The sequence below is a fragment of the Salvelinus namaycush genome, unplaced genomic scaffold, assembly GCF_016432855.1.
Source record: "Salvelinus namaycush isolate Seneca unplaced genomic scaffold, SaNama_1.0 Scaffold11, whole genome shotgun sequence".
Taxonomy (NCBI): Eukaryota; Metazoa; Chordata; class Actinopteri; order Salmoniformes; family Salmonidae; genus Salvelinus; species Salvelinus namaycush.
In genome coordinates, this window is record NW_024057786.1 from 438,229 (window position 1) to 510,317 (window position 72,089).

Here is a 72,089-nt window from a genome sequence, read left to right on the forward strand (position 1 = left end):
TTTAACTACTACTGTCCACTTCATATGTATATACTGTATTCTAGTCAAGGCCTGTCCTATTTAACTACTACTGTCCACTTCATATGTATATACTGTATTCTAGTCAAGGCCTGTCCTATTTAACTACTACTGTCCACTTCATGTATATACTGTATTCTAGTCAAGGCCTGTCCTATTTAACTACTACTGTCCACTTCATATGTATATACTGTATTCTAGTCAAGGCCTGTCCTATATAACTACTACTGTACATATACTATTCAGATATACTACAGATGTACTCCAAATTGTCTCTGCATCACATCACAGTAAACAGTATACAGTGTATATATATATATATATATATATATATATCAATGTTTGTCCTAATATATTCTTTTACTTTTTAGATTTGCCCTCTGTGAGCTAGAAACACAAGCATTGTTAGATATTACTACACTGTTGGAGCTAGAAACACAAGCATTGTTAGATATTACTGCACTGTTGGAGCCAGGAACACAAGCAATGTTAGATATTACTGCACTGTTGGAGCCAGGAACACAAGCATTGTTAGATATTACTGCACTGTTGGAGCCAGGAACACAAGCATTGTTAGATATTACTGCACTGTTGGAGCCAGGAACACAAGCATTTAGTTAGATATTACTGCACTGTTGGAGCCAGGAACACAAGCATTGTTAGATATTACTGCACTGTTGGAGCCAGGAACACAAGCATTGTTAGATATTACTACACTGTTGGAGCCAGGAACACAAGCAATGTTAGATATTACTGCACTGTTGGAGCCAGGAACACAAGCATTGTTAGATATTACTGCACTGTTGGAGCCAGGAACACAAGCATTGTTAGATATTACTCCACTGTTGGAGCCAGGAACACAATCAATGTTAGATATTACTGCACTGTTGGAGCCAGGAACACAAGCAATGTTAGATATTACTGCACTGTTGGAGCCAGGAACACAAGCAATGTTAGATATTACTGCACTGTTGGAGCCAGGAACACAAGCATTGTTAGATATTACTACACTGTTGGAGCCAGGAACACAAGCATTGTTAGATATTACTGCACTGTTGGAGCCAGGAACACAAGCATTGTTAGATATTACTGCACTGTTGGAGCCAGGAACACAAGCATTTAGTTAGATATTACTGCACTGTTGGAGCCAGGAACACAAGCATTGTTAGATATTACTGCACTGTTGGAGCCAGGAACACAAGCAATGTTAGATATTACTGCACTGTTGGAGCCAGGAACACAAGCATTGTTAGATATTACTGCACTGTTGGAGCCAGGAACACAAGCATTGTTAGATATTACTGCACTGTTGGAGCCAGGAACACAAGCAATGTTAGATATTACTCCACTGTTGGAGCCAGGAACACAAGCATTGTTAGATATTACTGCACTGTTGGAGCCAGGAACACAAGCATTGTTAGATATTACTGCACTGTTGGAGCCAGGAACACAAGCATTGTTAGATATTACTGCACTGTTGGAGCCAGGAACACAAGCATTTCACTACACCTGCAATAGCATCTGATAAATATGTGTATATTAACCATATACCACACCTCCTCAGTCCTTATCCGTGGTGCTGTATATTAACCATATACCACACCTCCTCAGGCCTTATCCGTGGTACTGTATATTAACCATATACCACACCTCCTCAGTCCTTATCCGTGGTACTGTATATTAACCATATACCACACCTCCTCAGTCCTTATCCGTGGTACTGTATATTAACCATATACCACACCTCCTCAGTCCTTATCCGTAGTGCTGTATATTAACCATATACCACACCTCCTCAGTCCTTATCCGTGGTGCTGTATATTAACCATATACCACACCTCCTCAGTCCTTATCCGGGGTGCTGTATATTAACTATATACCACACCTCCTCAGGCCTTATCCGTGGTACTGTATATTAACCATATACCACACCTCCTCAGTCCTTATCCGTGGTGCTGTATATTAACCATATACCACACCTCCTCAGTCCTTATCCGTGGTGCTGTATATTAACCATATACCACACCTCCTCAGTCCTTATCAGTCCTTATCAGTGGTGCTGTATATTAACCATATACCACACCTCCTCAGTACTTATCCATGGTACTGTATATTAACCATATACCACACCTCCTCAGTACTTATCCATGGTACTGTATATTAACCATATACCACACCTCCTCAGTCCTTATCCGTGGTACTGTATATTAACCATATACCACACCTCCTCAGTCCTTATCCGTGGTGCTGTATATTAACCATATACCACACCTCCTCAGGCCTTATTGATTAATTACAACACATAGGTGTATTATAAGGCATTATAAAGGTCATTAAAATAATGATACTTACTTCATAGAAACTGTTACCCTTCAGATATTCTAACAACTCACATTTCAAGATTCATTATGTCATTTGTTCCATGTTAAGGGCTCTAACCTTGGAACAAAACTATTTGTCTCCCTCTTGCTGTTGCATGCAGTTCCTCTCTCTCTTCCTCCATTCCTCTAACCCCTCCCTCCCTCTAACCCCACCCCTCTGGCAGAACCAGGAAGTCCCTCCCCCTCCAACAAACTCTCTTCTGAGGAAACGAAACTGATCTGAGTCTCTGTGTCGTCTGTCTGTGTGAGAGTGAACAACCGTCAAAATGGCTCAACAGGGAGTTCTGCTGGACCAGGACCAGTTCTGTTGTTCTGTCTGTCTGGATCTACTGAAGGAGCCGGTCACTATCCCCTGTGGACACAGTTACTGTAGGAGCTGTATTGAGGGCTGCTGGGATCAGGATGTTCTGAAAGGGGTCTATAGCTGTCCTCAGTGCAGAGAGACCTTCACTCCAAGGCCTACGCTGATGAAAAATAACATGTTGGCTGAGCTGGTGGAGAAACTGAGGAAGACAGGACTCCAGGCTGCTCTCCCTCCTGCTCTGTGCTATGCTGGACCTGGAGATGTGGCGTGTGATGTCTGCACTGGGACCAGAAAGCAGAAAGCCCTCATGTCCTGTCTGGCGTGTCTGGCCTCTTACTGTGAGACTCACCTCCAACCTCACTATGAATCTCCTGCTTTCAAGAAGCACAAGCTGGTCAAAGCCACCGCACAACTACAGGAGAAGATCTGCTCTCATCATGACAAACTGCTGGAGGTTTACTGTCGTACCGATCAGCAGTGTATCTGTCTGATGTGTACAATGGATGAACATAAAGGCCATGATACAGTGTCAGCTGCAGCAGAGAGGACTGAGAAACAGGTAAGACCAGAACAACAGGGGCGGCAGGTAGCCTAGTGGTTAGAGTGTAGAGGTGGCAGGTAGCCTAGTGGTTAGAGTGTAGAGGTGGCAGGTAGCCTAGTGGTTAGAGTGTAGAGGTGGCAGGTAGTCTAGTGGTTAGAGTGTAGAGGTGGCAGGTAGCCTAGTGGTTAGAGTGTAGAGGTGGCAGGTAGCCTAGTGGTTAGAGTGTAGAGGTGGCAGGTAGCCTAGTGGTTAGAGTGTAGAGGTGGCAGGTTGCCTAGTGGTTAGAGTGTAGAGGTGGCAGGTTGCCTAGTGGTTAGAGTGTAGAGGTGGCAGGTAGCCTAGTGGTTAGAGTGTAGAGGCGGCGGGTAGCCTAGTGGTTAGAGTGTAGAGATGGCAGGTAGTCTAGTGGTTAGAGTGTAGAGGAGGCAGGTAGTCTAGTGGTTAGAGTGTAGAGGTGGCAGGTAGCCTAGTGGTTAGAGTGTAGAGGTGGCAGGTAGTCTAGTGGTTAGAGTGTAGAGGTGGCAGGTAGTCTAGTGGTTAGAGTGTAGAGGTGGCAGGTAGTCTAGTGAGAGCATTAGGCAAGGAAACGAAAGGTTGCTATATTGAATCCCGAGCTGACATGGTAAAAATCTGTACAAGGCAATTAACCCACTGTTCCTAGGCAGTCATTGTAAATAAGATTTTGCTCTTAACTGACTTGCCTAGTTAAATTAAAGAATTAAAAACTTGTTGGTGACTGTCTGGTAAACAAAGAATTAAAGATACAGTAGGAACTAAATCTGTTTGAATATGAGATCATTCAAATGAAATGGATCCACAAATATGAACACAAACCTTGAGTATATACATATGTTAACCCAGATTCTCCAAATGTATCACCATTTTCTAAAGTCAAACACTATTATCATTCTGAATGGCCTTTTATGAGTCCAAAGTTCAGTCTCAACCCCTTGATACATGTAAGCCTACCATAAAAACGATAATCATTCACATAGCAACATAATATCATATTGTAAAGGGACTTCCTCTGGATTGTAGACCTTCCTCTCTATGGGTCCTATGTCACATGACTATACTATTGATCTACTGGACTAATAAAGCTTGATAGCTCATTGAAGAGTGATTCTCCACAGAGGCAGCTGGGGATGAGTCAGCAGAAGGTCCAGCAGAGATTCCAGGAGAGAGAGAAGGAGCTGAAGGAGCTCCAACAGGCTGTGGAGTCTCTCAAGGTGAGTATTGTTGACCAGAGGAGACACACCATTTCACTTCTCTCCTCCAATCAGAGAGAGGGAGAGGGGTCCTTATCCAATCCCACTAACCCCACTGTTGTGAACAGGCTGTCTGGACCCCTTTCAGAGAATAGACTGTTTAATGTAACTGACGGGATATGAACCCAGGTCTACCGCGGGAGAAACCAACATCTTGACCGTTACACCAAGAGGACATTCCCTATTGGACCGACACTGATTTAGAAGTAGCAGGCGGGGCTACCTCATCACATAACCATGAGTAACCATGACTGACTCATGTCCCCTATACATTAACATGGAGCTCTCTCTCTCTCTCAATTCAATTCAAAGATCTTTATTGGTATGGGAAACATATCTTTACTATGCCAAAGCAAGTAAAGTAGATAATAAACAATCATGAATGAACAGTAAACATTACACAACATTTATTTTCAAAAGAATAGAGACATTTCAACTGTTATAATTGAAGTGCAAACTGAGTGAGTCGTGCGCCAGACTGAGTTCTGGAGGTGAAATGGAAATGAATGAGGGAGAGTTAAGTGAGGTAGAAGGTGTGGTGAAGAGTTCAGAACCAGAGAAGTATTTGGTCATACGAGATTTGACTTCAGAAGAGTTCCAGGGTGTGTTGAGTGGTGGTGTCCCGTCCTCCCAGGTCGTTGGCATGGTGCAGGAGCAGATAGGGTCAAAGTAGTGGAATGGGGTAGTGGGTTTTTAATGAGTGTAGTGTTAGTTGGAAGGGTGTTTTATTAGTATTATCATAAAGAGGGAAAGATTGAAGTGTAGGGTCATTGAGGTTGGACGGGGTTGGGGGGGTTGGAAGGGATTTGGGGGATGGGGGAGGGTCTATTAGAAGTTAGTAGGACTCTTTTTTATTTTCTCAGAAGTTCTGAGTTAGGTAGGAGGATTTAGAAATGGTGTAAACCGTGATTGAACACACTCCAGCACAGTAGGTGGCGCCATGCACCTTTAACGTTGGTTTGCGGACCGCCATTATATCATAGAAGAAGAAGTTGGTCTGTGAGGGTTTTGTGGTTCTGCACCGGTAGTGACGTCAGTCCTACTTGTAGCTCATTGTGGTCAACGTCAGCTGTGGCTCGAGACTGCTAGCTAACGGTTAACGGAGAGGAAAAGACTCTGACAGGACACATTCATGTAGAGAGGCTATGATGGCAATTTGTGGTAAGTTACAATAGAGAGAGAGACTTTTCACTACTATAGACTTTGGTCAGAATCAAAGCTTTGTTAACCAATACGTTTTTATGTGAGGCTGCCGGTAAGTTACAGTGTAACAGACGTTGTTAGCTAGCTAACGGTAACGTTAACGGTGTCTTTTAAATTCCACATAAGTTATGTGGCGATGAAATCTAGATAACGTTGTATTTAATGTAGTTTTACTATCTGTGCCAGGCTATAAATGACACAAATGATATCTAGTTAACGTTGTATTTAATGTAGTTTTACTATCTGTACCAGGCTATAAATGACACAAATGATATCTAGTTAACGTTGTATTTAATGTAGTTTTACTATCTGTGCCAGGCTATAAATGACACAGATGATATCTAGTTAACGTTGTATTTAATGTAGTTTTACTATCTGTGCCAGATTATAAATGACACAAATGATATCTAGTTAACGTTGTATTTAATGTAGTTTTACTATCTGTACCAGGCTATAAATGAGACAGATGATATCTAGTTAACGTTGTATTTAATGTAGTTTTACTATCTGTACCAGGCTATAAATGACACAGATTATATCTAGTTAACGTTGTATTTAATGTAGTTTTACTATCTGTACCAGGCTATAAATGACACAAATGATATCTAGTTAACGTTGTATTTAATGTAGTTTTACTATCTGTGCCAGGCTATAAATGACACAGATGATATCTAGTTAACGTTGTATTTAATGTAGTTTTACTATCTGTGCCAGATTATAAATGACACAAATGATATCTAGTTAACGTTGTATTTAATGTAGTTTTACTATCTGTACCAGGCTATAAATGAGACAGATGATATCTAGTTAACGTTGTATTTAATGTAGTTTTACTATCTGTACCAGGCTATAAATGACACAGATTATATCTAGTTAACGTTGTATTTAATGTAGTTTTCCTATCTGTACCAGGCTATAAATGAGACAGATGACGTAACATCAGACACATATCTTTTCATACTCAGTTGTTTTCATTCAGTAGCCGTTGTAAAACAGTTATCAGTAGGTCATGTGTAGAAAAGGTGACAGTGTTGATCACAGCTTTCTGCTTTACATGTAGAGGTTTTGGCAAAAAACATTACATTTGATTATTTTGTCAGTAATAGCTGCAAAAATTGGAAAAAAGCTTTGTTTATCTTTGGCAAACATGAGATGACACAAACACACAGAGACAGTGTTGTGGCATGGCAAAGCTACCAGGCAACTAGCAAAATAACCTTTCTGGCAAAGGTACAAGACTCCATCAAATGCGAAGTATCTCCAGAATTTAGTAGCAAATAGGAGGTTCAGTTTGATGCGTCCACCACAAAATTAGCATCAAAAGGGAGAAGCAGTTCTGTAATATAGGATGTAATATTTGTTTGGGATCTTACTTTTTTTAAATCAGATTTTATTCCTAATTAATGTTCAGTTTTTGAAAATGTAATTTAGCTCATTAGTTGTGTTTCGTTTTGCCCCATTGTGGATGATACTGTTTAAGATGGTCCATGTGTCTGAAAAGGTTGGGCAGCGTCCTCTGATGTCATCGATCATAGACCAGAAATAGTCAGAAGTTGCAGTTATTTCCTACTTCCTGGTAAGATAATGGGAGTATCTGAGGAGAAACTGAATTCTAAGGATCATTCCAGTCAGAAGAGGCTATGTGAAGGCTCGTTTCAATTAATTTGCTATGGCCTAGTGTTCCAGCTCAGACAACGTTCTTTGGCCGTTTGGACTCGTTCTATTGTCCAGCCTACTAGGACTCAGGGGGCAGAGGCTGGGTCTAGCTTTGCCACGGGGCAGGCTACTGGAGGGGGTACCAGGAGGGAGGAGAGTAGAGCAGGACCAAGAGGTGTTCTGTACCTGTCTGTCCAGGAGGGGGGAGAATAGAGCAGGACCAAGAGGTGTTCTGTACCTGTCTGTCCAGGAGGGAGGAGAGTAGAGCAGGACCAAGAGGTGTTCTGTACCTGTCTGTCCAGGAGGGAGGAGAGTAGAGCAGGACCAAGAGGTGTTCTGTACCTGTCTGTCCAGGAGGGAGGAGAGGAGAGCAGGACCAAGAGGTGTTCTGTACCTGCCTGTCCAGGAGGGAGGAGAGGAGAGCAGGACCAAGAGGTGTTCTGTACCTGTCTGTCCAGGAGGGAGGAGAGTAGAGCAGGACCAAGAGGTGTTCTGTACCTGTCTGTCCAGGAGGGAGGAGAGTAGAGCAGGACCAAGAGGTGTTCTGTACCTGCCTGTCCAGGAGGGAGGAGAGGAGAGCAGGACCAAGAGGTGTTCTGTACCTGCCTGTCCAGGAGGGAGGAGAGGAGAGCAGGACCAAGAGGTGTTCTGTACCTGTCTGTCCAGGAGGGAGGAGAGTAGAGCAGGACCAAGAGGTGTTCTGTACCTGTCTGTCCAGGAGGGAGGAGAGTAGAGCAGGACCAAGAGGTGTTCTGTACCTGTCTGTCCAGGAGGGAGGAGAGTAGAGCAGGACCAAGAGGTGTTCTGTACCTGTCTGTCCAGGAGGGAGGAGAGTAGAGCAGGACCAAGAGGTGTTCTGTACCTGTCTGTCCAGGGGGGAGGAGAGTAGAGCAGGACCAAGAGGTGTTCTGTACCTGTCTGTCCAGGAGGGAGGAGAGTAGAGCGGGACCAAGAGGTGTTCTGTACCTGTCTGTCCAGGAGGAGGGAGAGTAGAGCAGGACCAAGAGGTGTTCTGTACCTGTCTGTCCAGGAGGGGGGATAGTAGAGCAGGACCAAGAGGTGTTCTGTACCTGCCTGTTCAGGAGGGGGGACAAGGCCTGGTGGACCTGGAGAGCAGGGTGGCAGAGTTCTGACTCAATGAGGTGCAGAGAGGCTACTGTACCTACTGTCTCTCTCTCTGTGTCTCTCTCTCTGTCTCTCTCTTTCTCTCTCTCTCTCTGTCTCTCTCTCTCTCTCTCTCTCTGTCTCTCTGTCTCTCTCTCTCTGTCTCTCTCTCTCTCTCTCTCTCTGTCCCTCTCTCTCTCTCTGTCCCTCTCTCTGTCTCTGTGTCTCTCTCTCTGTCCCTCTCTCTCTCTCTGTCTCTCTCTCCCTCTCTCTCTCTGTCCCTCTCTCTCTCTGTCCCTCTCTCTCTCTGTCCCTCTCTCTCTCTCTCTCTCTCTCTCTCTCTCTCTCTCTCTCTCTCTCTCTCTCTCTCTCTCTCTGTCTCTCTGTCTCTCTCTCTCTGTCTCTCTCTCTCTCTCTCTCTCTGTCCCTCTCTCTGTCTCTGTGTCTCTCTCTGTCTCTGTGTCTCTCTCTCTGTCCCTCTCTCTCTCTCTGTCTCTCTCTCCCTCTCTCTCTCTGTCCCTCTCTCTCTCTGTCCCTCTCTCTCTCTGTCCCTCTCTCTCTCTCTCTCTCTCTCTCTCTCTCTCTCTCTCTCTCTCTCTCTCTCTCTCTCTCTCTCTCTCTCTCTCTCTCTCTCTCTCTCTCTCTCTCTCTCTCTCTCTCTCTCTCTCTCTCTCTCTCTCTCTCTCTCTGTCTCTCTGTCTCTCTGTCTCTCTCTCTCTCTCTCTCTCTTAACAGCGCTCTGCACAGGCAGCAGTGGAGGACAGTGATCAGATCTTTACTGAGCTGATCCGCTCCATTGAGAGAAGGAGCTCTGAGGTGAAGGAGCTGATCAGAGCCCAAGAGAAGGCTCAAGTGAGTCAAGCTGAAGGACTCCTGGAGCAACTGAAGCAGGAGATAGCTGAGCTGAGGAAGAGAAGCACTGAGCTGGAGCAGCTCTCACACACAGAGGATCACATCCATTTCCTCCAGGTAACTAAACTGTCTTGTTACATGTGATATGAAATTAACTTCATGTGAAACTATTCATCTACATCATTTCGTTGTCCTGTCTCTCTCTCTGTCCCTGTCTCTCTCTTTCTCTCCCCGTCTCTCTCTCTGTCTGTCCCTTCTGTCCATCCCCCTCTCTCTGTCCGTCCCTCTCTCTCTGTCCGTCCCTCTCTCTCTGTCCGTCCCTCTCTCTCTGTCCGTCCCTCTCTCTCTGTCCGTCCCTCTCTCTCTGTCCGTCCCTCTCTCTCTGTCCGTCCCTCTCTCTCTGTCCGTCCCTCTCTCTCTGTCCGTCCCTCTCTCTCTGTCCGTCCCTCTCTCTCTGTCCGTCCCTTTCTCTCTGTCCGTCCTTTTCTCTCTGTCCGTCCCTCTCTCTCTGTCCGTCCCTCTCTCTCTGTCCGTCCCTCTCTCTCTGTCCGTCCCTCTCTCTCTGTCCGTCCCTCTCTCTCTGTCCGTCCCTCTCTCTCTGTCCGTCCCTCTCTCTCTGTCCGTCCCTCTCTCTCTGTCCGTCCCTCTCTCTCTGTCCGTCCCTCTCTCTCTGTCCGTCCCTCTCTCTCTGTCCGTCCCTCTCTCTCTCTCTGTCCGTCCCTCTCTCTCTCTCTGTCCGTCCCTCTCTCTCTCTCTGTCCGTCCCTCTCTCTCTCTCTGTCCGTCCCTCTCTCTCTCTCTGTCCGTCCCTCTCTTCTCTCTGTCCGTCCCTCTCTTTCTCTCTGTCCGTCCCTCTCTTTCTCTCTGTCCGTCCCTCTCTTTCTCTCTGTCCGTCCCTCTCTTTCTCTCTGTCCGTCCCTCTCTTTCTCTCTGTCCGTCCCTCTCTTTCTCTCTGTCCGTCCCTCTCTTTCTCTCTGTCCGTCCCTCTCTTTCTCTCTGTCCGTCCCTCTCTTTCTCTCTGTCCGTCCCTCTCTTTCTCTCTGTCCGTCCCTCTCTTTCTCTCTGTCCGTCCCTCTCTTTCTCTCTGTCCGTCCCTCTCTTTCTCTCTGTCCGTCCCTCTCTTTCTCTCTGTCCGTCCCTCTCTTTCTCTCTGTCCGTCCCTCTCTTTCTCTCTGTCCGTCCCTCTCTTTCTCTCTGTCCGTCCCTCTCTTTCTCTCTGTCCGTCCCTCTCTTTCTCTCTGTCCGTCCCTCTCTTTCTCTCTGTCCGTCCCTCTCTTTCTCTCTGTCCGTCCCTCTCTTTCTCTCTGTCCGTCCCTCTCTTTCTCTCTGTCCGTCCCTCTCTTTCTCTCTGTCCGTCCCTCTCTTTCTGTCTGTCCGTCCGTCCCTCTCTTTCTGTCTGTCCGTCCGTCCCTCTCTTTCTGTCTGTCCGTCCGTCCCTCTCTTTCTGTCCGTCCGTCCCTCTCTTTCTGTCCGTCCGTCCCTCTCTCTCTGTCCGTCCGTCCCTCTCTCTCTGTCCGTCCCTCTCTGTCCGTCCGTCCCTCTCTGTCCGTCCGTCCCTCTCTGTCTTTCCGTCCCTCTCTGTCCGTCCGTCCCTCTCTTTCTCTCTGTCCGTCCCTCTCTTTCTCTCTGTCCGTCCCTCCCTCTCTGTCCGTCCCTCCCTCTCTGTCCGTCCCTCTCTCTCTGTCCGTCCCTCTCTCTCTGTCCGTCCCTCTCTCTCTGTCCGTCCCTCTCTCTCTGTCCGTCCCTCTCTCTCTGTCCGTCCCTCTCTCTCTGTCCGTCCCTCTCTCTCTGTCCGTCCCTCTCTCTCTGTCCGTCCCTCTCTCTCTGTCCGTCCCTCTCTCTCTGTCCGTCCCTCTCTCTCTGTCCGTCCCTCTCTCTCTGTCCGTCCCTCTCTGTCCGTCCGTCCCTCTCTGTCCGTCCCTCTCTTTCTCTCTGTCCGTCCCTCTCTTTCTCTCTGTCCGTCCCTCTCTTTCTCTCTGTCTGTCCCTCCCTCTCTGTCCGTCCCTCCCTCTCTGTCCGTCCCTCCCTCTCTGTCCGTCCCTCTCTCTCTGTCCGTCCCTCTCTCTCTCTCTGTCCGTCCCTCCCTCTCTGTCCGTCCCTCTCTCTCTCTGTCCGTCCCTCTCTCTCTCTCTGTCCGTCCCTCTCTCTCTCTCTGTCCGTCCCTCTCTTTCTCTCTGTCCGTCCCTCTCTTTCTCTCTGTCCGTCCCTCTCTTTCTCTCTGTCCCTCCCTCTCTTTCTCTCTGTCCGTCCCTCTCTTTCTCTCTGTCCGTCCCTCTCTTTCTCTCTGTCCGTCCCTCTCTTTCTCTCTGTCCGTCCCTCTCTTTCTCTCTGTCCGTCCCTCTCTTTCTCTCTGTCCGTCCCTCTCTTTCTCTCTGTCCGTCCCTCTCTTTCTCTCTGTCCGTCCCTCCCTCTCTGTCCGTCCCTCTCTGTCCGTCCGTCCCTCTCTGTCTGTCCCTCCCTCTCTCTGTCCGTCCCTCTCTCTCTGTCCGTCCCTCTCTCTCTGTCCGTCCCTCTCTCTCTGTCCGTCCCTCTCTCTCTCTCTGTCCCTCTCTCTCTCTCTGTCCGTCCCTCCCTCTCTGTCCGTCCCTCTCTTTCTCTCTGTCCGTCCCTCTCTTTCTCTCTGTCCGTCCCTCTCTTTCTCTCTGTCTGTCCCTCTCTTTCTCTCTGTCTGTCCCTCTCTCTCCCTCTGTCGGTCCCTCTCTCTCTCTCTCCCTCTGTCGGTCGATCCCTCTCTCTCTCTCTCCGTCGGTCCCTCTCTCTCCCTCTGTTGTCCCTCTCTCTCCCTCTGTTGTCCCTCTCTCTCCCTCTCTCTGTCTCTCTCTCTCTGTCTCTCTCTGTCCGTCCCTCTCTCTCTGTCCGTCCCTCTCTCTCTCTCTGTCCGTCCCTCCCTCTCTGTCCGTCCCTCTCTCTCTCTGTCCGTCCCTCTCTCTCTCTCTGTCCGTCCCTCTCTCTCTCTCTGTCCGTCCCTCTCTTTCTCTCTGTCCGTCCCTCTCTTTCTCTCTGTCCGTCCCTCTCTTTCTCTCTGTCCCTCCCTCTCTTTCTCTCTGTCCGTCCCTCTCTTTCTCTCTGTCCGTCCCTCTCTTTCTCTCTGTCCGTCCCTCTCTTTCTCTCTGTCCGTCCCTCTCTTTCTCTCTGTCCGTCCCTCTCTTTCTCTCTGTCCGTCCCTCTCTTTCTCTCTGTCCGTCCCTCTCTTTCTCTCTGTCCGTCCCTCCTCTCTGTCCGTCCCTCCTCTCTGTCCGTCCCTCCCTCTCTGTCTGTCCCTCCCTCTCTCTGTCCGTCCCTCTCTCTCTGTCCGTCCCTCTCTCTCTGTCCGTCCCTCTCTCTCTGTCCGTCCCTCTCTCTCTCTCTGTCCCTCTCTCTCTCTCTGTCCGTCCCTCCCTCTCTGTCCGTCCCTCTCTTTCTCTCTGTCCGTCCCTCTCTTTCTCTCTGTCCGTCCCTCTCTTTCTCTCTGTCTGTCCCTCTCTTTCTCTCTGTCTGTCCCTCTCTCTCCCTCTGTCGGTCCCTCTCTCTCTCTCTCCCTCTGTCGGTCGATCCCTCTCTCTCTCTCTCCGTCGGTCCCTCTCTCTCCCTCTGTTGTCCCTCTCTCTCCCTCTGTTGTCCCTCTCTCTCCCTCTCTCTGTCTCTCTCTCTCTGTCTCTCTCTCCCTCTCTCTGTCTCTCTCTCTCTGTCTCTCTCTCTCTCTCTCTCTCTCTCTCTGTCTCTCTCTGTCTCTCTCTCTCTGTCTCTCTCTCTCTCTCTCTCTCTCTCTCTCTCTCTCTGTCCGTCCCTCTCTCTCTCTCTCTCTCTCTCTCTGTCTCTGTCTCTCTCTCTCTCTCTCTCTGTCCCCCTCTGTCTCTCTCTCCAGAGTTATCAGTCTCTCTCCAGTATCAGTGTATCTTCAGACTTACCCAGCATCGTTGTCCGTCCTCTTCAGTACTTTGGAGATGTGAGTAAGACTGTGTCTGAACTGAGAGAGAAACTAGAAGACTTCCTTAAAGGAGAATGGACCAAGATCTCCACTACAGGTGTGTTGAAAACAATAAGAACATCAACTTTAGACCATTGAAAGTTCCCTACTAGTCATATACATGTGGAATATGGTCTGATGATAACATTCCCTCTCTCTGTCAATGTGTTTGTGTGTCTGTAGTGAATCTAGTGGATGTTGTACTGCCTCCAGAGCCCAAGACCAGAGAACAGTTGTTACAATGTGAGTCTCTTTATTGTGAAGTAACTAACAGTCTCTTTTTACTGACACTCCTAACAATCCCTCTAGAAATATATAGCAATAGTAGATCTAATCAAAGACTGGGTATCTATCTGACTCCTCATATTTCTCTGATTTGATCTCTGCTGTGCTCTAATCAAAGACAGGGTAGATACAGTATCTGACTTAACTTATTGTTCTGACTCCCCTCATTGGTCTCTGCTCTGCTCCCAGATTCCTGTCAGCTCACACTGGACCCAAACACAGCACACACACTCCTCTCTCTGTCTAAAGGGAACAGAAAGGTGACCTATACAGACCAAGTCCAACCATATCCTGACCATCCAGACAGATTCACCAACCAGTGGCAGGTTCTGTGTAGAGAGGGTCTGTCTGGACGCTGTTACTGGGAGGTGGAGTGGACTGGTTATGTTAATACAGCAGTCTCATATAAAGACATCAGCAGAACAGAGAGAGATGGTGGATTTGGATTCAATAACAAGTCCTGGAGTTTAAGGTGCTCTAGAGGTGGTTATTGTTTCAGACACAATAATGTTGAGACTAAAGTATCAGACCCTCAGTCCTCCAGAGTAGGAGTGTACCTGGATCACAAGGCAGGTACTCTGTCCTTCTACAGTGTCTCTGACACAATGACCCTCCTCCACAGAGTCCAGACCACATTTACTCAGCCCCTCTATCCTGGGTTTTATGTGAATGTAGGAGGTACTGCTGAGCTGGTTAAACTGTAGTAGGGTCCACATAGATACTAGTCATGCTGGTGTAGTCTATAGCTGAGCTGGTTAAACTGTAGTAGGGTCCACATAGATACTAGTCATGCTGGTGTAGTCTATAGCTGAGCTGGTTAAACTGTAGTAGGGTCCACATAGATACTAGTCATGCTGGTGTAGTCTATAGCTGAGCTGGTTAAACTGTAGTAGGGTCCACATAGATACTAGTCATGCTGGTGTAGTCTATAGCTGAGCTGGTTAAACTGTAGTAGGGTCCACATAGATACTAGTCATGCTGGTGTAGTCTATAGCTGAGCTGGTTAAACTGTAGTAGGGTCCACATAGATACTAGTCATGCTGGTGTAGTCTATAGCTGAGCTGGTTAAACTGTAGTAGGGTCCACATAGATACTAGTCATGCTGGTGTAGTCTATAGCTGAGCTGGTTAAACTGTAGTAGGGTCCACATAGATACTAGTCATGCTGGTGTAGTCTATAGCTGAGCTGGTTAAACTGTAGTAGGGTCCACATAGATACTAGTCATGCTGGTGTAGTCTATAGCTGAGCTGGTTAAACTGTAGTAGGGTCCACATAGATACTAGTCATGCTGGTGTAGTCTATAGCTGAGCTGGTTAAACTGTAGTAGTGTCCACATAGATACTAGTCATGCTGGTGTAGTCTATAGCTGAGCTGGTTAAACTGTAGTAGGATCCACATAGATACTAGTCATGCTGGTGTAGTCTATAGCTGAGCTGGTTAAACTGTAGTAGGGTCCACATAGATACTAGTCATGCTGGTGTAGTCTATAGCTGAGCTGGTTAAACTGTAGTAGGGTCCACATAGATACTAGTCATGCTGGTGTAGTCTATAGCTGAGCTGGTTAAACTGTAGTAGGGTCCACATAGATACTAGTCATGCTGGTGTAGTCTATAGCTGAGCTGGTTAAACTGTAGTAGGGTCCACATAGATACTAGTCATGCTGGTGTAGTCTATAGCTGAGCTGGTTAAACTGTAGTAGGGTCCACATAGATACTAGTCATGCTGGTGTAGTCTATAGCTGAGCTGGTTAAACTGTAGTAGGGTCCACATAGATACTAGTCATGCTGGTGTAGTCTATAGCTGAGCTGGTTAAACTGTAGTAGGGTCCACATAGATACTAGTCATGCTGGTGTAGTCTATAGCTGAGCTGGTTAAACTGTAGTAGGGTCCACATAGATACTAGTCATGCTGGTGTAGTCTATAGCTGAGCTGGTTAAACTGTAGTAGGGTCCACATAGAGACTAGTCATGCTGGTGTAGTCTATAGCTGAGCTGGTTAAACTGTAGTAGGGTCCACATAGATACTAGTCATGCTGGTGTAGTCTATAGCTGAGCTGGTTAAACTGTAGTAGGGTCCACATAGATACTAGTCATGCTGGTGTAGTCTATAGCTGAGCTGGTTAAACTGTAGTAGGGTCCACATAGATACTAGTCATGCTGGTGTAGTCTATAGCTGAGCTGGTTAAACTGTAGTAGGGTCCACATAGATACTAGTCATGCTGGTGTAGTCTATAGCTGAGCTGGTTAAACTGTAGTAGGGTCCACATAGATACTAGTCATGCTGGTGTAGTCTATAGCTGAGCTGGTTAAACTGTAGTAGGGTCCACATAGATACTAGTCATGCTGGTGTAGTCTATAGCTGAGCTGGTTAAACTGTAGTAGGGTCCACATAGATACTAGTCATGCTGGTGTAGTCTATAGCTGAGCTGGTTAAACTGTAGTAGGATCCACATAGATACTAGTCATGCTGGTGTAGTCTATAGCTGAGCTGGTTAAACTGTAGTAGGGTCCACATAGATACTAGTCATGCTGGTGTAGTCTATAGCTGAGCTGGTTAAACTGTAGTAGGGTCCACATAGATACTAGTCATGCTGGTGTAGTCTATAGCTGAGCTGGTTAAACTGTAGTAGGGTCCACATAGATACTAGTCATGCTGGTGTAGTCTATAGCTGAGCTGGTTAAACTGTAGTAGGGTCCACATAGATACTAGTCATGCTGGTGTAGTCTATAGCTGAGCTGGTTAAACTGTAGTAGGGTCCACATAGATACTAGTCATGCTGGTGTAGTCTATAGCTGAGCTGGTTAAACTGTAGTAGGGTCCACATAGATACTAGTCATGCTGGTGTAGTCTATAGCTGAGCTGGTTAAACTGTAGTAGGGTCCACATAGATACTAGTCATGCTGGTGTAGTCTATAGCTGAGCTGGTTAAACTGTAGTAGGGTCCACATAGATACTAGTCATGCTGGTGTAGTCTATAGCTGAGCTGGTTAAACTGTAGTAGGGTCCACATAGATACTAGTCATGCTGGTGTAGTCTATAGCTGAGCTGGTTAAACTGTAGTAGGGTCCACATAGATACTAGTCATGCTGGTGTAGTCTATAGCTGAGCTGGTTAAACTGTAGTAGGGTCCACATAGAGACTAGTCATGCTGGTGTAGTCTATAGCTGAGCTGGTTAAACTGTAGTAGGGTCCACATAGATACTAGTCATGCTGGTGTAGTCTATAGCTGAGCTGGTTAAACTGTAGTAGGGTCCACATAGATACTAGTCATGCTGGTGTAGTCTATAGCTGAGCTGGTTAAACTGTAGTAGGGTCCACATAGATACTAGTCATGCTGGTGTAGTCTATAGCTGAGCTGGTTAAACTGTAGTAGGGTCCACATAGATACTAGTCATGCTGGTGTAGTCTATAGCTGAGCTGGTTAAACTGTAGTAGGGTCCACATAGATACTAGTCATGCTGGTGTAGTCTATAGCTGAGCTGGTTAAACTGTAGTAGGGTCCACATAGATACTAGTCATGCTGGTGTAGTCTATAGCTGAGCTGGTTAAACTGTAGTAGGGTCCACATAGATACTAGTCATGCTGGTGTAATCTATAGATAAGCTGGTTAAACTGTAGTAGGGTCCACATAGATACTAGTCATGCTGGTGTAGTCTATAGCTGAGCTGGTTAAACTGTAGTAGGGTCCACATAGATACTAGTCATGCTGGTGTAGTCTATAGCTGAGCTGGTTAAACTGTAGTAGGGTCCACATAGATACTAGTCATGCTGGTGTAGTCTATAGCTGAGCTGGTTAAACTGTAGTAGGGTCCACATAGATACTAGTCATGCTGGTGTAGTCTATAGCTGAGCTGGTTAAACTGTAGTAGGGTCCACATAGATACTAGTCATGCTGGTGGTGATGGTCCCCAGATGTGATGATTCATTCTGCTCTGTTTTATCTACAATGATTTAACTGTTTTGATTTTCAGAAGATGTTATGAATTAAAATTCATTGAATTCATATTTTTTTAATTACAATGTTTTACTCTTGTACATTTCCATGAATCATGATGTCTGGTGTTGATGTATATTGGTTGTCATTCAGAACCATTGATAGGTTTTCTCAGTTGGTTCTCTGTCTCTATGTAATTCTCCTCAGTATCATTGATCAGCTTGTTGGTCCTAATTGATGTGTTCTCTGTCACCTGGAGCTGCATGGAAAATGGTCCAGGAACTAAAGGACAATTCAGAACTAGTCAGCCCACTACAAGCTGGTATCACTTACTTTCTACTAAACTATATGGACTGGTTTCCCAGACACAGATTAATCCTAGTCCTGGACTAAAAGTATGTTCAATGTAGATGTCCAGGAAACCGGCCCTAAATGTGTCATCTTTCATCCTCCCATACTGCTCAGTCCAGCAACATTAAACCTGTCCAGCAGGTGGTGCTATTGACCAAACAATAAAACCAGCAGATATCTTGACTTGCCACTCAGTATATCAGTAATGTTCAGAATAGTACTTTAATATCATTGGAGATTGATGGTCTTTTTAATCCACTATCCAGAGACAGGAACAGATGAAGTTAGGTCTGCTACTGTTCAGTGATTAAATATGATTTATGGTGATGGGAAATAATAAAAAACACTAAACTTCATCTAGTAATAGTTTTCCTTTGTTATTTATTCCAAGGTGTGTCTTTAACTTGTAAATGTATTGTGTGGAGGTGAGCTAGTGGTGTGGCTGATAGAATAGAATGAAAAGGGAGGAGGGGAGGAAGAGGGGAGGAGTGAAGGGCTGTTCAAGAACCAGATGAGGAAGAGGAAGATGTTCAGGGGAATTACTGTCTTTGTTCCAAATGGTTCCCTATTCCCTACGTAGTGCACTACGGTGCTTCTGACCAGGTCTAAAGTAGTGTTCTACGTAGGGAATAGGGTGTAGATTTATTACAATATCATGCTTTAGTGTTTGGCACAACAATATATTAGATCTCCACCACTCCACTTCCTGTCTGTCATCCCCCAGTTCTGTTAAGACTTCCTCTCATTGAACTGGGCCTCATTCTAAATGGTCACTTTGTATTGATAGTCCATACTGGGCTTTACTATGGTTCTCCATACAGTATCTGTATTGATAGTCCATACTGGTCTTTACTATGGTTCTACATACAGTATCTGTATTGATAGTCCATACTGGTCTTTACTATGGTTCTACATACAGTACCTGTATTGATAGTCCATACTGGACTTTACTATGGTTCTACATACAGTATCTGTATTGATAGTCCATACTGGTCTTTTACTATGGTTCTACATACAGTACCTGTATTGATAGTCCATACTGGACTTTACTATGGTTCTACATACAGTACCTGTATTGATAGTCCATACTGGGCTTTACTATGGTTCTACATACAGTACCTGTATTGATAGTCCATACTGGGCTTTACTATGGTTCTACATACAGTACCTGTATTGATAGTCCATACTGGTCTTTACTATGGTTCTACATGCAGTACCTGTATTGATAGTCCATACTGGGCTTTACTATGGTTCTACATACAGTACCTGTATTGATAGTCCATACTGGGCTTTACTATGGTTCTACATACAGTACCTGTATTGATAGTCCATACTGGGCTTTACTATGGTTCTACATACAGTACCTGTATTGATAGTCCATACTGGGCTTTACTATGGTTCTACATACAGTACCTGTATTGATAGTCCATACTGGGCTTTACTATGGTTCTACATACAGTATCTGTATTGATAGTCCATACTGGACTTTACTATGGTTCTACATACAGTACCTGTATTGATAGTCCATACTGGTCTTTACTATGGTTCTACATACAGTATCTGTATTGATAGTCCATACTGGGCTTTACTATGGTTCTACATACAGTATCTGTATTGATAGTCCATACTGGGCTTTACGATGGTTCTACATACAGTACCTGTATTGATAGTCCATACTGGGCTTTACTATGGTTCTACATACAGTACCTGTATTGATAGTTTATACTGGGCTTTACTATGGTTCTCCATACAGTACCTGTATTGATAGTCCATACTGGACTTTACTATGGTTCTACATACAGTACCTGTATTGATAGTCCATACTGGACTTTACAATGGTTCTACATACAGTACCTGTATTGATAGTCCATACTGGACTTTACTATGGTTCTACATACAGTACCTGTATTGATAGTCCATACTGGGCTTTACTATGGTTCTACATACAGTACCTGTATTGATAGTCCATCCTGGACTTTACTATGGTTCTACATACAGTACCTGTATTGATAGTCCATACTGGACTTTACTATGGTTCTACATACAGTACCTGTATTGATAGTCCATACTGGACTTTACTATGGTTCTACATACAGTACCTGTATTGATAGTCCATACTGGTCTTTACTATGGTTCTACATACAGTACCTGTATTGATAGTCCATACTGGGCTTTACTATGGTTCTACATACAGTACCTGTATTGATAGTCCATACTGGGCTTTACTATGGTTCTACATACAGTACCTGTATTGATAGTTTATACTGGGCTTTACTATGGTTCTCCATACAGTACCTGTATTGATAGTCCATACTGGACTTTACTATGGTTCTACATACAGTACCTGTATTGATAGTCCATACTGGACTTTACAATGGTTCTACATACAGTACCTGTATTGATAGTCCATACTGTACTTTACTATGGTTCTACATACAGTACCTGTATTGATAGTCCATACTGGGCTTTACTATGGTTCTACATACAGTACCTGTATTGATAGTCCATACTGGTCTTTACTATGGTTCTACATACAGTACCTGTATTGATAGTCCATACTGGACTTTACTATGGTTCTACATACAGTATCTGTACCTGGAGGGTTTCTGATATTCCTTTATGACTGGTATATGTAAACTCCCTCTACACTCTACATGGAGTGATGATAGAGGGATGAGAAAGAGGAGAGAGGTAATGGTTGGACTCCCCCATGGAGTGATGATAGAGGGATGTGAAAGAGGAGAGAGGTAATGGTTGGACTCCCCCATGGAGTGATGATAGAGGGATGAGAAAGAGGAGAGAGGTAATGGTTGTACTTTCCCATGGAGTGATGATAGAGGGATGTGAAAGAGGAGAGAGGTAATGGTTGTACTCCCCCATGGAGTGATGATAGAGGGATGAGAAAGAGGAGAGAGGTAATGGTTGTACTTTCCCATGGAGTGATGATAGAGGGATGTGAAAGAGGAGAGAGGTAATGGTTGTACTCCCCCATGGAGTGATGATAGAGGGATGTGAAAGAGGAGAGAGGTAATGGTTGGACTCCCCCATGGAGTGATGATAGAGGGATGAGAAAGAGGAGAGAGGTAATGGTTGTACTCCCCCATGGAGTGATGATAGAGGGATGTGAAAGAGGAGAGAGGTAATGGTTGGACTGGACTTATTTATTCTCTCATTACTGACTTATTCTGTTTCAATAACATAATTACAATACACAAACTAATTACATGCACGGAATTATTGTATTAAAGTAAATCTGTATTAAAATTCACCATAAAATGTACAGTTCATTCCATAGCTTAACATGGGAAATGCTCCCTCCCTCCTATAAGAGTCATTGAAGTGTTGGATGAGATAGGACCCTGCCTTCACAGGGGGATACTTGTTGGACCCGTAACAACAGGTGATGAGGACCTCATCCTCAAGCTGCACAAAGAAAGCCAGGGACTGCAGTGTGCTCCAGTCTCCAGCAGGGGGCAGTAAAACCCTATGGACCTGAAAGGGACTGCAGTGTGCTCCAGTCTCCAGCAAGGGGCAGTAAAACCCTATGGACCTGAAAGGGACTGCAGTGTGCTCCAGTCTCCAGCAGGGGGCAGTAAAACCCTATGGACCTGAAAGGGACTGCAGTGTGCTCCAGTCTCCAGCAGGGGGCAGTAAAACCCTATGGACCTGAAAGGAACTGCAGTGTGCTCCAGTCTCCAGCAGGGGGCAGTAAAACCCTATGGACCTGAAAGGGACTGCAGTGTGCTCCAGTCTCCAGCAGGGGGCAGTAAAACCCTATGGACCTGAAAGGGACTGCAGTGTGCTCCAGTCTCCAGCAGGGGGCAGTAAAACCCTATGGACCTGAAAGGGACTGCAGTGTGCTCCAGTCTCCAGCAGGGGACAGTAAAACCCTATGGACCTGAAAGGGACTGCAGTGTGCTCCAGTCTCCAGCAGGGGGCAGTAAAACCCTATGGACCTGAAAGGGACTGCAGTGTGCTCCAGTCTCCAGCAGGGGGCAGTAAAACCCTATGGACCTGAAAGGGACTGCAGTGTGCTCCAGTCTCCAGCAGGGGGCAGTAAAACCCTATGGACCTGAAAGGGACTGCAGTGTGCTCCAGTCTCCAGCAGGGGACAGTAAAACCCTATGGACCTGAAAGGGACTGCAGTGTGCTCCAGTCTCCAGCAGGGGGCAGTAAAACCCTATGGACCTGAAAGGGGGGGCAGTGTGCTCCAGTCTCCAGCAGGGGGCAGTAAAACCCTATGGACCTGAAAGGGACTGCAGTGTGCTCCAGTCTCCAGCAGGGGGCAGTAAAACCCTATGGACCTGAAAGGGACTGCAGTGTGCTCCAGTCTCCAGCAGGGGGCAGTAAAACCCTATGGACCTGAAAGGGACTGCAGTGTGCTCCAGTCTCCAGCAGGGGGCAGTAAAACCCTATGGACCTGAACGGGACTGCAGTGTGCTCCAGTCTCCAGCAGGGGGCAGTAAAACCCTATGGACCTGAAAGGGAAAGTGAGGAGTAAAAATCAAAGGTGAATTTACATTGATGTTTCCACGGAGACCTGAATCATATTCAGGAGACACCAAACTGAAGAAAATCACCTGAAACAGGGAGGGACTAACTGAACTAAAATAATTATGTTGCTAAATGTTTTGCTACAATGTTCTCTAATGAATATGACCCTGGATTCAAATACTATTTGAAATCTTACAAATACTTTGAGCATTTCCTTTAGTTCTCCAGGTGGGCGGGGTTTTTTTGTACTTTCAGGACTTTTCTATTGGTTCCCATTACAACAAACTCAATCAAACACTGCTTATTAAATCTTCAACATTATTTTAACGCAGGTCTGTTTCCACGTGCAATAAGCCTGTAACGTCTTGTATGATCTCATCAGGTAAAGGTGTGTCAAATGGAAGGGCAAGTCTCACCACTGAGAGGAAAACATCACTGGTCCACCTCTGCATCAGGTCAGCTATGTTGATCAGTACTGTCCCAGGGATGCTGGGAGCAGAGATGAACTCCCCTGACCTGGTACCACCTCTGGAGTTGTCATTTTAATATCAGTTTAACACCATTACTGCTATAACACATAAACCATGTTAATAGAATGAAATGGATCCAGGTTCCATTTATTCTACAATAGATTTACTGCCTGTGGAACACTTCTCCAAAGTGTCTGAAATCAAGATGACTGCAGGTCTGAATCCCAAACTAATGGGGGGAAATGGCTCCATCTAATAAGATGGTATTTAGAGGTATGAACCTTTCTATTGGGGTGAACCATCCCCTTAACATACAGGACCAGTCAAAAGTTTGGACACATCTACTCATTGTTACTATGTTTGTATTATTATTTAGTTTTTAGCTCGTTTAATGAGGGTTCAGCATTGTGTTGGCTACATGTCTTAGATTGATGCTGTGTTTCTCTCAGGTCAAAGATGAGGCCATAGAGGAACATGTTGCTGTTGTTCAAAGGTTTTGGGAGAAACTACACGCCTGCTCTGTGAATGAGGAAATATATACTGTTTCTCCCTCGAGTTTTGGGAGAAACTACACGCCTGCTCTGTGAATGAGGAAATATATACTGTTTCTCCCTCGAGTTTTGGGAGAAACTACACGCCTGCTCTGTGAATGAGGAAAAATATACTGTTTCTCCCTCGAGTTTTGGGAGAAACTACACGCCTGCTCTGTGAATGAGGAAATATATACTGTTTCTCCCTCGAGTTTTGGGAGAAACCACACGCCTGCTCTGTGAATGAGGAAAAATATACTGTTTCTCCCTCGAGTTTTGGGAGAAACTAAACGCTTGCTCTGTGAATGAGGAAATATGACTGTTTCTCCCTCGAGTTTTGGGAGAAACCACACGCCCGCTCTGTGAATGAGGAAAAATATACTGTTTCTCCCTCGAGTTTTGGGAGAAACCACACGCTTGCTCTGTGAATGCACGTGAGATCTACACACACTCTGACATGTCAGGCTGTTTTCTTGGTACTTAACCATGTCTCCATCTTGCTGCTTCTACTGTCTGGAAATGTGCAATCTGACCCAGGTCCTGACATTCTTCCCCCTGCCCAATTAAGTAGTCAGAGCGGAAGTTTCTGCGTATGAATGTAAGAAGTCTGCTGCTGAAGCTTCATGTTGTGGATATATGGATAAAACTGACCACTCTGATGTTTATTTATTTCACCTTTATTTAACCAGGTAGGCAAGTTGAGAACACGTTCTCATTTACAACTGCGACCTGGCCAAGATAAAGCAAAGCAGTTCGACACATACAACAACACATAGTTACACATGGAGTAAAACAAACATACAGTCAATAATACAGTGAAAAATAAGTCTATATACAATGTGAGCAAGTGAGGTGAGATAAGGGAGGTGAAGGCAAACAAAATATATATATAAATAAATAAAAATATAAAAAAGGCCATGGTGGCGAAGTAAATACAATATAGCAAGTAAAAAACACTGGAATGATGTATTTATGCTTTCTGAAACCTGGCTCCAAAAATCTATTGCAGACAAACATATTGGCATAAATGGTTGGAATGTTTTAGGTGCAGATGGTAAATCTAAGGGTGGAGGTGTTGCTGTTTACGTAAAACACAAGTTCTCAGCGGTCTGACTTCTACTAAACCTCAGCAAGTTGAATATCTGTGTTTGAACCTTAACCTTGGTTCCTGTTTAAATATTGTTGTGTCTTGTTGTTATAGACCATCTGCTCCTGTTTAAATATTGTTGTGTCTTGTTGTTATAGACCATCTGCTCCTGTTTAAATATTGTTGTATCTTGTTGTTATAGACCATCTGCTCCTGTTTAAATATTGTTGTGTCTTGTTGTTATAGACCATCTGCTCCTGTTTAAATATTGTTGTGTCTTGTTGTTATAGACCATCTGCTCCTGTTTAAATATTGTTGTGTCTTGTTGTTATAGACCATCTCTTAACCTTGGCTCCTGTTTAAATATTGTTGTATCTTGTTGTTATAGACCATCTCTTAACCTTGGCTCCTGTTTAAATATTGTTGTATCTTGTTGTTATAGACCATCTGCTCCTGTTTAAATATTGTTGTATCTTGTTGTTATAGACCATCTGCTACTGCTGTCTCTCTGGATTGTATTTTCAGATTATCACAGCATGTCAACTCTGACTTTGTCCTGATGGGTGATCTGAATCAGGATGGTTAACAGCTAGCTCTGATCATCTCTAAATTCTATACAAAACCTATAATCTCACTCAGATTGTCAACACGAGGTTCAATATAAAGGATCCTCTGAAATCCTCTTTGATTGATTTAATCTTAACCGATACTCCTCATCGTTTTAATGCTTCTGGTATTTTTACAAATTACATAAGTGATCACTGTGCTCTTGCCTGTGTGAGAGATGGTCAAACTCCTGAGCATTCTCCACGTGTCATTACGAAAAGACACCGGAAGCTGTTTGATACTCCAGGTGTTTTACATGATGTATCTAGCATTGAATGGAATATAATTAATCCCTGATGTTGAATTAGCCTTTTCTTACTTCCACAATGTATTCCATGATGTATGCAATAAGCCCCTTTAAATACATTCAGGATTAAGGGCAGAGAGAACCCTTGGTTTACTGAGGAACTTACTAAAATCATAAGGGAACTAAATGCTATGTGGGTTAAAGCAAGAGGGACTGGTTCAGCGGATGATTGGATGGCTTTTAAACGTCTTAGAAATATGGGTGTGGCTTTGATCTGAAAAGTGAAAGCAGACCACGACCTGAAATCTACTACAGATCATTATGATCTGAAAAGTGAAAGCAGACCACTCCCTGAAATCTACTACAGATCATTATGATCTGAAAAGTGAAAGCAGACCACTCCCTGAAATCTACTACAGATCATTATGATCTGAAAAGTGAAAGCAGACCACTACCTGAAATCTACTTCAGATCATTTAAATAATCCCTCCACATTTTGACAAGTAGTGAAAGGTTTGGAGTGAACAGAAGATTCACAGCTTCCCAAACTATTGTTGGTCGACACTCAGGTTGTAACTGAGAGAACCTCCATTCTGAAAGCCTTGAATCAGCATTTTATAGATGCAGGCAGTTTATTTGAAATGGTCAAAAAGTCTAAATGAGCCCCCTATGAATTTACCTGACACCCCTGTACACTCCTTCACCAGGTTCTCCTTCTCATCCCTGACACCCCTGTACACTCCTTCACCAGGTTCTCCTTCTCATCCCTGACACCCCTGTACACTCCTTCACCAGGTTCTCCTTCTCATCCCTGACACCCCTGTACACTCCTTCACCAGGTTCTCCTTCTCATCCCTGACACCCCTGTGGACTCCTTCACCAGGTTCTCCTTCTCATCCCTGACACCCCTGTACACTCCTTCACCAGGTTCTCCTTCTCATCCCTGACACCCCTGTACACTCCTTCACCAGGTTCTCCTTCTCATCCCTGACACCCCTGTACACTCATTCACCAGGTTCTCCTTCTCATCCCTGACACCCCTGTACACTCCTTCACCAGGTTCTCCTTCTCATCCCTGACACCCCTGTACACTCCTTCACCAGGTTCTCCTTCTCATCCCTGACACCCCTGTACACTCCTTCACCAGGTTCTCCTTCTCATCCCTGACACCCCTGTACACTCATTCACCAGGTTCTCCTTCTCATCCCTGACACCCCTGTACACTCCTTCACCAGGTTCTCCTTCTCATCCCTGACACCCCTGTGGACTCCTTCACCAGGTTCTCCTTCTCATCCCTGACACCCCTGTACACTCCGTCACCAGGTTCTCCTTCTCATCCTTCTCTGTTTCAGAAGTGTGTAAAGCCCTGAAATAAATTGATAGAACAAAATCCCCTGTCCCTGATGAACTAGACCCCCGCTTCCTACACCTGGCTGCTGACATCATTGCTCTCCCCTATATTTCTAACCTCACGCTTGACGTGAAGGAAATCCCCAAGTTATGTAAATCTGCTTTAGTACTGCCTCTCCTGAAAGGTGGAGATCCTTCGCTACTTGACAACTATCGACCCATATCAACATCGTCTGTACTGCCTCTCCTGAAAGGTGGAGATCCTTCGCTACTTGACAACTATCGACCCATATCAACATCGTCTGTACTGCCTCTCCTGAAAGGTGGAGATCCTTCGCTACTTGACAACTATCGACCCATATCAACATCGTCTGTACTGTCTCTCCTGAAAGGTGGAGATCCTTCGCTACTTGACAACTATCGACCCATATCAACATCGTCTGTACTGCCTCTCCTGAAAGGTGGAGATCCTTCACTACTTGACAACTATCGACCCATATCAACATCGTCTGTACTGTCTCTCCTGAAAGGTGGAGATCCTTCACTACTTGACAACTATCGACCCATATCAACATCGTCTGTACTGTCTCTCCTGAAAGGTGGAGATCCTTCGCTACTTGACAACTATCGACCCATATCAACATCGTCTGTACTGCCTCTCCTGAAAGGTGGAGATCCTTCGCTACTTGACAACTATCGACCCATATCAACATCGTCTGTACTGCCTCTCCTGAAAGGTGGAGATCCTTCGCTACTTGACAACTATCGACCCATATCAACATCGTCTGTACTGCCTCTCCTGAAAGGTGGAGATCCTTCGCTACTTGACAACTATCGACCCATATCAACATCGTCTGTACTGCCTCTCCTGAAAGGTGGAGATCCTTCGCTACTTGACAACTATCGACCCATATCAACATCGTCTGTACTGCCTCTCCTGAAAGGTGGAGATCCTTCACTACTTGACAACTATCGACCCATATCAACATCGTCTGTACTGCCTCTCCTGAAAGGTGGAGATCCTTCGCTACTTGACAACTATCGACCCATATCAACATCGTCTGTACTGCCTCTCCTGAAAGGTGGAGATCCTTCACTACTTGACAACTATCGACCCATATCAACATCGTCTGTACTGCCTCTCCTGAAAGGTGGAGATCCTTCACTACTTGACAACTATCGACCCATATCAACATCGTCTGTACTGTCTCTCCTGAAAGGTGGAGATCCTTCACTACTTGACAACTATCGACCCATATCAACATCGTCTGTACTGCCTCTCCTGAAAGGTGGAGATCCTTCACTACTTGACAACTATCGACCCATATCAACATCGTCTGTACTGCCTCTCCTGAAAGGTGGAGATCCTTCGCTACTTGACAACTATCGACCCATATCAACATCGTCTGTACTGTCAAAGGTACTGGAGTCCTTAGTTAGTAGGGAGCTGAAGGCCTCCAAGAAAACAACTTCTTTAATGGTGGAAATCCTTCAATGTCCTGCTTTATTTCAGACATTCATTCATTCATTTCACACATTTCCTCCACTGTCCTCTCCTGCTGGTCAGTATATCATTCCTGTCCCTCACCATTTCCTCCACTGTCCACTCCTGCTGGTCAGTATATCATTCCTGTCCCTCACCATTTCCTCCACTGTCCACTCCTGCTGGTCAGTATATCATTCCTGTCCCTCACTATTTCCTCCACTGTCCACTCCTGCTGGTCAGTATATCATTCCTGTCCCTCACCATTTCCTCCACTGTCCTCTCCTGCTGGTCAGTATATCATTCCTGTCCCTCACCATTTCCTCCACTGTCCACTCCTGCTGGTCAGTATATCATTCCTGTCCCTCACCATTTCCTCCACTGTCCACTCCTGCTGGTCAGTATATCATTCCTGTCCCTCACCATTTCCTCCACTGTCCACTCCTGCTGGTCAGTATATCATTCCTGTCCCTCACCATTTCCTCCACTGTCCACTCCTGCTGGTCAGTATATCATTCCTGTCCCTCACCATTTCCTCCACTGTCCACTCCTGCTGGTCAGTATATCATTCCTGTCCCTCACCATTTCCTCCACTGTCCACTCCTGCTGGTCAGTATATCATTCCTGTCCCTCACCATTTCCTCCACTGTCCACTCCTGCTGGTCAGTATATCATTCCTGTCCCTCACCATTTCCTCCACTGTCCAGTCCTGCTGGTCAGTCAGCACACGACCACCACCATGGGGTCTTCTGTCTATTCTGAGGGTAGAACAGAGTTTACTGTCAATAGATCATACTGGAACAATCCTGGAACATGTTTAGTTGACATGCATTACAATATGTAATTTCCTGTCAATGTAAAGGTAAAGCATAGGTCACATCCTGCTGACTTCCCGTTTGTCTTAGTGAAATGTTCTCATGATGGAATAGACAGTTGATCTTTTCAGATTGGGGTGAACTAATGTGTCGGCCTCTGTCATGGTAAGACCTCTGTTGACCACATGATCAAGGACGATGGACTTCATTAGATACAACAGTTCCCTGCCGCCTGCCTCCATCTCTCTGATGTCCACCTCTCTGAGGCTCCTTAGAGAGGGCTTCATTAGATACAACAGTTCCCTGCCGCCTGCCTCCATCTCTCTGATGTCCACCTCTCTGAGGGTCCTTAGAGAGGGCTTCATGTTTTGACTTTGTACTAAGAGTTGTGAAATGTAGCTTTCCTTCTCTACTCCTCACAAATGTAAACGCATTGGATTGGTGTTGACACGGGGTAGAGGGAGTTTACATATACCAGTCATTTCCTTTAAATCCATGAAGGGAAGTGGACAAGTTCACACTTAGAAAGGAGAGATAATTGTTACACACCCCATGTGTTCTGATAACTACAGGAATGAAACCATATTGAGGTTGTCTGCTTTCTACACACACACACACACACACACACACACACACACACACACACACACACACACACACACACACACACACACACACACACAGAGAGAGAACATCAGGTAAAGTTGTGGAGATGAGGGAAGATGTGATCAGAACCCCTCCAGTCTGGTTAACCAGTCAGGTCCAGTATGGACTATCAATACAAGTCCCCATTCAGAATGTGACCCAGTTCAATGGGTCTGATCAGAACCCCTCCAGTCTGGTTAACCACAGTCAGGTCCAGTATGGACTATCAATACAAGTCACCATTCAGAATGTGACCCAGTTCAATGGGTCTGAACAGAACCCCTCCAGTCTGGTTAACCACAGTCAGGTCCAGTATGGACTATCAATACAAGTCCCCATTCAGAATGTGACCCAGTTCAATGGGTCTGAACAGAACCCCTCCAGTCTGGTTAACCACAGTCAGGTCCAGTATGGACTATCAATACAAGTCCCCATTCAGAATGTGACCCAGTTCAATGGGTCTGAACAGAACTGGGGGATGTCAGACAGGAAGTTGTCTAAACACAACTGGAATATCATTAGTTTGTGATTCATTGTTAATGGATTTTCAATCAGGAACACAGAGGAACAACCTGACAACACACATAACAACATAACAATAAAAACAAAGAGGAGGAAACCACTAAAGTCATGACCATATTGTCATGTTGTAATGACAGGGAGAAACAATCTAACATCTACAACACTACTTTACACCTGGTTATAAGAAGCCTAGTGCACTACGCAGGGAATAGGGAGCTATTTGGAACAGAGACACTAACTCCTGGATGGAAATCTCTCTCTCCCTCATCTGTCTGATATATCTGCCCATTTCCCCTCCCATCCTCCCTTTTCATTCTATTCTATCAGCCACACCACTAGCTCACCTCCACACAATACATTTACAAGTTAAAGACACACCTTGGAATAAATAACAAAGGAAAACTATTACTAGATGAAGTTTAGTGTTTTTTATTATTTCCCATCACCATAAATCATATTTAATCACTGAACAGTAGCAGACCTAACTTCATCTGTTCCTGACTCTGGATAGTGGATTAAAAAGACCATCAATCTCCAATGATATTAAAGTACTATTCTGAACATTACTGATATACTGAGTGGCAAGTCAAGATATCTGCTGGTTTTATTGTTTGGTCAATAGCACCACCTGCTGGACAGGTTTAATGTTGCTGGACTGAGCAGTATGGGAGGATGAAAGATGACACGTTTAGGGCCGGTTTCCTGGACATCTACATTGAACATACTTTTTAGTCCAGGACTAGGATTAATCTGTGTCTGGGAAACCAGTCCATATAGTTTAGTAGAAAGTAAGTGATACCAGCTTGTAGTGGGCTGACTAGTCCTGAATTGTCCTTTAGTTCCTGGACCATTTTCCATGCAGCTCCAGGTGACAGAGAACACATCAATTAGGACCAACAAGCTGATCAATGATACTGAGGAGAATTACACAGAGAACCAACTGAGAAAACATATCAATGGTTCTGAATGACAACCAATATACATCAACACCAGACATCATGATTCATGGAAATGTACAAGATTAAAACATTGCAATTACTAAAATATGAAAACATTGAATTTTAATTCATAACATCTTCTGAAGATCAAATCAGTTAAATCATTGTAGATAAAACAGAGCAGAATGAATCATCACATCTGGGGACCATCACCACCAGCATGACTAGTATCTATGTGGACCCTACTACAGTTTAACCAGCTCAGCTATAGACTACACCAGCATGACTAGTATCTATGTGGACCCTACTACAGTTTAACCAGCTCAGCTATAGACTACACCAGCATGACTAGTATCTATGTGGACCCTACTACAGTTTAACCAGCTCAGCTATAGACTACACCAGCATGACTAGTATCTATGTGGACCTTACTACAGTTTAACCAGCTCAGCTATAGACTACACCAGCATGACTAGTATCTATGTGGACCCTATTACAGTTTAACCAGCTCAGCTATAGACTACACCAGCATGACTAGTATCTATGTGGACCCTACTACAGTTTAACCAGCTCAGCTATAGACTACACCAGCATGACTAGTATCTATGTGGACCCTACTACAGTTTAACCAGCTCAGCTATAGACTACACCAGCATGACTAGTATCTATGTGGACCCTACTACAGTTTAACCAGCTCAGCTATAGACTACACCAGCATGACTAGTATCTATGTGGACCCTACTACAGTTTAACCAGCTCAGCTATAGACTACACCAGCATGACTAGTATCTATGTGGACCCTACTACAGTTTAACCAGCTCAGCTATAGACTACACCAGCATGACTAGTATCTATGTGGACCCTACTACAGTTTAACCAGCTCAGCTATAGACTACACAAGCATGACTAGTATCTATGTGGACCCTACTACAGTTTAACCAGCTCAGCTATAGACTACACCAGCATGACTAGTATCTATGTGGACCCTACTACAGTTTAACCAGCTCAGCTATAGACTACACCAGCATGACTAGTATCTATGTAGACCCTACTACAGTTTAACCAGCTCAGCTATAGACTACACCAGCATGACTAGTATCTATGTGGACCCTACTACAGTTTAACCAGCTCAGCTATAGACTACACCAGCATGACTAGTATCTATGTGGACCCTACTACAGTTTAACCAGCTCAGCTATAGACTACACCAGCATGACTAGTATCTATGTGGACCCTACTACAGTTTAACCAGCTCAGCTATAGACTACACCAGCATGACTAGTATCTATGTGGACCCTACTACAGTTTAACCAGCTCAGCTATAGACTACACCAGCATGACTAGTATCTATGTGGACCCTACTACAGTTTAACCAGCTCAGCTATAGACTACACCAGCATGACTAGTATCTATGTGGACCCTACTACAGTTTAACCAGCTCAGCTATAGACTACACCAGCATGACTAGTATCTATGTGGACCCTACTACAGTTTAACCAGCTCAGCTATAGACTACACCAGCATGACTAGTATCTATGTGGACCCTACTACAGTTTAACCAGCTCAGCTATAGACTACACCAGCATGACTAGTATCTATGTGGACCCTACTACAGTTTAACCAGCTCAGCTATAGACTACACCAGCATGACTAGTATCTATGTGGACCCTACTACAGTTTAACCAGCTCAGCTATAGACTACACCAGCATGACTAGTATCTATGTGGACCCTACTACAGTTTAACCAGCTCAGCTATAGACTACACCAGCATGACTAGTATCTATGTGGACCCTACTACAGTTTAACCAGCTCAGCTATAGACTACACCAGCATGACTAGTATCTATGTGGACCCTACTACAGTTTAACCAGCTCAGCTATAGACTACACCAGCATGACTAGTATCTATGTGGACCCTACTACAGTTTAACCAGCTCAGCTATAGACTACACCAGCATGACTAGTATCTATGTGGACCCTACTACAGTTTAACCAGCTCAGCTATAGACTACACCAGCATGACTAGTATCTATGTGGACCCTACTACAGTTTAACCAGCTCAGCTATAGACTACACCAGCATGACTAGTATCTATGTGGACCCTACTACAGTTTAACCAGCTCAGCTATAGACTACACCAGCATGACTAGTATCTATGTGGACCCTACTACAGTTTAACCAGCTCAGCTATAGACTACACCAGCATGACTAGTATCTATGTGGACCCTACTACAGTTTAACCAGCTCAGCTATAGACTACACCAGCATGACTAGTATCTATGTGGACCCTACTACAGTTTAACCAGCTCAGCTATAGACTACACCAGCATGACTAGTATCTATGTGGACCCTACTACAGTTTAACCAGCTCAGCTATAGACTACACCAGCATGACTAGTATCTATGTGGACCCTACTACAGTTTAACCAGCTCAGCTATAGACTACACCAGCATGACTAGTATCTATGTGGACCCTACTACAGTTTAACCAGCTCAGCTATAGACTACACCAGCATGACTAGTATCTATGTGGACCCTACTACAGTTTAACCAGCTCAGCTATAGACTACACCAGCATGACTAGTATCTATGTGGACCCTACTACAGTTTAACCAGCTCAGCTATAGACTACACCAGCATGACTAGTATCTATGTGGACCCTACTACAGTTTAACCAGCTCAGCTATAGACTACACCAGCATGACTAGTATCTATGTGGACCCTACTACAGTTTAACCAGCTCAGCTATAGACTACACCAGCATGACTAGTATCTATGTGGACCCTACTACAGTTTAACCAGCTCAGCTATAGACTACACCAGCATGACTAGTATCTATGTGGACCCTACTACAGTTTAACCAGCTCAGCTATAGACTACACCAGCATGACTAGTATCTATGTGGACCCTACTACAGTTTAACCAGCTCAGCTATAGACTACACCAGCATGACTAGTATCTATGTGGACCCTACTACAGTTTAACCAGCTCAGCTATAGACTACACCAGCATGACTAGTATCTATGTGGACCCTACTACAGTTTAACCAGCTCAGCTATAGACTACACCAGCATGACTAGTATCTATGTGGACCCTACTACAGTTTAACCAGCTCAGCTATAGACTACACCAGCATGACTAGTATCTATGTGGACCCTACTACAGTTTAACCAGCTCAGCTATAGACTACACCAGCATGACTAGTATCTATGTGGACCCTACTACAGTTTAACCAGCTCAGCTATAGACTACACCAGCATGACTAGTATCTATGTGGACCCTACTACAGTTTAACCAGCTCAGCTATAGACTACACCAGCATGACTAGTATCTATGTGGACCCTACTACAGTTTAACCAGCTCAGCTATAGACTACACCAGCATGACTAGTATCTATGTGGACCCTACTACAGTTTAACCAGCTCAGCTATAGACTACACCAGCAAGACTAGTATCTATGTGGACCCTACTACAGTTTAACCAGCTCAGCTATAGACTACACCAGCATGACTAGTATCTATGTGGACCCTACTACAGTTTAACCAGCTCAGCTATAGACTACACCAGCATGACTAGTATATATGTGGACCCTACTACAGTTTAACCAGCTCAGCTATAGACTACACCAGCATGACTAGTATATATGTGGACCCTAATACAGTTTAACCAGCTCAGCTATAGACTACACCAGCATGACTAGTATCTATGTGGACCCTACTACAGTTTAACCAGCTCAGCTATAGACTACACCAGCATGACTAGTATCTATGTGGACCCTACTACAGTTTAACCAGCTCAGCTATAGACTACACCAGCATGACTAGTATCTATGTGGACCCTACTACAGTTTAACCAGCTCAGCTATAGACTACACCAGCATGACTAGTATCTATGTGGACCCTACTACAGTTTAACCAGCTCAGCTATAGACTACACCAGCATGACTAGTATCTATGTGGACCCTACTACAGTTTAACCAGCTCAGCTATAGACTACACCAGCATGACTAGTATCTATGTGGACCCTACTACAGTTTAACCAGCTCAGCTATAGACTACACCAGCATGACTAGTATCTATGTGGACCCTACTACAGTTTAACCAGCTCAGCTATAGACTACACCAGCATGACTAGTATCTATGTGGACCCTACTACAGTTTAACCAGCTCAGCTATAGACTACACCAGCATGACTAGTATCTATGTGGACCCTACTACAGTTTAACCAGCTCAGCTATAGACTACACCAGCATGACTAGTATCTATGTGGACCCTACTACAGTTTAACCAGCTCAGCTATAGACTACACCAGCATGACTAGTATCTATGTGGACCCTACTACAGTTTAACCAGCTCAGCAGTACCATAGAGATAAAACCCAGGATAGAGGGGCTGAGTGAATGTGGTCTGGACTCTGTGGAGGAGGGTCATTGTGTCAGAGACACTGTAGAAGGACAGAGTACCTGCCTTGTGATCCAGGTACACTCCTACTCTGGAGTACTGAGGGCCTGATACTTTAGTCTCAACATTATTGTGTCTGAAACAATAACCACCACTATAGTAATGTAAACTCCAGGACTTGTTATTGTTTCCAAATCCACCATCTGTCTCTGTTCTGCTGATGTCTTTATATGAGACTGCTGTAATAACATACCACCCAGTCCACTCCACCTCCCAGTAACAGCGTCCAGACAGACCCTCTCTACACAGAACCTGCCAGTAGTTGGTGAATCTGTCTGGATGATCAGGATATGGTTGGACTTGGCGTGTACGTTTCACCTTTCTGTTCCCTTCAGACAGAGAGAGATCTGTGTGTGCTGTGTTTGGGTCCAGTGTGAGCTGACAGGAATCTGGGAGAAGAGCAGAGCAGAGACCAATGAGGGGAGTCAGAACAATAAGTTAAGTCAGATACTGTATCTACCCTGTCTTTGATTAGAGCACAGCAGAGATCAAATCAGAGAAATATGAGGAGTCAGATAGATACCCAGTCTTTGATTAGATCTACTATTGCTATATATTTCTAGAGGGATTGTTAGGAGTGTCAGTAAAAAGAGACTGTTAGTTACTTCACAATAAAGAGACTCACATTGTAACAACTGTTCTCTGGTCTTGGGCTCTGGAGGCAGTACAACATCCACTAGATTCACTACAGACACACAAACACATTGACAGAGAGAGGGAATGTTATCATCAGACCATATTCCACATGTATATGACTAGTAGGGAACTTTCAATGGTCTAAAGTTGATGTTCTTATTGTTTTCAACACACCTGTAGTGGAGATCTTGGTCCATTCTCCTTTAAGGAAGTCTTCTAGTTTCTCTCTCAGTTCAGACACAGTCTTACTCACATCTCCAAAGTACTGAAGAGGACGGACAACGATGCTGGGTAAGTCTGAAGATACACTGATACTGGAGAGAGACTGATAACTCTGGAGAGAGAGAGAGAGAGAGTGATAACTCTGGAGAGAGAGAGACAGGGGGGAGAGAGAGAGAGAGACACACAGAGAGAGAGAGAGAGAGAGACATAGACAGAGAGGGACAGAGAGAGAGAGTAATGGTATGGGTGGTAATGGTAATGATAGCAGTTTAATGATGGTGGTGGTGGTAGTGGTGCATTACACCATACATTACATTCGACTATTGACCATTTTATTGTTACTATTTTTATATTTAATTTTGTATTATTATTTACTGCCATTCTATATTATTGTTTGTCATTGTTTTAATTGTATTACAATGTATATTGTATACATTGTTGCTTTGGCAATATTGACACAATGTTTTTCATGCCAATAAAGCAGCTTGAATTTGAATTTGAATTTGAGAGAGAGAGAGAGAGAGAGAGAGAGAGAGAGAGAGAGAGAGAGAGAGAGGGACAGAGAGAGACAGAGAGAGAGAAAGAGGGACAGAGAGAGAGAGAGAGAGAGAGAGAGAGAGAGAGAGAGAGAGAGAGAGATAGGCAGACAGAGGTAGAGAAAGAGACAGACAGAGGTAGAGAGAGAGTGAGAGAGAGACAGAGAGAGAGAGAGGGACGGACAGAGAGAGAGAGAGAGAGGGACGGACAGAGAGAGAGAGAGAGAGAGAGAGAGAGAGGGACGGACAGAGAGAGAGAGAGAGAGAGAGAGAGAGAGGGACGGACAGAGAGAGAGAGAGAGAGAGAGAGAGAGAGGGACGGACAGAGAGAGAGAGAGAGGGACGGACAGAGAGAGAGAGAGAGGGACGGACAGAGAGAGAGAGAGAGAGAGAGGGACGGACAGAGAGAGAGAGAGACGGACAGAGAGAGAGAGAGAGAGAGAGAGAGGGACGGACAGAGAGAGAGAGAGAGAGGGACGGACAGAGAGAGAGAGAGAGAGGGACGGAGAGAGAGAGAGAGGGACGGACAGTGAGAGAGAGAGGGACGGACAGAGAGAGAGAGAGGGACGGACAGAGAGAGAGAGAGAGAGGGACGGACAGAGAGAGAGAGAGAGAGAGACAGGGACGGACGGACAGAGAGAGAGAGAGAGAGAGAGAGGGACGGACAGAGAGAGAGAGAGAGGGACGGACAGAGAGAGAGAGAGAGAGAGGGACGGAGAGAGAGAGAGAGAGGGACGGACAGAGAGAGAGAGAGGGACGGACAGAGAGAGAGAGAGAGAGGGACGGACAGAGAGAGAGAGAGGGACGGACAGAGAGAGAGAGGGACGGACAGAGAGAGAGAGAGGGACGGACAGAGAGAGAGAGAGGGACGGACAGAGAGAGAGAGGGACGGACAGAGAGAGAGAGAGGGACGGACAGAGAGAGAGAGAGGGACGGACAGAGAGAGAGAGAGGGACGGACAGAGAGAGAGACAGGGACGGACAGAGAGAGAGAGAGGGACAGACGGAGAGAGAGGGACGGACGGAGAGAGAGGGACAGACAGAGGGAGAGAGAGGGACAGACAGACAGAGAGAGAGAGAGAGGGACAGACAGACAGAGAGAGAGAGGGACAGACAGACAGAGAGAGAGAGGGACGGACAGAGAGAGAGGGACGGACAGAGAGAGAGAGAGGGACGGACAGAGAGAGAGAGAGGGACGGACAGAGAGAGAGAGAGGGACGGACAGAGAGAGAGAGAGGGACGGACAGAGAGAGAGAGAGGGACGGACAGAGAGAGAGACAGGGACGGACAGAGAGAGAGAGAGGGACAGACGGAGAGAGAGGGACGGACGGAGAGAGAGGGACGGACAGAGAGAGAGAGAGAGAGGGACAGACAGACAGAGAGAGAGAGAGAGAGGGACGGACAGAGAGAGAGAGAGAGAGGGACGGACAGACAGACAGAGAGAGAGAGGGACGGACAGAGAGAGAGAGAGAGGGACGAACAGAGAGAGAGAGAGAGAGAGGGACGGACAGAGAGAGAGAGAGAGACAGACGGAGAGAGAGGGACGGACAGAGAGAGAGAGAGGAACAGACAGAGAGAGAGAGGTACGGACAAACAGAGAGAGAGAGAGAGAGAGAGAGAGGGACGGACAGACAGAGAGAGAGAGAGGGACAGACAGAGAGAGAGGGACGGACAGAGTGAGAAAGGGGGACGGACAGAGTGAGAGAGGGGGACGGACAGAGTGAGAGAGGGGGACGGACAGAGTGAGAGACACGGACGGACAGAGAGAGAGACAGGGACGGACAGAGAGAGAGACAGGGACGGACAGAGAGAGAGACAGGGACGGACAGAGAGAGAGACAGGGACGGACAGAGAGAGAGAGAGGGACAGAGAGAGAGACAGGGACAGAGAGACAGACAGGACAACATAATGATGTAGATGAATAGTTTCACATGAAGTTAATTTCATATCACATGTAACAAGACAGTTTAGTTACCTGGAGGAAATGGATGTGATCCTCTGTGTGTGAGAGCTGCTCCAGCTCAGTGCTTCTCTTCCTCAGCTCAGCTATCTCCTGCTTCAGTTGCTCCAGGAGTCCTTCAGCTTGACTCACTTGAGCCTTCTCTTGGGCTCTGATCAGCTCCTTCACCTCAGAGCTCCTTCTCTCAATGGAGCGGATCAGCTCAGTAAAGATCTGATCACTGTCATCCACTGCTGACTGTGCAGAGCGCTGTTGAGAGAGAGACAGAGAGAGAGACAGAGAGAGAGAGAGAGACAGAGAGAGAGAGAGAGAGAGAGAGAGACAGAGAGAGAGAGACAGAGACAGAGAGAGAGAGAGACAGAGAGACAGAGAGACAGAGAGAGTAGGTACAGTAACCTCTCTGCACCTCATTTAGTCAGAACGCTGCCACCCTGCTCTCCAGGTCCACCAGGCCTTGTCCCCCCTCCTGGACAGACAGGTACAGAACACCTCTTGGTCCTGCTCTACTCTCCTCCCTCCTGGACAGACAGGTACAGAACACCTCTTGGTCCTGCTCTACTCTCCTCCCTCCTGGACAGACAGGTCCAGAACACCTCTTGGTCCTGCTCTACTCTCCTCCCTCCTGGACAGGCAGGTACAGAACACCTCTTGGTCCTGCTCTACTCTCCTCCCTCCTGGACAGACAGGTACAGAACACCTCTTGGTCCTGCTCTACTCTCCTCCCTCCTGGACAGACAGGTACAGAACACCTCTTGGTCCTGCTCTACTCTCCTCCCTCCTGGACAGACAGGTACAGAACACCTCTTGGTCCTGCTCTACTCTCCTCCCTCCTGGACAGGCAGGTACAGAACACCTCTTGGTCCTGCTCTACTCTCCTCCCTCCTGGACAGGCAGGTACAGAACACCTCTTGGTCCTGCTCTACTCTCCTCCCTCCTGGACAGACAGGTACAGAACACCTCTTGGTCCTGCTCTACTCTCCTCCCTCCTGGACAGGCAGGTACAGAACACCTCTTGGTCCTGCTCTACTCTCCTCCCTCCTGGACAGACAGGTACAGAACACCTCTTGGTCCTGCTCTACTCTCCTCCCTCCTGGACAGACAGGTACAGAACACCTCTTGGTCCTGCTCTTCTCTCCTCCCTCTTGGTACCCCCTCCAGTAGCCTGCCCCGTAGCAGAGCTAGACCCAGCCTCTGCCCCCTGAGTCCTAGCAGGCTGGACAATAGAGCGAGTCCAAACGGCCAAAGAACGTTGTCTGAGCTGGAACACTAGCGAGGCCATAGCAAATGAATTGAAACGAACCTTCACAGAGCCTCTTCTGACTGGAATGATCCTTAGAATTACATTTCCCCTAAATGGCACCAAAAAATGTCTCCCTTTTTATTTGACCACTAAAACCTGTTCTTAGGACGGAACTGGAAAATAACAACTTGTCTCCCCTCCTAGACCGCTTGGTGTTAAGTAGCAGACTAGGCGAAAAATCTGTAAATCGCCTTTTTTAGGCAGATTTAGACACTTAATCCTAGTGGCTCTGGACAAGAGTGTCTGCTAAATGACTCTCATGTAAACTTAAATACAAAGTTAACTAGATAGAATTTGTATCATTTATAGCCTGGCACAGACAGTACAACGACATTATATTCAACGTTATCTAGATTTCATCGCCACATAATAACTTATGTGGAATTTAAAAGACACCGTTAACGTTACCGTTAGCTAGCTCACAACGTCTGTTACACTGTAACTTACCGGCAGCCTCACATAAAAACGTATTGGTTAACAAAGCTTTGATTCTGACCAAAGTCTATAGTAGTGAAAAGTCTCTCTCTCTATTGTAACTTACCACAAATTGCCATCATAGCCTATCTACATGAATGTGTCCTGTCAGAGTATTTTCCTCTCCGTTAACCGTTAGCTAGCAGTCTCGAGCCACAGCTGACGTTGACCACAATGAGCTACAAGTAGGACTGACGTCACTACCGGTGCAGCAGCCTCTGCAGCAGCAGCCTCCCCCGGGTCCTAGTGCCCGCCCGGTAACACGGTTAAGATGCGATGGAACGGTTGACGGGAAAACAACAAATCACAGAGAAAATATATTGACTGATATATTGAATTGTTTAGGGTAGCTTTAGCTTTGGCTTTAATAAATTCTGAAAATACTTGAAAACCAAAATAAAAAAGAATAGTAGCCCTCCTCAGGAACCACAAAACCCTCACAGACCAACTTGTTCTTCTATGATATAATGGCGGTCCACAAACCAACGTTAAAGGTGCATGGCGCCACCTACTGTGCTGGAGTGTGTTCAATCACAGTTTACACCACTCTAAATCTTCCTACCTAACTCAGAACTTCTGAGAAAATAAAAAAAGAGTCCTACTAACTTCTAATAGACCATCCCCCAAATCCCTTCCAAACCCCCCCAACCCCATCCAACCTCAATGACCCTACACTTCAATCTTTCCCTCTCTTCAACATCCTTACAACAATATAACAACACATGCTCCACCGTTTCATTGACCATACCCTCCAGACACAAACCATTCACATGCTGCCAACCAGATGTAAGGACCAGTTCAATGTACAATGTCCTAAACACAATCGAGTAAACACCACCTCTTCCTTCCTAATCTGACCTTTGATCCTTGGTCCACCGATCTTTAGAGGACATATAAATGCCGTCCCTTGTTCTCAGAGTCCCATCTCTTCTGCCACACATCTATCAAAATGTCTCTGATCTTACATTTGGCCTCACCTCTACCCAGTAGAACATTAATATCAATTATATCTTGTTTCAAAGCTCTTTTAGATAACTGGTCTACAATTTAATTTCCTTCCACACCTGAATGTGCTGGGACCCAGCAGAATCTCACTACTACACCCATTCTCTAATTTCTCCATAATAACATTGATACCTACAACTGTACAACCAAAACCACTGCTTGTCTACTAGTATATTCCCAACAGTCATCTAGAACAGTAGCAGTGGGATGCTCAACCTCACAGCCTTTCAACCCAATAAGCCAATGACAATTTATTACGCCGTATATCCAAAGGCATCTCACCTGCCTCCATTAGTTAGACACATACAGATGTTGATTTAAATGCACCAATACATATCCTTAAAGCTATATACTGGATTCTGTCCAGCTTCTGAAGACAAGTCTTTGCTGCTGTTCCATAAACTATACACCTGTAATCAATTGTTGTCCTCATCAGAGCTCTATAAATATCCATCAACGATTGTCTGTCAGCACCCCATTCATAACCAGAGACCCACACAACCAACTACCACGAAAGTGATGGAATGAGAGAGAGAGAGACATCGTTACAACACTGTACATAGACATAATATAACGTTTCTTCTTCTTTGGAGTTTAACGGCGGTTGGCATCCAATATGTTGCATTACCGCCCCCAACTGGACTATAATATGAATCTATTTTACTTTGTGACACAAAATGGGAAAATAACATTTAATTAAAAAAATATTTTTAAAAACACCCTTCCAACTAACCCTATACTCATTAAAAACCCACTACCCCATTCCACTACTTTGACCCTATCTGCTCCTGCACCATGACAACTAACCCTACACTCGTTAAAAACCCACTACCCCATTCCACTACTTTGACCCTATCTGCTCCTGCACCATGCCAACTAACCCTACACTCGTTAAAAACCCACTACCCCATTCCACTACTTTGACCCTATCTGCTCCTGCACCATGCCAACTAACCCTACACTCATTAAAAACCCACTACCCCATTCCACTACTTTGACCCTATCTGCTCCTGCACCATGCCAACTAACCCTACACTCATTAAAAACCCACTACCCCATTCCACTACTTTGATCCTATCTGCTCCTGCACCATGCCAACGACCTGGGAGGACGGGACACCACCACTCAACACACCCTGGAACTCTTCTGAAGTCAAATCTCATATGACCAAATACTTCTCTGGTTCTGAACTCTTCACCACACCATCTTCCTCACTTAACTCTCCCTCATTCATTTACATTTCACCTCCAGAACTCAGTCTGGCGCACGACTCACTCTGTTTGCACTTGAATTATAACATTTGAAATGTCTCTATTCCTGTGAAAATAAATGTTGTGTAATGTTTACTGTTCATTCATGATTGTTTATTATCTACTTCACTTGCTTTGACATAGTAAAGATATGTTTCCCATGCCAATAAAGATCTTTGAATTTAATTGAGAGAGCTCCATGTTAATGTATAAGGGACATGAGTCAGTCATGGTTATGTGATGAGGTAGCCCCGCCTGCTACTTCTAAATCAGTGTCGGTCCAATAGGGAACGTCCTCTTGGTGTAACGGTCAAGATGTTGGTTTCTCCCACGGTAGACCTGGGTTCATATCCCGTCAGTTACATTAAACAGTCTATTCTCTGAAAGGAGTCCAGACAGCCTGTTCCCAACAGTGGGGTCAGTGGGATTGGATAGGGGCCCCTCTCTCTCTCTGACTGGAGGAGAGAAGTGAAATGGTGTGTCTCCTCTGGTCAACAATACTCACCTTGAGAGACTCCACAGCCTGTTGGAGCTCCTTCAGCTCCTTCTCTCTCTCCTGGAATCTCTGCTGGACCTTCTGCTGACTCATCCCCAGCTGCCTCTGTGGAGAATCACTCTTCAATGAGCTATCAAGCTTTATTAGTCCAGTAGATCAATAGTATAGTCATGTGACATAGGACCCATATAGAGGAAGGTCTACAATCCTGAGGAAGTCCCTTTACAATATGATATTATGTTGCTATGTGAATGATTATAGTTTTTATGGTGGGCCTACATGTATCAAGGGGTTGAGACTGAACTTTGGACTCATAAAAGGCCATTCAGAATGATAATAGTGTTTGAGTTTAGAAAATGGTGATACACTTGGAGAATCTGGGTTAACATATCTATATACTCAAGGTTTGTGTTCATATTTGTGGATCCATTTCATTTGAATGATCTCATATTCAAACAGATTTAGTTCCTACTGTATCTTTAATTCTTTGTTTATCAGACAGTCACCAACAAGTTGTTCTGGTCTTACCTGTTTCTCATTGCTCTCTGCTGCAGCTGACACTGTATCATGGCCTTTATGTTCATCCATTGTACACAGATAACAGATACACTGCTGATCGGTACGACAGTAAACCTCCAGCAGTTTGTCATGATGAGAGCAGATCTTCTCCTGTAGTTGTGCGGTGGCTTTGACCAGCTTGTGCTTCTTGAAACCAGGAAATTCATAGTGAGGTTGGAGGTGATTCTCACAGTAAGAGGCCAGACATGCCAGACAGGACATGAGGGCTTTCTGCTTTCTGGTCCCAGTGCAGAAATCACACGCCACATCTCCAGGTCCAGCATAGCACACAGCAGGAGGGGGAGCAGCCTGGAGTCCTGTCTTCCTCAGTTTCTCCACCACCTCAGCCAACATGTTATTTTTCCTCAGATTAGGCCTTGGAGTGAAGGTCTCTCTGCACTGAGGACAGCTATAGACCCCTTTCAGAACATCCTGATCCCAGCAGCCCTCAATACAGCTCCTACAGTAACTGTGTCCACAGGGGATGGTGACCGGCTCCTTCAGTAGATCCAGACAGACAGAACAACAGAACTGGTCCTGGTCCAGCAGAACTCCCTGCTGAGCCATTTGGACGGTTGTTCACTCTCACACAGACAGATGAGAAAGAGACTCAGATCAGTTTTGTTTCCACAGAAGTGAGTTTGTGAAGGGGAGGGACTTCCTGGTTCTGCCAGAGGGCTGGGGTTAGAGGGAGGGAAGGAGGGAGTGAGAGAGGGAGGGGTTAGAGGAAGGGAGAGAGAGAAAACTGCAGGCAAAGTTGAGAAGGATACAAATGTTTTTGTTCCCAGGTTAGGACCCTTAATATGGAATAAATGAAATAGAGTGGTTAGAATATATAAAGGGCAACAGTTTCTATGAAGTACATATCTATAATGCTTTTAATGAATGTTGTAATGTCTTCAACTGATATGCTGTGATACTAACTATACGCGTCCATAATAACTCATACGTGGTTGTAAAACTGTACAATGTGTTCTAGATAATTAGCTACAATGGGGGGAGGGGGGATTTGAAATGGATACAATGTACTGTAGGTGAAATGAATACTGGATGTATAGACTGATCATTGAGAATGATGTAACTCTTTACATTACAGTGTGTTTATTGGTGTGTAATTGGTCCTGTTAGTACAGTGGTGTAACAGGTACTGTGATGCCTCATTCTTCCACTGTACCAGCAGCAGTAACCCTAACCAGTAATAAGGCTACTGTCATGGAAAGTGGTATAGGAAATATAAAGTAAGGATTTATACATGTCATCTAGGATATACTGTATGTAATGATATGTCTCTGTCTTCTAGATGGTGTTCTATACTGTATGTAATGATATGTCTCTGTCTTTTAGATGGTGTTCTATACTGTATGTAATGATATGTCTTCTAGATGGTGTTCTATACTGTATGTAATGATATGTCTTCTAGATGGTGTTCTATACTGTATGTAATGATATGTCTTCTAGATGGTGTTCTATACTGTATGTAATGATATGTCTTCTAGATGGTGTTCTATACTGTATGTAATGATATGTCTCTGTCTTCTAGATGGTGTTCTATACTGTACGTAATGATATGTCTCTGTCTTCTAGATGGTGTTCTATACTGTATGAATTCTGAGGACTTGAAATATGAATCTATTAGAATCTATGTTGGTAACTTCTTTGGTATAGGGGGCAGCATTTTCACTTTTGGATGAATTTCGTGCCCATAGTTAACTGCCTCCTACTCTGTCCCACATGCTAATATATGCATATCATTATTACTATTGGATAGACAACACTCTCTCGTTTCTAAAACTGTTTGAATGATGTCTGTGAGTATAACAGAACTCATATGACAGGCTAACAACCTGAGAAAAAATCCAAACAGGAAGTGAAAAATCTGAGAGTGTTCGTTGTTAAAGTCATCGCCTATTCAAATCCCTGTAATAGATGGATCTGTTTGCACTTCATATATATTCATTCCACTAGATGTCAATAGTCAGTAGAACGTGGAATGAAGCTTATGCTGTGTTGGGAGGGGAATGAGTCTGGCAGATTGCCAGTTCTTGGTCACGCGCGTTCCTCATTATATCGTCTTGCGTTCCATTACTTATAGAGACTGAAAAGAATTCTCCGGTTGGAACCTTATTGGATATAAATGATAACAACATCCTGAAGATTGCTTCTCTACTTACTTTAACCAGTTTATTCGACCTGGAATATAACTTTTTTAAGTTTTCGTCCGACGTTTGCCTGCATCTGCGCGAGCGTTTGGACACGTGCACTACACATGCTAACACAATTAGCTAATTGGACATAAGTAATGGAAATTATCGAACAAAACAACGATTTATTGTGCAACTAGGATTCCTGGCACTGCATTCTGATGAAGATAATCAAAGGTAAGGGAATATTTATGATGTAATTTCGTATTTCTGTTGACTCCAACATGGCGGAGAAATGTTGTTTCTATCTGAGCGCCGTCTCAGGTTATTGCATGGTTTGCTTTTTACAAAGGTTTTTTTTTAATCTGACACAGCGGTTGCATTAAGAACCAGTGTATCTTTAATTATATGTAAAACATGTATCTTTCATCAAAGTTTATGATGAGTATTTCTGTTATTTGACGTGGCTCTCTGTAATTACTTAGGATATTTTGGAGGCATTTCTGAACATGGCGCCAATGTAAACCGAGATTTGTGGATATAAATATGCATATTATCGAACAAAACATAAATGTATTGTGTAACATGTCATATGAGTGTCATCTGATGAAGATGTTCAAAGGTTAGTGATTCATTTTATCTCTATTTCTGCTTTTTGTGACTACTATCTTTTGCTGGGATAATGGCTGTGTTTTTCTGTGGCTATGTACTGAGCTAACATAATTGTTTGGTGTGCTTTCCCCGTGTTGGCTGGATTCACAACATTTGTAGCTTTAATTTGGTGTCTTTCATGTGTGATTTCATGAAAGATTGATTTTTATAGTAATATATTTGAATTTGGCACGTTACATTTTTTCTGGATTTTGGCCAAGTGGGACGTTAGCGTCCCACATATCCTAGAGAAGTTAATAACAGCTCTAAAGTAGAGCGGCGACGCTACGAGGAGTTGGCACAGCGGAGTAAGCACGAGAGAGAAGTTAATAACACACCAAACTGTTGTTTTAATACCTGGAAGAATTTGATTAGTCAAGGTACAATACACAAAAACATTTATGGAATGACCAGACTAGTCAAAGTATATGGAATAACTAGACTAGTCAAAGTATATGGAATAACTTGAGCAGTAAATGCATGATACTGACTTGGACTTTCAACATGAGACAGTCATTAGTTTATCAGTCCTGCCTCTAGTGACACATTGGCCCCTTGTCAGTGGCACTAGGAGTGAAGGGCCCGACAGGCATACTGCAAATTATAATGTAATAACCAATAATTACTGTAATAACTCATTATAATGTAATAACTTAAGGTATTATGTAATTTCCCCCCATTTTAATTAAGTATTAATTTCTTTCTAATTTATTAAGCATTTGCCCCAATTTTAAGTGCAGAATATTTTAAGGCCCAGGTTGTCAAGCCCTGACCTTAGAGAGCCTTTTTATGTCTCAGGGTGTGATTTGGGTGGGCATTCTATGTACTGTTTTCTAGGTTTGTGTATTTCTATGTTTTGGCCTAGTATGGTTCTCAATCAGGGGCAGCTGTCCATCTTTGTCTCTGATTTGGAATCATTCTTAGGCAGCCTTTTTCCCTTGTGTCATTGTGGGAAGTTGACTTTTGTTAGTGGCACTTTGCCCTGTAAGCTTCACGGTTGGTTTTTCGTTTGTTGTTTTGTTGGCGACATTTACTCAAATAAACAGGAAAATGTATGCTCACCACCTTGGTCTTCCTTTAACGACGGCCGTGACAGAACTTCCCACCATAAACGGACCAAGCAGCGTGGTAAGGAGGAGCAGCGCTTTCTGGAGGAATGGACATGGGAGGAGATATTGGAAGGCAAGGGACCCTGGGCACAGGCTGGTGAATATCGCCGTCCGAAGGAGGAACTGGAGGCAGCTAAAGTAGAGCGGCGACGCTACGAGGAGTTGGCACAGCGGAGTAAGCACGAGAGGCAGCCCCAGAACATTTTTTGGGGGGAGGCACACGGGGAGAGTGGCTGAGTCAGCGTATAGACCTGAGCCAACTCCACGTGCTTACCGTAAGGAGCGTGGTACTGGTCGGGCACCGTGTTATGCGGTAAAGCACACGGTGTCTCCAGTTCGCTCTCATAGCCCGGTGCGCTATATGCCATCTCTCCGCAAGTGCCACGCTAGAGTGGGCATCCAGCCAGGGCAGATTGCAGATTGCTCAGCGTGCTTGGTCTCCGATGCGCCGTTTCGGCCCAAGGTATCCTGCGCCGGCTCTGCGCACTGTGTCTCCGGTGCGCTGTGACAGCCCGGTTCGTCCTATGCCTGCGCTCTGCCCGTGCTGGGCAAAAGTGGACATTCAGCCAAGAGGAGAGGTGCAAGTGGTAAGCAGCAGATCTCCAGTGTTCCCCCACAGCCCGGTTCGACCTGTGCTTGCGCTCTGGAGGTGCCGGGCTAAAGTGGACATTCAGCCGGGAAGAGTGGTGCCAGGGATACGCACTATGTCTCCAGTGCTCCCCCACAGCCCAGTCATCCAGTGCACACTCCACGGACCAGTCCTCCTGTGTGTCTCCCCAGCCTGGTGAGTCCTATGCCTGCTCCACGGACCAGGCCTCCTGGATGTCTCTCCAGTGATGATCCATGGCACGAAGCCTCCAGTGATGATCCATGGCACGAAGCCTCCAGCGATGATCCATGGCACGAAGCCTCCAGCAATGATCCAGGGCACGAGGCCTCCAGTCCGGAGCCTCCAGAGACGGTCCCCAGTCCGGGGTCTCCAGAGACGGTCCCCAGTCCGGGGTCTCCAGAGACGGTCCCCAGTCCGGGGTCTGCAACGAGGGTCCCCAGTCCGGGGTCTCCAGAGACGGTCCCCAGTCCGGAGCCTCCAGAGACGGTCCCCAGTCCGGAGCCTCCAGAGACGGTCCCCAGTCCGGAGCCTCCAGAGACGGTCCCCAGTCCGGAGCCTCCAGAGACGGTCCCCAGTCCGGAGCCTCCAGAGACGTTCCCCACGTTTTTTTCCGGTACACAGCAGTAGGGAGGTGACACCATGTGCTTGCTAACTAGTATGCTAGCACAAAGTTTAGAAAGCTAGCTGGTTAGCTAGAACATGATGTTGCCCCAGCCTCCCACCTGCTGTGCCATCGGGAAGTGGGAGCGACCAGTAGACAGTGTCCTCTGCCCCCGCCTGTCAGGCACTGTTTTCCCACAGTCCTGTTAATGACAGTGAGGGCAGGTATTCGGCAGATGGTCGCGAAGGACACTGTACAAAAATAACTCCAATAATACTTTTATTACCCTTTTGACCCACATTCAAAAGTCTCACAAGCAAAAGTCTTACTTTTCTCTGAGTTGTAAAAGCAGGCAGAGCAGAAACCAGCTACTCTTTAGTTGACTGATGTAGCTGGCAAGGTAACTGATTGACTCAACAGAAAAAAACTACACTAGTGTTTATTTCCACTGTTGAGCTAGTAGTGAAACTGACATGTAACGTTAGCTAATGTTTCATCCCGTCTCGACTGTTACAAACAACGCAAATAAGCGAACAAAAAAACACAATAGGCTGGGTGCATGTAAAACGTCTGCCATCTCAAACTGACATGTAACGTTAGTGTTGTAATGTTTCATCCCGTCTCGACTGAGGTGAATGAACTAGCTAGCTAGTAGCTACCACAGCCAGTTCAGCTCTAGCATCCAGCCTTAGCCTCTAGCTATCTGTCAGATAGGGCAGCAGGTAGCCTAGAGCGTTGGGTAAGTAAACGAAAGGTCTCTGGATCTGATCCCGTAACAATCACACTAGATCTGAATCGGGCCTGGCGTTTTATGTCCCTGCATAAAAATATCAAAACGTTTCAATGATTGAGTAACAGGTTGGCGCCAAAAAAATCTTATTCCCTCCTGATTCCGTGAATCTTCCAACCGGGTTTTCAAAGAATTTTGGGAAAGTTACCAGATTTTTGCATCTACCTGGGACAGAACTCACCCACGTCTGTATTATAGACCGAGCTCCCTAAGTAACAATGAGATGACAACTGGGACCGACCGGCTCGATTCGGTCTTATGTATCAATATTAGAAATTGTGTTTTTTACATTGAATAAAAGTAGAGACTCAGAGCTAGAAAATGGTTTATCATACACTACAGTTGAGGAACAATGGGAAAGTAATTCTGCTTTGAAAGTTGATAAACTTGTAACACCACTTGAGGTAATGGGCCTTGAATGTTTTGGTACACCTACTGGAGAGCTCTTCTTTGTCTACCCCCATTCAGTATCGACCCCACCCATCTCTTTAAGGATTCACATGTGAGGCCATGTGCTAAACAGAGGGAGTAGTGTACTAAACAACCAGAGATATCAAGACTAAAGACTGGTTTATACTACATCTATTGACATGTCTGGAGACAGTTGTCACATTGACATCATGAACATTATATTGTAGTCTGACATCAAACTTGTCGTTATGAAAAAGTATAAATACAAAAACGATCCAAATTAGCATAACTGGTGTGTGTATATAGATATATATTTCCACACTGGAATAACACTGGAATAACAATACTGAGAAATTGTGCAAAATGAGTCAATAGACCAATAAGAAAGAGATTCCCAAGTGAACACCAGATCCCAAATGAGTGCATTTCACAATTTTTTTCTGTTCACATTGACAATGTCATTTGATAAAATTTTAATTATGGTGGAGCATAAAATGGGGGTAAGATTTTCATTTTGACAATTTTTTATGAAAGTTATCTGAAAAGGTAAAGTTTGTTATAATATATAATCTAATTCTAATAGTCTTTTTATCAAAACATCCTCTGTTGTCTGTCTAGAAACGGTGCTGTTAAAGATACTGCTTGTGTTTGTCATCATATGAGACTCACCACCTGGATTCGGTCTTATGTAGCAAAATTTGAAATTGTGTTTTTTATATTGCATAAAAGCAGAGACTCAGGGCTAGAAAATGATATATCATACACTGCATTTGAGCAACAATGGGAAAGTAATTGCTTTGAAAGTAGACCAACTTGTAAACTCACTTTTGAGAAAATGGCCTTTGAATGTTTTGGTGTGAAGAGCTCTTCTTTGTCTACACCCATTCAGCATCGTTCACACCCTCTTACGCTTTAGCCCTACCCATCTCGTTTCGTTCTCGGAGCGCACAATTGACGCTCTGGCCGATGATTTATTTACCTATGGATAACATCTGCTGGCAACAATTTCATTGCGCTTTTTTTGCAGATGTTTACTGGCCCCGACCATATTTAACGGTTGTGGTACACATGTCACGCAACGTTAGCTAATGAGCCAGCCAGCTAACTTTAGCTAGTTAAACAACAATGAACAGTGCCAACAATGCCACAGTGATGGGAGCTAACATACCAGGTTCAATGTTAGGCTCTAACTAGAAAAGCAAATGGCTCTGGAATACGAATAATGATGTCAGCTAGGTAACCAGCCAGCTAACATTAGCTAGCTAGCTAACAGTAGACTTTAGCTTAAGACATAAAGACATAGCTAGCTAGGTAAAAAAATGAACATAGCTAGGTAAACAAAGAGTAAGTTCACACACGTCATGTAACGTTAGCTAATGAGCCAGCCAGCTAAAAAAAATATTTTTTATCAATCGGCTCTCCTGTGAAGTCGTGACATGTGCTTCCTGAATCGGGTCACCTATGACTGCATGGGAAGTTTAAAAACATGTCGCTGATAAACCCCACAGAAGAAGAGATGGGGCAACAACGGTAGCTAGCTAGTTGTACACCGGTAGACAGTGTGTCCCACCTATTGGGGACTGTTTTCCCTCAGTTCTGTTAACAACGGGGAGTGCAGGTGTTTGGCTGGAGAGAAGGACACTCTATGCTAGCCAGCTAACTAGCATGCTAGCTAGCACACAGTGTCCCTAACTAGCAAACTAGCTAACACACAGTGTCGTTCCAGCCTCCCACTCTGCTGTGCTAGCGAGAGGAGGGGACAATTGGTAGACATTGTCATTTGCCCCCACCAGTTGGGAAAAAAATGTTTCTTCCGGTAAACAGCATTAGGGAGGCAGGGCGACACCATGTGCGTGCTAACTAGCGAGCTATCACAACGTCTCACTACCTAGCAAGCTAGAGAGTTAGATACCACATGGTGTCACCCCAGCCTCCCACCTGCTCTGCCATCGGGATGCGGGAGCGACCGGTAGACAGTGTCCTCTGCCCCCGCCTGTCAGGCACTGTTTTCCCACAGTTCTCTTAACGACGGTGAGGGCAGGTATCGGCAGGCAGTCGCGAAGGACTGAAACATTTAAATAACTCACTTAATACTTTCATTTCCCTTCTGACCCATATTAAAACGTCTCACAAGCAAAAGTCGTACTTTCTCCCAGACGTAGAGCAAGCAGAACCGGAACTGGCTACTCTTTAGATGACTGATATAGCTGACAAGGTAACTGCTGTTTGACTTATTAACAGAGAAAAACTACACTAGTGTTTATTACCAGTGCTGAGCTAGTAGTGAAACTCAAATCAAATGTTATTAGTCACATGCGCCAAAAACAGGTGTAGACCATATAATGAAATGCTTACTTACGAGCCCCTAACCAACAATGCAGTTTCAAAAAAATACAGATATTAATAAGAGATAAAAGTAACAAGTAATTAAAGAGCAGCAGTGAAATAACAATAGCGAGACTATATACAGGGGGGTACCGATACAGAGTCAATGTGTGGGGGCACCGGTTATTTGAGGTAGTATGTACATGTAGGTAGAGTTATTAAAGTGACTATGCTTAGATGACAACAGAGAGTAGCAGTGGTGAAAATAAGTGGTTGGAGGAAGGAGGGGGGAGGGGGTTGGCGCACTGCAAATAGTCTGGGTAGTCATTTGTCAAGAAGTTCAAGAGTCTTATGGCTTGGGGTAGAAGCTGTTTAGAAGTCTCTTGGACCTAGACTTGGCGCTCTGGTACCACTTGCCGTGTGGTAGCAGAGAGAACAGTCTATGTCTAGGGTGGCTGGGGTCCTTGACAATTTTTAGGGCCTTCCTCTGACACCGCCTGGTATAGAGGTCCTGGATGGCCGTTCGCACTACCCTCTGTAGTGCCTTGTGGTCGGACGTCGAGCAGTTGCCATACCAGGCAGTGATGCAACCAGTCAGGATGCTCTCGATGGTGCAGCTATAGTACCTTTTGAGGATCTGAGGACCCTTGCCAAATCTTTTCAGTCTCCTGAGGGGGAATATGTTTTGTTGTGCCCTCTTCACAACTGTCTTGGTGTGCTTGGACCATGTTAGATTGTTGGTGATGTGGACACTCACTCTCAAGCTCTCCACCTGCTCCACTGCAGCCCCGTCGATGAGAATGGGGGAGTGGTCGGTCCTCTTTTTCCTGTAGTCCACAATCATCTCCTTTGTCTTGATCACGTTGAGGGAGAGGTTGTTGTCCTGGCACCACATGGCCAGGTCTCTGACCTCCTCCCTATAGGCTGTCTCGTCGTTGTCGGTGATCAGGCCTACCACTGTTGTGTCATCGGCAAATTTAATGATGGTGTTGGAGTTGTACCTGGCCGTGCAGTCATGAGTGAACAGGGAGTACAGGAGGGGACTGAGCACGCACCCCTGAGGGGCCCTTGTGTTGATGATCAGCGTGGCGGATGTGTTGTTACCTACCTGTTACCGATTGTCAGGAAGTCCAGGATCCAGTTGCAGAGGGAGGCATTTAGTCCCAGGGTCATTAGCTTATTGATGAGCTTTGAGGGCATTCTCACATGGGTGTTCCTTTTGTCCAGGTGGGAAAGGGCAGTTTGGAGTGCAATGGAGATTGCATCATCTGCAGATCTGTTGGGACGGTATGCAAATTGGAGTGGGTCTAGGGTTTCTGGGATGATGGTGTTGATGTGAGACATGACCAGCCTTTCAAAGCACTTCATGGCTACAGACATGCATGCTACGGGTCGGTAGTCGTTTAGGCAGGTTACCTTAGTGTCTTTGGCACAGGGACTATGGTGGTCTGCTTCAAACATGTTGATATTACAGACTCGGACAGGGAGAGGTTGAAAATGCCAGTGAAGACATTTGCCAGTTGGTCAGCGCATGCTCGCAGTAAACGTTCTGGTAATCCATCTGGCCCTGTGGCCTTGTGAATGTTGACCTGTTTAAAATTCTTACTATCATCAGCTGCGGAGAGCGTGATCACACAGTCTTCTGGAACAGCTGGTGCTCTCATGCATGTTTCAGTGTTATTTGCCTCGAAGCGAGCATAGAAGTAGTTTAGCTCGTCTGGTAGGCTCGTGTCACTGGGTAGCTTTCGGCTGTGATTTCCCTTGTAGTCTGTAATGGTTTACCTTCCACATCCAACGGCTTCAGAGCCGGTGTAGTACGATTCCATCTTAGTCCTGTATTGATGCTTTGCCTGTTTGATGGTTTGTCGGAGAGCATAGCGAGATTTCTTATAAGCTTCAGGGTTAGAGTCCCGCTCCTTGAAATCAGCAGCACTACCCTTTAGCTCAGTGCGGATGCTGCCTCTAATCCATGGTTTCTGGTTGGGGTATGTCATCGATGCACTTATTGATGAAACCAATGACTGATGTGGTGTTCTCCTCAATGCCATCGGAGGAATCCCAGAACAAATTCCAGTCTGTGCTAGCAAAACTGTCCTGTAGCTTAGAATCTGCTTCATCTGAACACATTTTTATTGATCTAGTCACTGGTGCTTCCTGTTTTAATTTTTGCTTGTAAGCAGGAATCAGGAGGATAGAATTATGGTCAGATTTGCCAAATGGAGGGCGAGGGAGAGCTTTGTGTTTGGAGTATAGGTGGTCTAGAGTTTTCCCTCTGTTTGCACATTTAACATGCTGATAGAAATTTGGTAAAACGGATTTATGTTTCCCTGCATTAAAGTCCCCGGCTACTAGGAGCGCTGCCTCTGGGTGAACGTTTTCTTGTTTGCTTATGGAGGAATACAGCTCATTCAATGCTGTGTTAGTGCCAGCCTCTGACTGTGGTGGTATGTAAACAGATTCAAATAATACAGATGAAAACTCTCTAGGTAGATAGTTTGGTCTACAGCTTATCATGAGAAACTCTACCTCAGGTGAGCAATAGCTCGAGACTTCCTTAGATATCGTGCACCAGCTGTTGTTTACAAACATACATAGACCGCCGCCCCTTGTCTTACCAGACGCCGCTGTTCTATCCTGCTGGTACAGCGTATAACCAGCCGCCCCTTGTCTTACCAGACGCCACTGTTCTATCCTGCCGGTACAGCGTATAACCAGCCACCCCTTGTCTTACCAGACGCCGCTGTTCTATCCTGCCGGTACAGCGTATAACCAGCCACCCCTTGTCTTACCAGACGCCGCTGTTCTATCCTGCCGGTACAGCGTATAACCAGCCACCCCTTGTCTTACCAGACGCCGCTGTTCTATCCTGCCGGTACAGCGTATAACAAGCCACCCCTTGTCTTACCAGACCCTGCTGTTCTATCCTGCCGGTACAGCGTATAACCAGCCACCCCTTGTCTTACCAGACGCCGCTGTTCTATCCAGTCGGTACAGCGTATAACCAGCCGCCCCTTGTCTTACCAGACGCCGCTGTTCTATCCTGCCGGTACAGCGTATAACCAGCCGCCCCTTGTCTTACCAGACGCCACTGTTCTATCCTGCCGGTACAGCGTATAACCAGCCACCCCTTATCTTACCAGACGCCACTGTTCTATCCTGCCGGTACAGCGTATAACCAGCCGTCCCTTGTCTTACCAGACCCTGCTGTTCTATCCTGCCGGTACAGCGTATAACCAGCCACCCCTTATCTTACCAGACGCCACTGTTCTATCCTGCCGGTACAGCGTATAACCAGCCACCCCTTATCTTACCAGACGCCACTGTTCTATCCTGCCGGTACAGCGTATAACCAGCCGGCCGTTGTCTTACCAGACCCTGCTGTTCTATCCTGCCGGTACAGCGTATAACCAGCCACCCCTTGTCTTACCAGACGCTGCTGTTCTATCCTGCCGGTACAGCGTATAACCAGCCACCCCTTGTCTTACCAGAGGCTGCTGTTCTATCCTGCCGGTACAGCGTATAACCAGCCACCCCTTGTCTTACCAGAGGCTGCTGTTCTATCCTGCCGGTACAGCGTATAACCAGCCACCCCTTGTCTTACCAGACCCTGCTGTTCTATCCTGCCGGTACAGCGTATAACCAGCCACCCCTTGTCTTACCAGACGCTGCTGTTCTATCCTGCCGGTACAGCGTATAACCAGCCACCCCTTGTCTTACCAGACGCTGCTGTTCTATCCTGCCGGTACAGCGTATAACCAGCCACCCCTTGTCTTACCAGAGGCTGCTGTTCTATCCTGCCCGTGCATTGTATAACCAGCCACCCGTTGTCTTAGCAGACGCCGCTGTTCTATCCTGCCGGTGCAGTGTATAACCAGCCACCCCTTATCTTACCAGACCCTGCTGTTCTATCCTGCCGGTACAGCGTATAACCAGCCGCTCCTTGTCTTACCAGACGCCACTGTTCTATCCTGCCGGTACAGCGTATAACCAGCCACCCCTTATCTTACCAGACGCCACTGTTCTATCCTGCCGGTACAGCGTATAACCAGCCGTCCCTTGTCTTACCAGACCCTGCTGTTCTATCCTGCCGGTACAGCGTATAACCAGCCACCCCTTATCTTACCAGACGCCACTGTTCTATCCTGCCGGTACAGCGTATAACCAGCCACCCCTTATCTTACCAGACGCCACTGTTCTATCCTGCCGGTACAGCGTATAACCAGCCGGCCGTTGTCTTACCAGACCCTGCTGTTCTATCCTGCCGGTACAGCGTATAACCAGCCACCCCTTGTCTTACCAGACGCTGCTGTTCTATCCTGCCGGTACAGCGTATAACCAGCCACCCCTTGTCTTACCAGAGGCTGCTGTTCTATCCTGCCGGTACAGCGTATAACCAGCCACCCCTTGTCTTACCAGAGGCTGCTGTTCTATCCTGCCGGTACAGCGTATAACCAGCCACCCCTTGTCTTACCAGACCCTGCTGTTCTATCCTGCCGGTACAGCGTATAACCAGCCACCCCTTGTCTTACCAGACGCTGCTGTTCTATCCTGCCGGTACAGCGTATAACCAGCCACCCCTTGTCTTACCAGACGCTGCTGTTCTATCCTGCCGGTACAGCGTATAACCAGCCACCCCTTGTCTTACCAGAGGCTGCTGTTCTATCCTGCCCGTGCATTGTATAACCAGCCACCCGTTGTCTTACCAGACGCCGCTGTTCTATCCTGCCGGTGCAGTGTATAACCAGCCACCCCTTATCTTACCAGACGCCGCTGTTCTATCCTGCCGGTACAGCGTATAACCAGCCACCCCTTATCTTACCAGACGCCGCTGTTCTATCCTGCCGGTACAGCGTATAACCAGCCACCCCTTGTCTTACCAGACGCCACTGTTCTATCCTGCCGGTACAGCGTATAACCAGCCACCCCTTATCTTACCAGACGCCACTGTTCTATCCTGCCGGTACAGCGTATAACCAGCCGTCCCTTGTCTTACCAGACCCTGCTGTTCTATCCTGCCGGTACAGCGTATAACCAGCCACCCCTTATCTTACCAGACGCCACTGTTCTATCCTGCCGGTACAGCGTATAACCAGCCACCCCTTATCTTACCAGACGCCACTGTTCTATCCTGCCGGTACAGCGTATAACCAGCCGGCCGTTGTCTTACCAGACCCTGCTGTTCTATCCTGCCGGTACAGCGTATAACCAGCCACCCCTTGTCTTACCAGACGCTGCTGTTCTATCCTGCCGGTACAGCGTATAACCAGCCACCCCTTGTCTTACCAGAGGCTGCTGTTCTATCCTGCCGGTACAGCGTATAACCAGCCACCCCTTGTCTTACCAGAGGCTGCTGTTCTATCCTGCCGGTACAGCGTATAACCAGCCACCCCTTGTCTTACCAGACCCTGCTGTTCTATCCTGCCGGTACAGCGTATAACCAGCCACCCCTTGTCTTACCAGACGCTGCTGTTCTATCCTGCCGGTACAGCGTATAACCAGCCACCCCTTGTCTTACCAGACGCTGCTGTTCTATCCTGCCGGTACAGCGTATAACCAGCCACCCCTTGTCTTACCAGAGGCTGCTGTTCTATCCTGCCCGTGCATTGTATAACCAGCCACCCGTTGTCTTAGCAGACGCCGCTGTTCTATCCTGCCGGTGCAGTGTATAACCAGCCACCCCTTATCTTACCAGACGCCGCTGTTCTATCCTGCCGGTACAGCGTATAACCAGCCACCCCTTATCTTACCAGACGCCGCTGTTCTATCCTGCCGGTACAGCGTATAACCAGCCGCTCCTTGTCTTACCAGACGCCGCTGTTCTATCCTGCCGGTACAGCGTATAACCAGCCGTCCCTTGTCTTACCAGACCCTGCTGTTCTATCCTGCCGGTACAGCGTATAACCAGCCACCCCTTATCTTACCAGACGCCACTGTTCTATCCTGCCGGTACAGCGTATAACCAGCCACCCCTTATCTTACCAGACGCCACTGTTCTATCCTGCCGGTACAGCGTATAACCAGCCGGCCGTTGTCTTACCAGACCCTGCTGTTCTATCCTGCCGGTACAGCGTATAACCAGCCACCCCTTGTCTTACCAGACGCTGCTGTTCTATCTTGCCGGTACAGCGTATAACCAGCCACCCCTTGTCTTACCAGAGGCTGCTGTTCTATCCTGCCGGTACAGCGTATAACCAGCCACCCCTTGTCTTACCAGAGGCTGCTGTTCTATCCTGCCGGTACAGCGTATAACAAGCCACCCCTTGTCTTAACAGACCCTGCTGTTCTATCCTGCCGGTACAGCGTATAACCAGCCACCCCTTGTCTTACCAGACGCTGCTGTTCTATCCTGCCGGTACAGCGTATAACCAGCCACCCCTTGTCTTACCAGACGCTGCTGTTCTATCCTGCCGGTACAGCGTATAACCAGCCACCCCTTGTCTTACCAGAGGCTGCTGTTCTATCCTGCCCGTGCATTGTATAACCAGCCACCCGTTGTCTTACCAGACGCCGCTGTTCTGTCCTGCCGGTGCAGTGTATAACCAGCCACCCCTTATCTTACCAGACGCCGCTGTTCTATCCTGCCGGTACAGCGTATAACCAGCCACCCCTTATCTTACCAGACGCCGCTGTTCTATCCTGCCGGTACAGCGTATAACCAGCCACCCCTTGTCTTACCAGACGCTGCTGTTCTATCCTGCCGGTACATCGTATAACCAGCCACCCCTTGTCTTACCAGAGGCTGCTGTTCTATCCTGCCGGTACTGCGTATAACCAGCCACCCCTTGTCTTACCAGAGGCTGCTGTTCTATCCTGCCGGTACAGCGTATAACCAGCCACCCCTTGTCTTACCAGAGGCTGCTGTTCTATCCTGCCGGTACAGCGTATAACGAGCCACCCCTTGTCTTACCAGACCCTGCTGTTTTATCCTGCCGGTACAGCGTATAACCAGCCACCCCTTGTCTTACCAGACGCTGCTGTTCTATCCTGCCGGTACAGCGTATAACCAGCCACCCCTTGTCGTACCAGACCCTGCTGTTCTATCCTGCCGGTACAGCGTATAACCAGCCACCCCTTGTCTTACCAGACGCTGCTGTTCTATCCTGCCGGTACAGCGTATAACCAGCCACCCCTTGTCTTACCAGAGGCTGCTGTTCTATCCTGCCGGTACAGCGTATAACCAGCCACCCCTTGTCTTACCAGACGCCGCTGTTCTATCCTGCCGGTACAGTGTATAACCAGCCACTCCTTGTCTTACCAGAGGCCGCTGTTCTATCCTGCCGGTACAGCGTATAACCAGCCACCCCTTGTCTTACCAGACGCTGCTGTTCTATCCTGCCGGTACAGCGTATAACCAGCCACCCCTTATCTTACCAGACGCCGCTGTTCTATCCTGCCGGTACAGCGTAAAACCAGCCACCCCTTATCTTACCAGACGCTGCTGTTCTATCCTGCCGGTACAGCGTACAACCAGCCACCCCTTGTCTTACCAGACGCTGCTGTTCTATCCTGCCGGTACATCGTATAACCAGCCACCCCTTGTCTTACCAGAGGCTGCTGTTCTATCCTGCCGGTACAGCGTATAACCAGCCACCCCTTGTCTTACCAGAGGCTGCTGTTCTATCCTGCCGGTACAGCGTATAACCAGCCACCCCTTGTCTTACCAGACGCTGCTGTTTTATCCTTCCGGTACAGCGTATAACCAGCCACCCCTTGTCTTACCAGACGCTGCTGTTCTATCCTGCCGGTACAGCGTATAACCAGCCACCCCTTGTCTTACCAGACCCTGCTGTTCTATCCTGCCGGTACAGCGTATAACCAGCCACCCCTTGTCTTACCAGACGCTGCTGTTCTATCCTGCCGGTACAGCGTATAACCAGCCACCCCTTGTCTTACCAGAGGCTGCTGTTCTATCCTGCCGGGACAGCGTATAACCAGCCACCACTTGTCTTACCAGACGCCGCTGTTCTATCCTGCCGGTACAGCGTATAACCAGCCACTCCTTGTCTTACCAGAGGCTGCTGTTCTATCCTGCCGGTACAGCGTATAACCAGCCACCCCTTATCTTACCAGACGCCGCTGTTCTATCCTGCCGGTACAGCGTATAACCAGCCACCCCTTATCTTACCAGACGCTGCTGTTCTATCCTGCCGGTACAGCGTATAACCAGCCACCCCTTGTCTTACCAGAGGCTGCTGTTCTATCCTGCCGGTACAGCGTATAACCAGCCACCCCTTGTCTTACCAGAGGCTGCTGTTCTATCCTGCCGGTACAGCGTATAACCAGCCACCCCTTGTCTTACCAGACCCTGCTGTTTTATCCTGCCGGTACAGCGTATAACCAGCCACCCCTTGTCTTACCAGATGCTGCTGTTCTATCCTGCCGGTACAGCGTATAACCAGCCACCCCTTGTCTTACCAGACCCTGCTGTTCTATCCTGCCGGTACAGCGTATAACCAGCCACCCCTTGTGTTACCAGACGCTGCTGTTCTATCCTGCCGGTACAGCGTATAACCAGCCACCCCTTGTCTTACCAGAGGCTGCTGTTCTATCCTGCCGGTACAGCGTATAACCAGCCACCCCTTGTCTTACCAGACGCTGCTGTTCTATCCTGCCGGTACAGCGTATAACCAGCCACTCCTTGTCTTACCAGAGGCTGCTGTTCTATCCTGCCGGTACAGCGTATAACCAGCCACCCCTTGTCTTACCAGAGGCTGCTGTTCTATCCTGCCGGTGCAGCGTATAACCAGCCACCCCTTGTCTTACCAGACGCTGCTGTTCTATCCTGCCGGTACATCGTATAACCAGCCACCCCTTGTCTTACCAGATACCACTGTTCTATCCTGCCGGTACAGCGTATAACCAGCCACCCCTTGTCTTACCAGACACCACTGTTCTATCCTGCCGGTACATCGTATAACCAGCCACCCCTTGTCTTACCAGACGCCGCTGTTCTATCCTGCCGGTACAGCGTATAACCAGCCGCCCCTTGTTTTACCAGACGCTGCTGTTCTATCCTGCCGGTACAGCGTATAACCAGCCGCCCCTTGTCTTACCAGACGCCACTGTTCTATCCTGCCGGTACAGCGTATAACCAGCCACCCCTTATCTTACCAGACGCCACTGTTCTATCCTGCCGGTGCAGCGTATAACCAGCCACCCCTTGTCTTACCAGACACCGCTGTTCTATCCTGCCGGTGCAGCGTATAACCAGCCACCCCTTATCTTACCAGACGCCGCTGTTCTATCCTGCCGGTACAGCGTAAAACCAGCCACCCCTTATCTTACCAGACGCTGCTGTTCTATCCTGCCGGTACAGCGTACAACCAGCCACCCCTTGTCTTACCAGACGCTGCTGTTCTATCCTGCCGGTACATCGTATAACCAGCCACCCCTTGTCTTACCAGAGGCTGCTGTTCTATCCTGCCGGTACAGCGTATAACCAGCCACCCCTTGTCTTACCAGAGGCTGCTGTTCTATCCTGCCGGTACAGCGTATAACCAGCCACCCCTTGTCTTACCAGAGGCTGCTGTTCTATCCTGCCGGTACAGCGTATAACCAGCCACCCCTTGTCTTACCAGAGGCTGCTGTTCTATCCTGCCGGTACAGCGTATAACCAGCCACCCCTTGTCTTACCAGACGCTGCTGTTTTATCCTTCCGGTACAGCGTATAACCAGCCACCCCTTGTCTTACCAGACGCTGCTGTTCTATCCTGCCGGTACAGCGTATAACCAGCCACCCCTTGTCTTACCAGACCCTGCTGTTCTATCCTGCCGGTACAGCGTATAACCAGCCACCCCTTGTCTTACCAGACGCTGCTGTTCTATCCTGCCGGTACAGCGTATAACCAGCCACCCCTTGTCTTACCAGAGGCTGCTGTTCTATCCTGCCGGTACAGCGTATAACCAGCCACCCCTTGTCTTACCAGACGCCGCTGTTCTATCCTGCCGGTACAGCGTATAACCAGCCACTCCTTGTCTTACCAGAGGCTGCTGTTCTATCCTGCCGGTACAGCGTATAACCAGCCACCCCTTATCTTACCAGACGCCGCTGTTCTATCCTGCCAGTACAGCGTATAACCAGCCACCCCTTATCTTACCAGACGCTGCTGTTCTATCCTGCCGGTACAGCGTATAACCAGCCACCCCTTGTCTTACCAGACGCTGCTGTTCTATCCTGCCGGTACAGCGTATAACCAGCCACCCCTTGTCTTACCAGACACCACTGTTCTATCCCGCCGGTACAGCGTATAACCAGCCACTCCTTGTCTTACCAGAGGCTGCTGTTCTATCCTGCCGGTACAGCGTATAACCAGCCACCCCTTGTCTTACCAGACACCACTGTTCTATCCCGCCGGTACAGCGTATAACCAGCCACCCCTTGTCTTACCAGAGGCTGCTGTTCTATCCTGCCGGTACAGCGTATAACCAGCCACCCCTTGTCTTACCAGAGGCTGCTGTTCTATCCTGCCGGTACAGCGTATAACCAGCCACCCCTTGTCTTACCAGACCCTGCTGTTTTATCCTGCCGGTACAGCGTATAACCAGCCACCCCTTGTCTTACCAGACGCTGCTGTTCTATCCTGCCGGTACAGCGTATAACCAGCCACCCCTTGTCTTACCAGAGGCTGCTGTTCTATCCTGCCGGTGCAGCGTACAACCAGCCACCCCTTGTCTTACCAGACGCCGCTGTTCTATCCTGCCGGTACATCGTATAACCAGCCACCCCTTGTCTTACCAGATACCACTGTTCTATCCTGCCGGTACAGCGTATAACCAGCCACCCCTTGTCTTACCAGACACCACTGTTCTATCCTGCCGGTACATCGTATAACCAGCCACCCCTTGTCTTACCAGACACCACTGTTCTATCCTGCCGGTACAGCGTATAACCAGACACCCCTTGTCTTACCAGAGGCTGCTGTTCTATCCTGCCGGTACAGCGTATAACCAGCCACCCCTTGTCTTACCAGAGGCTGCTGTTCCATCCTGCCGGTACAGCGTATAACCAGCCGCCCCTTGTCTTACCAGAGGCTGCTGTTCTATCCAGTCGGTACAGCATATAACCAGCCAGCTGTCTGTTGATGTTGTTGTCGTTCAGCCACGACTTCGTGAAGCAGAAGATATTGCAGTCGTGAAAGTCGTGAAAGGAAAAAGAGGATTCTGTTAGTCTGTGGTGAGAAATCGCAGTCCTGATGTCTAGAAATTATTTTGGGTCATGAGAGACGGTAGCGGCAACATAATGTACAAAATAATAAGTTACAAACAACGCAAGTAAGCGAACAAAAAAAACACAATTAGCCCGCTCATTTCAAACTTTTTTGTTTTATGTCCCTGTATAAAAATAGCAAAAAAGTTTCAATGATTGAGTGACAGGTTGGCGCCAAAAAATATGTATCTCTTCTGCACTGTGTGTAGACAGCCTGGTCTCATAGACTAGATGTACTGTGTCACTGTGTATAGACAGCCTGGTCTCATAGACTAGATGTACTGTGTCATGTAGACAGCCTGGTCTCATAGACTAGATGTACTATGTCATGTAGACAGCCTGGTCTCATAGACTAGGTGCACTGTGTCACTGTGTGTAGACAGCCTGGTCTCATAGACTAGATGTACTGTGTGTAGACAGCCTGGTCTCATAGACTAGATGTACTGTGTGTAGACAGCCTGGTCTCATAGACTAGATGTACTGTGTCACTGTGTGCAGACAGCCTGGTCTCATAGACTAGATGTACTGTGTCATGTAGACAGCCTGGTCTCATAGACTAGATACACTGTGTCACTGTGTATAGACAGCCTGGTCTCATAGACTAGATGTACTGTGTCATGTAGACAGCCTGGTCTCATAGACTAGATGTACTGTGTCATGTAGACAGCCTGGTCTCATAGACTAGATGTACTGTGTCACTGTGTGTAGACAGCCTGGTCTCATAGACTAGATGTACTGTGTCACTGTGTATAGACAGCCTGGTCTCATAGACTAGATGTACTGTGTCACTGTGTGTAGACAGCCTGGTCTCATAGACTAGATGTACTGTGTCACTGTGTGTAGACAGCCTGGTCTCATAGACTAGATGTACTGTGTCATGTAGACAGCCTGGTCTCATAGATTAGATGTACTTTGTCATGTAGACAGCCTGGTCTCATAGACTAGATGCACTGTGTCACTGTGTGTAGACAGCCTGGTCTCATAGACTAGATGCACTGTGTCATGTAGACAGCCTGGTCTCATAGACTGGCTGCACTGTGTCACTGTGTGTAGACAGCCTGGTCTCATAGACTAGATGTACTGTGTCACTGTGTGTAGACAGCCTGGTCTCATAGACTAGATGCACTGTGTCACTGTGTGTAGACAGCCTGGTCTCATAGACTAGATGCACTGTGTCATGTAGACAGCCTGGTCTCATAGACTAGATGCACTGTGTCACTGTGTATAGACAGCCTGGTCGCATAGACTAGATGTACTATGTCACTGTGTGTAGACAGCCTGGTCTCATAGACTTGATGCACTGTGTCACTGTGTGTAGACAGCCTGGTCTCATAGACTAGATGCACTGTGTCACTGTGTATAGACAGCCTGGTCTCATAGACTAGATGCACTGTGTCACTGTGTGTAGACAGCCTGGTCTCATAGACTATATGTACTGTGTCACTGTGTGTAGACAGCCTGGTCTCATAGACTAGATGTACTGTGTCACTGTGTGTAGACAGCCTGGTCTCATAGACTAGATGTACTGTGTCATGTAGACAGCCTGGTCTCATAGACTAGATGCACTGTGTCACTGTGTGTAGACAGCCTGGTCTCATAGACTAGATGCACTGTGTCACTGTGTGTAGACAGCCTGGTCTCATAGACTAGATGCACTGTGTCACTGTGTATAGACAGCCTGGTCTCATAGACTAGATGTACTGTGTCACTGTGTGTAGACAGCCTGGTCTCATAGACTAGATGTACTGTGTCACTGTGTATAGACAGCCTGGTCTCATAGACTAGATGTACTGTGTCACTGTGTATAGACAGCCTGGTCTCATAGACTAGATGTACTGTGTCACTGTGTATAGACAGCCTGGTCTCATAGACTAGATGTACTGTGTCACTGTGTATAGACAGCCTGGTCTCATAGACTGGCTGCACTGTGTCACTGTGTGTAGACAGCCTGGTCTCATAGACTAGATGTACTATGTCACTGTGTATAGACTGCCTGGTCTCATAGACTAGATGTACTGTGTCATGTAGACAGCCTGGTCTCATAGACTAGATGTACTGTGTCACTGTGTATAGACTGCCTGGTCTCATAGACAGGCTGCACTGTGTCATGTAGACAGCCTGGTCTCATAGACTGGCTGCACTGTGTCACTGTGTATAGACAGCCTGGTCTCATAGACTAGATGTACTGTGTCACTGTGTATAGACAGCCTGGTCTCATAGACTAGATGTACTGTGTCACTGTGTGTAGACAGCCTGGTCTCATAGACTAGATGTACTGTGTCACTGTGTGTAGACAGCCTGGTCTCATAGACTAGATGTACTGTGTCACTGTGTGTAGACAGCCTGGTCTCATAGACTAGATGTACTGTGTCACTGTGTATAGACAGCCTGGTCTCATAGACTAGATGTACTGTGTCACTGTGTATAGACAGCCTGGTCTCATAGACTAGATGTACTGTGTCACTGTGTATAGACAGCCTGGTCTCATAGACTAGATGTACTGTGTCACTGTGTATAGACAGCCTGGTCTCATAGACTGGCTGCACTGTGTCACTGTGTGTAGACAGCCTGGTCTCATAGACTAGATGTACTATGTCACTGTGTATAGACTGCCTGGTCTCATAGACTAGATGTACTGTGTCATGTAGACAGCCTGGTCTCATAGACTAGATGTACTGTGTCACTGTGTATAGACTGCCTGGTCTCATAGACAGGCTGCACTGTGTCATGTAGACAGCCTGGTCTCATAGACTGGCTGCACTGTGTCACTGTGTATAGACAGCCTGGTCTCATAGACTAGATGTACTGTGTCACTGTGTATAGACAGCCTGGTCTCATAGACTAGATGTACTGTGTCACTGTGTGTAGACAGCCTGGTCTCATAGACAGGCTGCACTGTGTCATGTAGACAGCCTGGTCTCATAGACTGGCTGCACTGTGTCACTGTGTATAGACAGCCTGGTCTCATAGACTAGATGTACTGTGTCACTGTGTATAGACAGCCTGGTCTCATAGACTAGATGTACTGTGTCACTGTGTGTAGACAGCCTGGTCTCATAGACTAGATGTACTGTGTCACTGTGTGTAGACAGCCTGGTCTCATAGACTAGATGTACTGTGTCACTGTGTATAGACAGCCTGGTCTCATAGACTAGATGTACTGTGTCACTGTGTATAGACAGCCTGGTCTCATAGACTAGATGTACTGTGTCACTGTGTATAGACAGCCTGGTCTCATAGACTGGCTGCACTGTGTCACTGTGTGTAGACAGCCTGGTCTCATAGACTAGATGTACTATGTCACTGTGTATAGACTGCCTGGTCTCATAGACTAGATGTACTGTGTCATGTAGACAGCCTGGTCTCATAGACTAGATGTACTGTGTCACTGTGTATAGACTGCCTGGTCTCATAGACAGGCTGCACTGTGTCATGTAGACAGCCTGGTCTCATAGACTGGCTGCACTGTGTCACTGTGTATAGACAGCCTGGTCTCATAGACTAGATGTACTGTGTCACTGTGTATAGACAGCCTGGTCTCATAGACTAGATGTACTGTGTCACTGTGTGTAGACAGCCTGGTCTCATAGACTAGATGTACTGTGTCACTGTGTGTAGACAGCCTGGTCTCATAGACTAGATGTACTGTGTCACTGTGTGTAGACAGCCTGGTCTCATAGACTAGATGTACTGTGTCACTGTGTATAGACAGCCTGGTCTCATAGACTAGATGCACTGTGTGTAGACAGCCTGGTCTCATAGACTAGATGTACTGTGTCACTGTGTATAGACAGCCTGGTCTCATAGACTAGATGTACTGTGTCACTGTGTACAGACACCCTGGTCTCCTAGCCACTGTGCTTCTACACCTGCATTGCTTGCTGTTTGGGGTTTTAGGCTGGGTTTCTGTACAGTACTTTGTGACATCAGCTGATGTACGAAGGGCTATATAAATAAATGTGATTGATTGATTGATGACTCTTATGAGAGGAAGTGGGCATTTCACAAATTAAGCTACAGAATGAATTGTACATTTTATGGTGACTTTAAATTCAATTTTAGACCAAGTTTTTTTTTCCGTTTTGGTACTATTTTTTGAAGTATGTGGTACATTTTCAAAACCAAACTGGTCACACTTGTAACGCAAAACCTGGATTGTAAACATCTCTCAACACAACCATGAATTTAAAATATGAGTTTATATTGAAATATTGAAATGTAATGAAAACATTGGTTTAATCACCAAAACAACATAGTGATATATTTTCAATGTAGTCATTTTAATTACCAGTTAATCGAATAGCAATCAATGCATCCTGACAGAGAGGATCTGCAGAGAGGATTGGGAGAAACTCCCCAAATACAGGTGTGCCGAGCTTGTAGCTGTAACGATCGTCGTAATCCTCCTCCTCGGAAGAGGAGGGGAGGCGAGAAGGATCAGACCAATATGCGGAGTGATTAGTGTCCATGATTATTTAATGAATCGAAATTGAACACGAAACAAAAGAACACCATGAAACAATCGACAAACAGTCCCGTGTGGCACGAATGCAGACACGCGATACAACCACCCACAAAACACACGTGAAACCCCGGCTGCCTTAGTATGATTCTCAATCAGGGACAAACGATCTACAGCTGTCTCTGACTGAGAATCATACCAGGCCGAACACAAAAACCCCAACATAGAAAAACACACATAGACCAACCCACCCAACTCACGCCCTGACCAACTAAATAAATACAAGAAAAAAGGAAAACAGGTCAGGAACGTGACAGTAGCATCATACACAAAAAGACTGAGGGCTGTAATCGCTGCCAAATCTGCTTCAACATTGTACTGAGTGAAGGGTCTGAATACCTATGTAAATGTGATATTTCAGTTTTTGCTTTGTCATTAAGGGAATTCTGTGTATGCTCTGGCTAGTATCACTGCTCTTGATAGTATCACTGCTCTTGATAGTATCACTGCTCTGTCTAGTACCACTGCTCTGTCTAGTATCACTGCTCTTGATAGTATCACTGCTCTGTCTAGTATCACTGCTCTGACTAGTATCACTGCTCTGTCTAGTAACACTGCTCTGACTAGTAACACTGCTCTGGAGAGTATCACTACTCTGGAGAGTATCACTACTCTGTCTAGTACCACTGCTTTAAGTAGTATCACTGCTCTGTCTAGTACCACTGCTCTGTCTAGTACCACTGCTCTGTCTAGTACCTCTGCTCTGGCTAGTATCTCTGCTCTGGCTAGTACCACTGCTCTGGATAGTATCACTGCTCTGGATAGTATCACTGCTCTGGATAGTATCACTGCTCTGGATAGTATCACTGCTCTGGCTAGTACCACTGCTCTGGCTAGTACCACTGCTCTGACTAGTACCACTGCTCTGTCTAGTAACACTGGTCTGTCTAGTAACACTGGTCTGTCTAGTAACACTGGTCTGTCTAGTAACACTGGCTCTGTCTAGTATCACTGCTCTGTCTAGTAACACTGCTCTGTCTAGTATCACTGCTCTGTCTAGTATCACTGCTCTGTCTAGTATCACTGCTCTGGCTAGTATCACTGCTCTGGCTAGTATCACTGCTCTGGCTAGTATCACTGCTCTGGCTAGTATCACTGCTCTGGCTAGTATCACTGCTCTGGCTAGTATCACTGCTCTGGCTAGTATCACTGCTCTGGATAGTATCACTGCTCTGGCTAGTATCACTGCTCTGGCTAGTACCACTGCTCTGTCTAGTATCACTGCTCTGAGCAGTGATACTAGCCAGAGCAGTGATACTAGACAGAGCAGTGATACTAGCCAGAGCAGTGATACTAGCCAGAGCAGTGATACTAGACAGAGCAGTGATACTAGACAGAGCAGTGATACTAGCCAGAGCAGTGATACTAGCCAGAGCAGTGATACTAGACAGAGCAGTGATACTAGCCAGAGCAGTGATACTAGCCAGAGCAGTGATACTAGCCAGAGCAGTGATACTAGACAGAGCAGTGATACTAGCCAGAGCAGTGGTACTAGACAGAGCAGTGGTACTAGCCAGAGCAGTGATACTAGACAGAGCAGTGATACTAGCCAGAGCAGTGATACTAGACAGAGCAGTGATACTAGCCAGAGCAGTGATACTAGCCAGAGCAGTGATACTAGCCAGAGCAGTGATACTAGACAGAGCAGTGATACTAGACAGAGCAGTGATACTAGCCAGAGCAGTGATACTAGACAGAGCAGTGATACTAGACAGAGCAGTGATACTAGACAGAGCAGTGATACTAGACAGAGCAGTGATACTATCCAGAGCAGTGATACTAGACAGACCAGTGATACTAGACAGACCAGTGATACTATCCAGAGCAGTGATACTAGACAGAGCAGTGATACTAGACAGAGCAGTGATACTAGCCAGAGCAGTGGTACTAGACAGAGCAGTGGTACTAGCCAGAGCAGTGACACTAGACAGAGCAGTGAAACTAGACAGAGCAGTGATACTAGACAGAGCAGTGATACTAGACAGAGCAGTGATACTAGACAGAGCAGTGATACTAGACAGAGCAGTGAAACTAGACAGAGCAGTGATACTAGACAGAGCAGTGAAACTAGACAGAGCAGTGGTACTAGACAGAGCAGTGGTACTAGCCAGAGCAGTGACACTAGACAGAGCAGTGAAACTAGACAGAGCAGTGATACTAGACAGAGCAGTGAAACTAGACAGAGCAGTGATACTATCCAGAGCAGTGATACTAGACAGAGCAGTGAAACTAGACAGAGCAGTGATACTAGACAGAGCAGTGAAACTAGACAGAGCAGTGATACTAGACAGAGCAGTGATACTAGACAGAGCAGTGATACTAGACAGAGCAGTGATACTAGACAGAGCAGTGATACTAGACAGAGCAGTGATACTAGACAGAGCAGTGATACTAGACAGAGCAGTGATACTAGACAGAGCAGTGATACTAGACAGAGCAGTGGTACTAGACAGAGCAGTGATACTAGACAGAGCAGTGATACTAGACAGAGCAGTGATACTAGACAGAGCAGTGATACTAGACAGAGCAGTGATACTATCCAGAGCAGTGATACTATCCAGAGCAGTGATACTAGACAGAGCAGTGATACTATCCAGAGCAGTGATACTAGACAGAGCAGTGATACTAGCCAGAGCAGTGATACTAGACAGAGCAGTGATACTAGACAGAGCAGTGGTACTATCCAGAGCAGTGGTACTATCCAGAGCAGTGATACTATCCAGAGCAGTGATACTATCCAGAGCAGTGATACTATCCAGAGCAGTGATACTATCCAGAGCAGTGATACTAGACAGAGCAGTGATACTAGACAGAGCAGTGGTACTATCCAGAGCAGTGATACTATCCAGAGCAGTGATACTATCCAGAGCAGTGATACTAGACAGAGCAGTGATACTAGACAGAGCAGTGATACTAGCCAGAGCAGTGATACTAGCCAGAGCAGTGATACTAGCCAGAGCAGTGATACTAGACAGAGCAGTGATACTAGACAGAGCAGTGATACTAGACAGAGCAGTGATACTAGACAGAGCAGTGATACTAGACAGAGCAGTGATACTATCCAGAGCAGTGATACTAGACAGAGCAGTGATACTAGACAGAGCAGTGATACTAGACAGAGCAGTGATACTAGACAGAGCAGTGATACTAGCCAGAGCAGTGATACTAGCCAGAGCAGTGGTACTAGCCAGAGCAGTGGTACTAGCCAGAGCAGTGACACTAGACAGAGCAGTGAAACTAGACAGAGCAGTGAAACTAGACAGAGCAGTGATACTAGACAGAGCAGTGAAACTAGACAGAGCAGTGAAACTAGACAGAGCAGTGATACTAGACAGAGCAGTGATACTAGACAGAGCAGTGAAACTAGACAGAGCAGTGATACTAGACAGAGCAGTGATACTAGACAGAGCAGTGAAACTAGACAGAGCAGTGGTACTAGACAGAGCAGTGGTACTAGCCAGAGCAGTGACACTAGACAGAGCAGTGAAACTAGACAGAGCAGTGATACTAGACAGAGCAGTGAAACTAGACAGAGCAGTGATACTATCCAGAGCAGTGATACTAGACAGAGCAGTGATACTAGACAGAGCAGTGATACTAGACAGAGCAGTGAAACTAGACAGAGCAGTGATACTAGACAGAGCAGTGATACTAGACAGAGCAGTGAAACTAGACAGAGCAGTGATACTAGACAGAGCAGTGATACTAGACAGAGCAGTGATACTAGACAGAGCAGTGATACTAGACAGAGCAGTGATACTAGACAGAGCAGTGGTACTAGACAGAGCAGTGGTACTA

General features: G+C 46.3%; 2 protein-coding genes across 2 annotated transcripts; one reads left to right on the plus strand and one right to left on the minus strand.

Moving 5' to 3' along the window:
- The first annotated feature begins 2,545 nt into the window (after positions 1-2,545).
- Positions 2,546-14,329, plus strand: LOC120035723 (tripartite motif-containing protein 16-like). Its single transcript, XM_038982289.1, has 6 exons — positions 2,546-3,262; positions 4,378-4,473; positions 9,211-9,444; positions 13,171-13,330; positions 13,456-13,515; positions 13,747-14,329. The coding sequence occupies exons 1-6, from the start codon at positions 2,666-2,668 to the stop codon at positions 14,259-14,261; spliced, it is 1,662 nt and encodes a 553-aa protein (XP_038838217.1). The 5' UTR covers positions 2,546-2,665; the 3' UTR covers positions 14,262-14,329.
- A 20,957-nt stretch (positions 14,330-35,286) lies between these two features.
- Positions 35,287-44,545, minus strand: LOC120035726 (tripartite motif-containing protein 16-like). The gene is made up of 6 exons (XM_038982293.1): positions 43,896-44,545; positions 43,377-43,472; positions 38,858-39,091; positions 36,300-36,459; positions 36,115-36,174; positions 35,287-35,878 (listed from the first exon to the last, which is right to left on the minus strand). Exons 1-6 carry the CDS (start codon positions 44,490-44,492, stop codon positions 35,367-35,369), a joined length of 1,659 nt encoding a protein of 552 aa, XP_038838221.1. The 5' UTR covers positions 44,493-44,545; the 3' UTR covers positions 35,287-35,366.
- Between the last annotated feature and the right edge of the window lie 27,544 nt (positions 44,546-72,089).

Excerpts from the sequence above, each read along its gene's own strand:
- LOC120035723 (XM_038982289.1), top strand. The coding sequence starts at position 2,666 with ATGGCTCAACAGGGAGTTCTGCTGGACCAGGACCAGTTCTGTTGTTCT. Across the intron at positions 4,474-9,210 it reads AGGCTGTGGAGTCTCTCAAG|CGCTCTGCACAGGCAGCAGT; the intron begins GTGAGTATTGTT and ends CTCTCTTAACAG. Across the intron at positions 9,445-13,170 it reads ATCACATCCATTTCCTCCAG|AGTTATCAGTCTCTCTCCAG; the intron begins GTAACTAAACTG and ends CTCTCTCTCCAG.
- LOC120035726 (XM_038982293.1), bottom strand. The coding sequence starts at position 44,492 with ATGGCTCAGCAGGGAGTTCTGCTGGACCAGGACCAGTTCTGTTGTTCT. Across the intron at positions 36,175-36,299 it reads GACCAAGATCTCCACTACAG|TGAATCTAGTGGATGTTGTA; the intron begins GTGTGTTGAAAA and ends GTGTGTCTGTAG. Across the intron at positions 35,879-36,114 it reads CAGAGAACAGTTGTTACAAT|ATTCCTGTCAGCTCACACTG; the intron begins GTGAGTCTCTTT and ends CTCTTCTCCCAG.